Here is a 72,089-nt window from a genome sequence, read left to right as displayed (position 1 = left end):
TGTTTTTGCATATGTACAGCAACGGTAGAGACAAAATGTGAGCCATGAACAACGCCGTACCCTTAACCTGGGTCGCAATTGAAGAATTTTGCTTTATAAATTAAAACAACTTGCAGAATGAAACTGACGTACCAGTTTATGCGCTAAGTAATGTGTGCAGTGTCACCATGTGTTGCACTAACATGTACTGCACTAACATGTGCTGCACTAACATGTTTTGCACTAAAATGCTCTGCACTGACATGCGCTGCACTAACATGTGCTGCACTAACATGTGCTGCTCTAACATGTGCTGCACTAACATGTGCTGCACTAACATGCGCTGCACTAACATGTGCTGCACTAATATGTGCTGCACTAACATGTGCTGCCCTAACATGTGCTGCACTAACATGCGCTGCCCTAACATGTGCTGCACTAATATGTACTACACTAACATGCGCTGCCCTAACATGTGCTGCACTAACCTAACATGTGCTGCACTAACATGCGCTGCCCTAACATGTGCTGCACTAATATGTACTACACTAACATGCGCTGCCCTAACATGTGCTGCACTAACATGTGCTGCACTAACATGTGCTGCACTAACATGCGCTGCCCTAACATGCGCTGCACTAACATGTGCTGCACTAACATGCGCTGCACTAACATGTGCTGCACCAACATGTGCTGCACCAACATGTGCACCACCATCGTATAACTATACTCAAAGAATGTTACATCATCATGTGCAGAATAAGCATTTGGTGCCTTACGAGTGCTGCATTATAATTTGCTGACCCAATCATGTGCACTAAAATTATGTTTTGAATCACCTTGTTAAGCACAATCATGTGCAGCATCACACTAAAGTTTTTATCATTTATAGCCTCATAATAATCATCATAATGAGAAGCAACACCATTTGTAATATTATCATGTGTGGCAGCATCACATGCCGCATCATGGTGTACTCGTGTGAATCGCCATCATGTGCGACACCATCATTCATGTCATCGCCATGCATATGATGCCATGAGGAGCAACGTGGGGCGAGACTAATATGCATCTGCTCTCATTTGGGCAAACTGATGCATGACTCTATTGCTTGCTTCTTGGTGATAAAAATATGACATGCAGAGACAGACTATCGGGGATTGTGCTCAACTCGAGAAAGTAATCACTGTCTCTCGAACGTCTCATACGTGAAATCAATCCTCCTCTCAGCTACATCGGCAAGGCATTTAATCCTCATCACTTTTATACCCCTCCTCCTTGTGGACTCTCCGTAGATAGAGACGGTAGAGACTATCACAATAGTATCACATGTGTAACTTAAAATACGTATAAATTAAAAACATCGATATTCAATGGTTTTTAAAAACTGCTATCGTGACACCAACATTCGAAATGCTTCAGCCGCCGACTGCCCTGGCTGGGCTAATGTTGCTTAATTAACAACACCATTACACACCAACTAAATTCATCTGGCTTGCAATACCTCTTAAGTAGATCAATCATTTGCGTTAAGTTATTTGTATGTACATGTGTCAATTATTTTACACATTTCTAAAATAATTCCGTATTATCTTAATCACTCTATAATTTGTCGGTAATTAATAACGTTTATTCTTTGTTTGCCTCAGAACTCCTTGGCAACATACGAGACATCGTTTAACGTAGGACGAAACCTTTATCCACGCTTTGATGCAGTTTCATTTCTATTTCATTCTTAAGATTATATTTTGCTGAATCAATTTCAATAAATATTTTGAAACTAACTTGGAACCGCCTACTTGTCTTTTAATACTATTATAAATAGTTGGATAAGTTCCCTTCAAGCATTATATGTGATCTATTCGTCGACTACGATGGCTAGTATATGATTAAAATAACATTCTTTTAATTATAATGTGTTCACAAGACAGCATTAAAAATTTTGAAATATTAACGGAGACAAAAAAGCTTTATCTGTGTTGTAATGATTTCATAACCGGCGTATAACATGAGTGTGACATATTAAGCTGCAGTATATATGTGCCTGGTAATTTTAAACGATGCTGAGACCACGTTTGTTGACATATATTTTTCTCCGCTTTGATTTCAGTACAAATTTAATTTGAAATACAGAATAATCAGGATATTACAGTGTCCTGCTCGTAAAGGTATAAATTAAACTTCTTGTGTTTCGTTATAAAAATTCTGAAATCGACACTGAAGTCAAAAAATGCAACTGTGAAATGGAAGGTTGGCTTTTCTGAACTAGTACAACATCAAGTCGGATTCGCTATAATCGTTTCGAAAATATCTCGGGAAATTAAGTGGTCGATTATATGAGCTTTAATCGAGTTGGTATTTGCCCAAAACAATTAAATTTCACTCTGTGTAAGAAATGTTTTTCTCCTTTCGATCGAACAACTTTTGATGAAAATCCTGATACTCAACTTGAGAATCAATGGCTTATGCGCATGAATTTATCCCGACAACCGACTGATTCTACAATTGATATAACTGATGATGAAATCTGTGAAATGGCCCTGTACCGATCGAATACTGATTAGCTTCCACTCGATGATTATAGCTTGGCGAATTCAGAGTTGGATTCATGAAAAAATTTGATCCGATACATTTTTGCTGCAGCGACTTCTGATGGCGAGAACATTTTAAGGCATTATAATGTTATAATAAATTTACTATGAATGTTTTCCTTTCATAAAATTCATTATTTTCAGTAAAGTCTATCTGTTGGCGCATGACACGATTGATTCACTTCTATAATCGTGCAAAGACACGATTGTCTCAGGAACTTGTCAGATGCCAACTGCATGTGGTCCCTGTGGTCAATGTGAAGCAGTTCCCAATACAATTCTTAAACAAGCATTGTTATGAACGCCAAATTGTTTTAATATTTCTAGGTATTCAACGTATTCTGAGTAGGCAGGTTATTTCAGTTTGGAAAACAGCTAGAAAAACGCTGTCAAAATGAAGAAATATGATTATTTTTTTGTATGTGACGTGAACATTTACAATGTTTACGATCAATATGCATGTATATTTGAAAAAATATAACAGTCGCAAGTTTGAAGGCGAAAACTGTGCTATTAGCTTGTGAATTCAGTCGTTGAATTCACATCAGCAAAATAACAATAAGCAGCAAATGTCGAGGCAGAGACTCGTCTGTATATGATGCATGATGCGTAGACTTTATTCCCACCACTATTTGCTATATTGCTCAATAATATTCAAACGGGGAGCGAGCTAATCGAGCTCACCTTATGGACTGCGTTATTGCATGAATAAATAATATAAACTATCGATTCTATTTCACGGCACCGCCAATTACGTCAACGATAATAATATGGCCGTGCTGCTACAGAAGTGCTACTCGATTTTACTTCTATGATTGAGAAGTGCTCTGAACAAGACGTTAATGCATGGAAATGAGACGCGGACGGGAGGAAATCAATAACAGTTAATCCGTGAGCGCTCGTTGGAGGCTCTGGGCTTATTAAGGTAAAAGCTTAATGTCAGACATGTTCTGATACAAGAGGCATTATGAAGAAGTATTAATTAGCATTAATAAAAGGAATAATTATCATGAGGTATTATTATGAGGTCACATCAGGAGGTTTTATTCTTGGTTTGATCATGGGGCATAATCAAGAGGTATACGAAGTGGTGTAATCAAGAAGCATATGATTAGCTTTTGTAATCAAGAAGCGTGGTGTAATCAAGAAGCGTGGTGTAATCAATTTGTGGTGTAATCAAGAAGCATATGCTTCTTCGTCTTTTAGACGAAGAGGCATAACCAATATATAGGTAGAAACACAAGAGGTTATCTAGCTTTATTATCAAGAGGGGCTTTCTGAAATATTATTAAGAGGATAAATAGCGAAATAAAAGACTTATTAGGCCCCTGAAATATTTTTGAGCCGACTGAATTTAACTGCAAATGGTCGCGTGTCTGATGGGGTGGTATTTATAAGCAACGGTACTGATATAAAATGTATGTATATATTGAATCGTTATTGAAAGATTACATTGCCGTCTTGCATATATATCCTTCATAAATTAAGACTTTTCAGAATTTCATGCCATAACAAACGCACTTAGTATTTATCTAAAGTTCTGTTATGGCGAAATTCAGTGCATGCTTGCAAACGATTAATTAATTTACGAATGGGCCTTTACCTTGATTTGTCCTTGAATAACTTTAGGGATACAAAATATAAATACGTGATTATACTGTACAATAGAGCGTTAACTCCGGTGTATAGACATCTACTGTCTTAACATTACGAGATATGAACTGAACTTGTGGGGCTGCATCACCCAACCTATAAGGTATGTTTCGGTCCTCTTATTTGCAAGCTGGGCTAATTTCAGTAACAAATATTTTAGGTCACAACAGTTTTCTTAAGAAAATCTTAAAAACATTCTGGATACGAAACAGCCTACTGACGTATTTAACGAGTTTGCATTATATTGTGGTATTGCTTTTAACGGCTTCCTAATTTAATATTATGCAGGTATAATGCCAGTTATTAATTATTGTTAAAATCAAATGAAGAGAGGCGCTGGGGCTGCCAGAAGACATGCCATGGGAGTCTTGTGCGTGTGAAACGATTATTTGTCAATTCCGATCAATTCATTTATCCATTTATTATTTTAGTATACCACCCTTATATATCCATTCATTTTTTTCATATAGTGCAGGGCTGTAATTAAATATTGCATTCATTGGCGCGTGCAAACTTGTACTCCTACATTGTTTCGTTTCATCAATGAAAATTTAATCAATTCAAAAGAGCACAGGTAAAACTTTAATGTATAGCCGGGTAATGAATATTTAGCCGACAATATCTGGCGATATTGTCGTCGTTTGATTTTGCCTGAGATATTGTTGTCTGATCATAAAATTGAAGTATCAATGGCTATAAATTTCCTTTAACTTAACCTTTTCTCCTCCAAAACATGTTTCGCTGAATTGACTTCAAACTTTAAATGTGACCACCGCCTAGAAGATAATTTGTATAATTAAATTAGCAAATATATGTTACCAAAATATCTAGGCCAAATTTTGTAGTTCAAGTTATCCGTGCATTACTCAATGACCATCAAATTTATAATTTTATTCAATTGTGATACCAGGTTCGACTTTCAGGTTCAGTTCCGAGCCGTGATCACTGAACACTTTTCATTTGTGTCCGATAGTTAGTTCATGATGCAGATCCAGAGGATAGTGAAACAGAATAATTTCTCATCTCAATACGTTTTGAGCACACTTAAGCGAGTATATGTGTTTTTAATCACGTTGATTCCCTCTCGAGTCAGAGTGATTAGGATTTTGTAGCTATACCTTCGAAATTATTGCAGGTGTTTGCAATATCTTCTGTAGCTGGAGGGTTAAAATAATTGGCATTAGGCTTTAAGCACAAATTATTCATGAATAATAAGTGCACTATTAACTTGAAAGATGATTTCGAAAATAAATTTCCTGAGAATGGGGAACGAATTTTGCATGCAAACATAAATGAAGTGGATAGATTGTAAGAACTAGCGGATTTGATTCTGAGATATCGAGATCCATGAGGACTTGTCCCTTCCAAGTGATAAGTCCCACACTAAGGATTCCCACACTTATCCCACACACTAAGGATTCATGATCAACCAGTAGACACGGTGAAGGTTTCCTGGTTGTAGTATAAATGTTACACTAGCCTTAGCTGACGCGAAACCGTACGAAAACCATTGCGCGGTTCGCGATGGTTTCCATTCTGAATAAATCAAACTATACGAACAAAGACCCTCGATTGAATATATGAATGAACAAGCATTAGAGATGACGGCCTAACACAGGACATCACAAGGTTATCAGGCCATACACATCATCTCCTTATGATTACATCAGTGGCGGAAATATTATGTCAGGAAAATTCATTGACTCGTTCCAAAAGTGCCACTCATGAAACATACAGTCGAGTCCTAATCATTTTTTTATTTGAATAATAGGCATATAACCGGAATGGTCGGTCATCAGATTACCATCACGAATAATGGCAACAAGTGTGTGATTATTACTTACAGGTAGACGATCCTAAACCATGCAGATAACTTGCTATACTCACCTTTCCACCACTCTTGCAAGAGAGCCGTCTATATGCAAGCGCAGGAAAACGGGCCTTTTCGAAGACAATAGAAGAAGTTTTCCTGTCCATTGTCCCGTTAATGTCTGAGCATAAACGCTCATGAGCCAAAATAGAATCCTCCGTCTGTGCACAAGTGCTTCTCCTGCCACCGATCCCGTCGCTGTTTGCTGAGCTGTTTGATGTCGCGGGCGAAGAGTTCCATGCATCCTTTCTAGCTCCCTCGTATATCGAGCCGAGTGGATAAAAATTCCCCGATTCTTGTTTTTCCATCCGAGTTTTGTGATTTTTATAAGTGAGCGGTCCAACCACAGTATTTGAGGTACTTGAAGTAAGTGGAACCAATGGGTGGACTTCCATCATAGTAGATGTCCGAGTAAATTTAGAGGAGCCTGAGCGATCTAAAGACTGCGTTAGCCATGGATGTCTACCTGCAGTCAACTGATGTCTAGATAAAGGGTCAAAGATGCCAGGAAGAACTATCTTATTCACGAATTTATGCGCGCGAAAGTAAGGAAAGGCACCCAGTCTTCTATCCAATTTGTCTCCATTATCATCCGTTTCGTTAACCTTCATCGTAAAGAATGAAATTTGCGGTATTCTTCTTCGTGGAAGGTTGCTCAAATGAACAGTACTTCTGTAATTTTCCTTTAATGACTTCAAATTTGAGGGGCGATTCAAATTTCTACACAAATTACTAGAACAATGATAACCAGGTCCCATGGAATGCAATGCAGAAGAGCTGAAAACCTGTAAAATAGGGCAATTGCGGGCACAGACACCGAGATTGGCCTCTCAAAGGCAAGTTCCATTTTTGGCTGGTCATACATATGTTCAATGCTTGTGCTTTCTAATGCCATTTAAAAAAAGAATTGCCAATGCTCTAATTTTTACTATTATGTGCTCGAATAATATGCTCAATTGCAAAATACCTGTTTATGATTTTTTAAACTCCAAATGCGCTGTTACATTTTTTAAGGTGTAATCTGTATTGTGTATTTAACTATATATGCTTCGGGGGAGGGATAAAAATAACGATTTTATCTCTACCAGACACGCTGCATTCGAGGAAATTATTAATGGTCTCGGTTCTGACTTTTCTTGCAGTTTTCGATCGAAAGGCTCACTCACTACAAATGAGACACTGATTGTGAATCACTTCGTTTTGTCTTGAGTTTGAATTGAAAGGTCAGGGGTCCGGCTCAAAATCTCGCTTGTTACAAGTTTGTCACTCGCACGTCTTCCTCACCGAGATGACCGTAGCAGCCTGAAAACTGAACGAAGAGTTGTCCGCAGATCTTCCACGCTCAGTTATACGTCTCCTCATTGGCTACCGTCAACCGGACTCCTTTGCATAATGTAGCGAGCCAAAGGAAAAACCTTAGTAGCTAACTGGTTAAAACAGTGGTATACGTAGCCTATATCTCAAGCACCGTATAAATTAAATTTCAACATAAATATCACATCTACTCATGTGCTTATGACATTTGTTTGGTGAAAAATAAATTTCAATTGAAATACTATTTCTTACAACGTCCCTACCATATTTTGTTTGCATTTAATTGTTTTCTATCTATGATCGACAAAACAGGACCGTTAAAAAAGTCTCTCTATTGCCTCCACTTTCTAACATATCTATTCAATTTATTTCGACAACTTTTCTGAATCTAAATACTGGTAAATGTATAACAGATCAATAACATGGTTTGCTTTGTATTATTGAGAGTAACATTAATGAAATTATTTCATTTATCTCTAACTCCAAACGGCAGACCCTAATGCGACAACTTGGCGGAACTTACACTATTGGTATTTTGTGTATTTTTTTCTAAAGAAAATCTGAGACCAGGATCCAATTACAGATTCATTTAGCTAAGAACAACCTAAACTTAACATGAAAATGTTCTAGAGCAATAAGTTTCGATAAATAACGGTGGTAGGCTGGTAGCTCCTGCGGCCACGAATTAAAATAAAAAGTGTCGGAATAACACATTGCACGCTATTCGGCGATTCTTGACTTAGAATTAAGTGTATTGAACATTGAATTGATATAATTACAAACTTTTTGATATGCTCAATACCTACTTAAAATAAATATGTGTCAAGCCTATCTAGAGCCTACAATTACTACTATTATATAATAGCTGCATGTGCACCATAGCCTTTCACAAATATCACGACAAAAAGATTTGTACAGTCAATTAAAAAAACCTGGAGCAGTATTCGACGTTTTTTTGTTCGATATGAAAATTCTGTCATAACATAACATAACATAACATAACATAACATAACATAACATAACATAACATAACATAACATAACATAACATAACATAACATAACATAACATAACATTTCATGACCAGGTTCGCAGAAGATCTAAAAGCATGTCCTTTGACCGGATCTTTTCAAGACTGACGATAGTGTGAAATAGCTTCTAGGCTTACACCGGGTTTGATATGGCGCTGGACATTTCAAGTCTGAACAGATATTTTTCCATAGCTTTATCTAGTCTGTTCCTGAACACGTTTATCCTCCGAGCGTCAACGATTGAATTCGGGAGGCTGTTCCACATGTAGGTGATTCGAAGCGAGAAGAATTGTTGTCGCGTGGATGAGTTGCAACACTGTTTTTAGCACATTTTCACATTTATGGAAAAAAAGCGCTATTGTGCTCGTCATGTCCGTCCGTCTGTCTGTCCGTCTGTCTGTTCAACCGTCCGTCCGTTACCACGTTTTCGCCGACGAGAAAATGCGTTCTCTGTCACTCAATGAAGTGAGTACTGAGTTATATTTTTTAGTTTATAGTCGTGGTCCCTGGTGGTGGTTCTTGTTTCACATTTCAGTAATCCTTCTGGGACATTGTATAAACCATGAGTTTAGTTAACTGGGCTGATACGTGGCAGCTGCGGTTTAATGCTGACAAGTGTAAAGTACTTCACCACGGGAAGAACAATGAACAGCAAGATTACAGTATGAGAAGACATGGTTTCAACGAAAGAGTAATAATTTAAAAGTCTAGTGTTGAAAAAGATCTCGGAGTTTATGTCGACAAGGAGCTAAAATTTCCTAAGCATGTTTAAACGAAAGCTAACACATCCTATCAAACTTCTTGGTCTAATCAGACGTTCCTACGAGCTCCTAGATGCAGAAGCGATGAAGCAGTTGTTTGTTGCTGTCGTGCGCCCGTGTCTAGAGTTTGGAGACGTTGTGTGGTCACCGAGATTTGAAATGGACAAAATTTTAATAGAAAATGTTAAAGATAATTCCAGGCTTGAAGGGCAAGTCATATGAAGAAAGATTAAGGATTATGAAGCTGCCAAGCCTCAGATATCGATGTATGCGTGGGGACCTCATTAAAGTGTACAAGTATACGCATGGTTTATACAAGGTCCCCGAAGGATTACTAGAATTTGAAACAAGAACCAACACCAGGGGCCACGGCTATAAACTAAACAAATATATCTCAGTACTCTCTGCAGTGAGTGACAGAGAGCGCATTTTCTCGTCGACGAAAACGTGAAGTCACGGACGGACGGACAGACGGATATGGCGAGCACAAAAGTTCCTTTTATTTTAACCAATGAGAAAATGCGCTGCAACTTCTCCACGCGACAACATTTCTTCTCGCTTCGAATCACCGACATGTGGAACAGCCTCCCCGATGACATCGTTGGCGCTCCATCTCCAAGTATGAACGCGTTCAAGAAAAGACTAGATAAAACTGTGGAAAAACAGGCCTACTCTTGAGCGCCGACATCACTATGTTATGTTATGAGTATACTATACATGTATACCTCAATGAGATCCCCACGCAGACTGTTAAATATTGATAAATAAATAATATAAAATGAAATATTGGAAGAATGTTGTTACACATTAAATTTATACTCAAATCAAAGGTTAAATTGATATATAGATAGCAGATAGATACAGGTAAATTCTAATTGATATAATGAGCAGGAATGTTCTACGTCAAATACTGTGCAAGTACAATTGCATGGAAAATGTTTACATTAATATTATCTGAATTATGTTTGTACTCATTAGGCTTTACACATGCAATTTCTTTCTTTGGTACAACTTGACAAACATTTCTGTAAATCTAGCGGGAATCAGTACGACCGCTGAATAACACGGCCTCCAATCTCTTAGTATTGCCTCTACTCTCTAGTCCTCTTCCAGTCTACCCTCATCTGTTTAGCAGGAGCTTTATGAGTTTTTGTCACTCATTTGTCTTCCGTCTGAGAATGAAATGGACGGATGACCGAGGTGGATGCATGTTGCTAGTTGCTACGACTGTTCAAATTCGAAGGAAGAAATTGATTTAACTCTCTCTGCAATCTGCATTGCTGAAAGTTCTATATTTATTTATTTTATTAGAATGATGAATAAAGATGTACCTAAATAATTGTCATAGGTTAAGGACTTAAGTTAAGGTGTGATTGCTTTCTCTGTTCTCATCATTCAATTTCTAATATTTAATTTTATCCAATGATAGGCACTGACATTCTGACTGGGCAGGGCCGCGTGGACGGTGGCCCTTGGCGGCTAGTGCCTCGTGGCTGAACTCGCTTAAAATCGGAAATCAGCCGACAATATTTTATTTTATCCAATGACAGCACTGTCCACTGACAGTCTGACAGTGACAGGGCAGGGCCGCTTGGCTCTTGGCGGCTGGTGCCTTGTGGCTGAACTCTCTTCAAATCGGAAATCAGCCAACTGAGCCGAGTCCTGGTACTTAGCATTTTGCAAGGACCAAACCAAGGAATATATCTAACCTTTGACTTTTAGCTGTGATTAAATTGCCCCCATCATTTTATAAAGCTGCAAAATTCCTGCTAGAATCTAGATGAATTACTAGCCTAGCCTGCCTAGGGGCTAGGTCCTACGGTAGCTATGACTCTTGTCTCTTATTTAATTGTTAATAAAATTGTACAATTGAGCATAGGCCTAAAAGTCTAAATGTTAAATGTATAAAGTACAAACTACCAAAAATTGGACACTTTTCTGCTGTGATAATTTATTTAGGACTATTGAGTGGGACAATTCTAATCTAGCCTGGGAGTCTGCTACTGGCAGTCTGCCACTCTGCATGTCTGGGAGACTTGGACCTGCATGGCAGCTAGGCCTAGCTGCACCTGCTTGATGTGCTCACCAAAACTACTGTAGGCTTGTTAGTTGTTACTTGTAGATTGTAGTGGCCATTTCTGTGGCAAACAAGCAGCTTGTTACAAGCCAAACATGTAATTTTTTAGAACCCAATTCAGTTTTAATTGTATGATCTATTTAAAATTTTATTCAGTACCTATCTATGTGTTTATGTCTTATGATAATCATAGGGTAAACGCGGTATAATCCGACACATTAAGGACGCATCAAGAAATGAAAAACTATAAAAAAAAACGTATGTGTTACTTGAGTTCTGTTGCCTTCACATGACTCTCAAAACACTTCACTACGCATCAGCAACGATGAAACGTCACAAAATGTTGCCATATTTATTAAAAAGCCTTTAGAATGGAAACCTACCAAATCCCTATATTCCGTCACTTTGTGTGGCAATATTCGACACGTGGTGAGTCGTATTGCGTCAGCGCTTTAAATTTAACTGATGCGTATTGCCGACATCCACGTGTTCGAATTCCGTTTGCTGTGTGAGCTGTATTGGGATACAACATTGCTTTGAATTAGAACACTAACGAATATTGAACACTACGTAATTACATTTTAATTAACTGCTATTAGGCTTTTAATTAAGCAAATTTCAATTTTTGTACAAAGCTTTGAACGATCTGTGTGTGTCCAATTCAAGTTGTGTCGGAATTAGTTTTCATGTGTCTAAATCCAACATCTCAACTTATCATCTATTAATTTATTTACGACTTGAAATCAGCAAATACAAATATACTTAAAGGATTCCTTATATATTCACAGACGTATTTAAAAGTCTCAAACCATAATATTCTTCCTATAAAAAGAGTTATTCACTATTTGGTAGAGCCATGTCAACTGTCAAATTTGACACATTTTTCGATGATCTCGCCACGTGGCATGCATTGTCTCTCTTTGGATCTCAATATTTTCCCACTAGATGGCCAAGACCTAGTGTTTTGGCAGTATTTTGACTCGCAAATGCATGACATCACCATTTCAACCATCAACAAATGCATGGAACTAAAACAAAGCTTAATATAATGGAAAAGCTGGAGAGGTGACGGAATTACCTACGATGTCGGAATATACCGCGTTTACCCTAGTAATTAATACTTAGTAGTATCTCTGAGTCTCTGACACTTCACAGCCTCACAGGTATATAACTAACTCAGTAACTGCCTAACACTAACAGTTACATTATAAGCAATTGAGCATTAAGCTATAGCTAACAGTAACAGCTAAGCTAAATCCATACAATGGTTTCTTTGTGCTATATCAGGACATTCATTTCTAATCTTTGATTTAAATATGAATTTCTCCAGAAAAGTAAGCTCTGCTGTAGCCTGTATTAAAGTAAAATTAATGAATAGGATGAAGTTGAAACCCACACCATATTCCAACACCTTAAGGACATAGTGAGAAATAAATGGCTATAAATAGATCACCGTATGCGCAACTTGAGTTCTGATTGGTTTACGTCACTCAAAACACCACACTATGCGGCAGCAATGATGAAACGTCGCAAACTGTTGCCATATTTATTTAAAAGCCTTTATTAGAATTAAAATCTACAAAATCGCTGAATTCCAACACTGTGTGTCGGAATTGCGGCATATTGTGAGACTAGTTCCAACTGCACTTCAAAATCATAATTCGTAATTCCGCCACCCTGTGTGAGCTGTGTCGGAATATGACAGTAAATGACACCCTGTGTGTCGTAATTCTGACACCCTGTGTTAGAATTAGTTTTTATGTGTCTAAAACCATCTCTTAAATCAATCATCTATTAAATTATTTACCACTTAGAATCAGCAAATACAAGTATACTTAAAGGATTCCTAATATATTCACAGACTTATTTAAAAGCCTCAAACCATAATATTCTTTCTACACAAATGGTTTATCACTATTTAGTAAAGCAAGGTCAACTATCAACTTTCATACGTGTTTCGATGTTCTCACTAGTTGACTTGGACTTTTGCTCTGCAGATCTTAACATTTTCCCGCTAGACCTAGTGTTTTGCGGAAATCTGGCACGTAATAGTATGACATCACTATTTCAATCATCTACGCATGCTTGGAACTAAGACCAAGCTTAATATAAAGGAAAAAGTTGGGGGGAGAGAAAGGCAATACCCAAGTTTGAAACTTTGAGATTTTTGGTATAAAGTTAGAATTTTAAAATTTTGCTAGCTGGCCATATTGCAAAATCAGGCAGAGAACATGCAACTGTGACAGAACTGTGCATATCCTAGTCAATTTCATCTTGGTGTGTTGCTCATGCCCAATTTTTTCATTAGAATCAAATAAAATGACACTTTTTTGCATGCCATTTTTAAAACTCCTGCCTGATTTCAGGATTGGCTGAATGGCATGTCTCCTATAGATGCCCAGTTCAAAGACTGGTTATAGATGGGGAGTAAAGACCATGAATTTTTAGTTGAGATTCAGTGAAATTCCTAATTTTAACATCTAGCTATCTTGAATGAAATGCTGCTGCATTGATGGCTTCAAATTATAGAATTTCTAAACATTCCCTCCTAGAGTTGGCTCTTGTCCTGATGTCATTAGACTGATTATTTTAATCAATGTCAAACTGACTACCTACTACTATTTTGGGCTAATTTTACTGAAAACTACTGGTTTAACCCATTAATGACGAGAATTATTTTCTGAATTTTTGTTCAGTTCCTTGTGAGAATATTATCATTTGTGATGGTAATAAGCAAAAAATATGTTCATATATTTATTTTTTGTTGTATGTGAAAAATTATAGCTTGGTTCCATATGGAACCGCTCGGCATTAACATAACGTTTCTTCAAACAACACTTTTTCCAATAGTAAATAAAGCAAGGTTGTTCATAATGGATAATACGTAATATACGTATTCATAATGGACAATACTGAGGATGAACCAATCATGGCAGAATACAATTTAATTTTTAGCATAGAATGCTTCCATTCATTCAAAATGAACAGGAAGGTTGACCATTTTACGTATGTTTGTGGGTGCGTTGTCAACATTGTTTACGAAGCACTGCATTTGCAGTGCTTCTGACGTCTCGTTACTGGCCGATGTTGTTGATTGTTGTATTGCACTTCATCAAGGATCAAAGTAGAAGGGTGCACTATAGACCCTGATTGTTTTATTTAGGGTCTCCTGCATTATTGCGTTTCCCAACCGATATTTTTCAGAATTTATTGCAATAGCCATTCTTTTTTTCAAAAGTTTTTTGAGAAGCTAAATGAAACCAGAATAGATATCACATATAATATGTTGGCTTGGGACCAATTGTATCATGTTTATGGGACCAATCCATGTTCCAGCCCATGAATAAGTTTCTTTTTCTATTACATCTGCCGATTGGCTTCAATATCAGAAAACTATCATCTGATTTATCTGCTGCCCAAAGTTTATAACTAAATCTCACGGGCTAGCCACGTATATGTCGTAGTATAATGTGGCCATGTCGACCACAGATGACTTTCTTCTCTGTCTATAGTCATTGTTTTCACATTTGGCGATTACTGTTGCTGCAATGACTATTCTCGACAGGCGAGCATAATTGCTAGTGGCTGCGTCATCTGAGTTATCTGAATCTCAGTATGTTTCGTTTGTTGCTGCTTCTGTGAAAGGTTCAGTTGCAAATATTTGATCTTCATGTTATTCTTCTCTTGAAATCTCAATTATTTCATGTGATGATCTGCCAAAATACAACTAGAAAAAAGTGACTCGGATGAAAAATCATATAGTGTTCTACGTACCTACTTCCAAATATATCAACTTTTGGGATATATATACTCCTAACAGCTCTAAAGATAATAGTTCCCTAATAAATAACAGAAAAACAGTAGATCTAAGATCTAAATAAATAATTTCTAAATACAAACAAGTTTTTGAAATACAATGCGTAACTATATCACAAAGTAATCTACTGGGAAAATGATATGACTGGAATGCTTACACTACTGCCGAGTGGTTCCATTTGGAACCAGACAAAATATTTCATGATCCAAATGACTTTAGAAATATTATATCACGTAATACCATATACAGAATTAAAAGTACTCTCTTTATCGATAAAATTCTGCATCTAACTTATAAATAATATATTCTTAGAACAAACTACTTGCCTTTCTCTGCAATGATGTCAAGCCCTTCTGTCTGACACCCGGTACTTACAATCTTTAAATGTTAACTGAGCAGGGAGTAGTCGGCGCAGCTGAACCAAACGTTGCCAGAACACGTCCAAGATGTGTATCAAACCTACACATCCACTAGTATATTGATTTGACCATACAATTTTATTATGAATCCATTTTTTCTCTGGTTCCAAATGGAACCGCTCGGCATTAATGGGCTAAACATTCTCATGTGAATTCTTATTTTAAAAATTTCACTTTCAATAAATTTCAAATCCATGTATGATTGATGATATGCTATTTCATTATGTACTAAATAATGTATCCTTCCCTGCAGATGTATAAGTGTTCAGTTAAAGAGTTCCAAAATGTTTACTCTATTTTATGGATTGTACAAGTATTTATTCAAGAAGGATGAGTTCTATGTTCTTATTCTTGGCCTGGATAATGCAGGAAAGACTGTGAGTTTAGGCAATTATTTTGAACTATTTTAAAATGACATGGTAACTCCAGCCTCATGCTGAAGCCTTAGATAAAATCCATTTCGGCCTCAAGCTAAAATCCAATTAACTCAAAGGATTATATTTTCATTATAAAACCAAATTTACAGAAAGTTTGGATATAGGTACATCTTTCTTGTTGATAGAAAAAATAGAAGATATTGTCAATATTTCATCTAGAGGTTCACAGCGGCCATCATTTTTTCATGTATTCTTCCATCAGTTCTTTTCATAAGGGTACATGAGCTAGTTGTGATATTGATTTTGTATTGAGAAATCTGTCAATGTGAAGAAAATTTTTATTATTTGTTGAAATGACTTTATTCTTGAAATTGTAGAAACCATTTTCACCTTTTTGCTCAAAGGTAAATATTTCATTTCAGACATACCTGGAAGCAGCCAAAACTCAGCTAGTGCGTGGTTACAAAGGTCTTCCAGCCAACAAGATAACCAGCACAGTTGGCCAGAATGTTGGAGCCATTACATATGGTGGTGTCAAACTTAATTTCTGGGACTTGGGAGGACAAGAAGAACTACAATCTCTCTGGGAGAAGGTGTGTAATGACGTAGTGCAGTTTTCTTTGAGATCTAAGTCTGAACTAGTGCACGATTTGTGCATATATATTTTCATTTCATTTATATTGATGATTGTCCTACAGAGTACCTACCAGGGTTGGCAATTTTTAAATCAAAATGATTAAATCATGTGATTAAATCACTTGTTTTTTTATAAAAAAATCATGATTTTTTTTATTTCAATTTTTTTTATTTTTTGATTTTTTCATATAGGTATTTCAATATATTGAGTGGCAGTCTTTAATTTATATTGAGGTATTGTTATTTGTGGTTTAGTATAAATGTACTATGAATGACAAATTGGTATATAAACTTGTTGCTTTTAGTGTGTATTAGGTTCCAATAAATTGAATGTTTTTGGTACGGAGGCATCATGTGCAATACATTGTACGTAGCTAGCAGCATAGCTAAATCTTATAAGGCTATAAGTAGTCTTTAACTAGTTGACTATTTGTTATATATTGATTACAATATACAATTTAAATGTGTTACCTAGCTTATACAGGGTGGGGCAGAACTGATTGAACAGTTTTGAGGCGAAATAAAAGAGTAATGCAAGTACATAAAGAAGATAGTTTATTTTCCTCAAGATTAGCATAACATACCATTTAAAATGCTTAGGTATGTTTTGAAAACAATATCAGGAAGATGGTGTTTGTTAGCTGCATCACACTGTTGGAGTCATTCTCGGAAGTTTTTCTACTGCACGTTCACACATATGGCGAGGTATGGCCATAACCTCTGCTGCAATAATCCGTTCCTTAGCTGTGGTAGGGTGTGAGGGCAACTTCTGAACACCCTTTTTTTTAGATGTCCCCAAAGAAAGAAATCGCAAATGCTCAAATCAGGTGACCTTGCAGGCCACTGTAAATCACCCCTCAGAGTCTGGGAACATGCGTTTCAAAACATTGAGTGACATTCGGGCTGTGTGAGCTGTAGCCCCTTCCTGCTGGAACCACACATCTCCCAATGCTTCATTTTCAACAATGTTTCGGTCTTGCCAAGTCATCATGGGCTGCAAAAAATTTTGCAACATTGCAGCATAGCGATCGGAATTCACTGTTACGGTTACTCCCTCATCTGAGAACGACTCCAACAGTGTGTTGCAGCTAACGGCCCCCATCTTCCAGATATTGTTTTCAAAACATAAGTATTCTAAATGGTATCTATGTTATGCTGACCTCTACAAAAATGAAGTTTCTTCTTTATGTACCTCCATTACTCTCTCATTTTACCTCAAAACTGCTCAATTGGTTCTGCCCCACCCTGTATATTGAGAATTTGAGATTGTATTGACCTTTTAGGCAATTAGAAAGATTTTCCACCCTAATATGAGTATTCTAATTGAAATATTTAAATTCAATCTTTAAATATGTGAATTTAAAATTAGAAAAAAAAACAATTATAAGACTATATATAAAATGATTAAATGCAGTGAATGGATATAAAATATTTGAATTGTGCACATGTTTATTTCAAACAGTGTTAGATTTTCTCATAACTTGAGCCTCATTTCAAGACATATGAGGTTTGTTTGGTTATCATTCAGTTTATGTTTAGTACTGGTTTATTATTCTGAATTAAATGGGAACAGTGCCGTCAGTCAATCAGTCACTACTAGTTGGTGTGTATAGAGGGTAGAATCTGGTAGATTTGTAGGACATAAAACTAGTAGACCTATTGATAGTGCTGTGCACTGTGCTATCAGCTACCTATGTGACTCTTCAATGTTTAGAAGATCTGCATTCCTGAAGTGTTTTTGTATATTGAAGCCAGTTAAATGGTCAATATTTAGCCCATTACCTTGCTCCATACAAACTTTACAAAGCTAATGAATAGACTTATCAATAATTGTTTACCCAAAAATCCCTAAGTGGTAAACACCACCTTGGCCTGTTGGCCATTATTGGAGGCAATAAGTGCCCATTTTAGCCATCCATTATGATCCATATACTGTTATTGTTAGTAGGCTAATTGCAACATAAAAAATAACACTTCAGAAAGACAAAAAAACTGAAAAAATCAAAAAAATCGTGAAAAAATAAAAAAAATCGTTGATTTTTTATTTTTTGGATTTTTTTAAAAAAATCAAAAAAATCGCCACCCTGTTAATGAGTTATACATTTTATCTCTCTAGCTCACCAAAATTATTAAATTGTGAAAACTACATAAGTATTTTAAACAACAGCTTATATTGATGACATGAAATGTCCTATATGTATTCTATTGCAAATATGGACATTATTAAAACTTATATCATGTGCAGCACTCAGACAAAAATTATGCTTGCAGTACTATGCTGAGTGCCATGCTGTCATATATGTTGTGGATTCTGCTGATAGAGAAAGAATGGATGAATCCAAGGAAGTTTTTGGTGAGTTTCATACTATTTTCTGGTTTTAATCATGAGTGAGCTTTTTCACGCACCTTTTGACATTTAAACTGGAAAAATGTGTGTGAATATATAAGTATATATAATTGGAACTTGCTCCTTTGAATCCTGTGTCCAGTTGTTATCAGGAACTAAAATGATTTCATTTCGCCAGTGAGGCCAGCTTCTGCAGGTTTTCTTTGATTTTTTTTTCTTAAGATTCTAGAGTTGCAGATCCTCTCGTGACGTGTGATGGCAAGAATTGCATCACATGTCGCTATTTATTTTCACAATTTATTTTCCAAGTGCAGAACTCCTACGGTTATTAGTATTTTTTCTTGCTATAGAGTATTTTTCAGTGGTATTTTTTCCATTTATTATCTAAATATTGTCACAGCAGCAGGGGTATGTGAAATATTTTGAACTTGAGCTGTCAAATACTCTCATTTATTATCTTCAACACTTGTACTACTAATTAAAAATTCATGCTTTCCTTAATTTTAATTAGGATGATGCTATAATGAACTAGTGGTAAAAATTACCTTTTTTTAGATCGTATGATTTGTTCAAGTAACTTGGAAGGCGTGCCGCTGCTGGTGCTAGCAAACAAACAAGACATTCCAGAATGCATGGGCGTCCGTGAGGTGCGTCCTGTCTTCAACCAGTCTGCGGAGCTGATAGGTCGGAGAGACTGCATGGTAATGCCGGTGTCTGCGCTAACTGGGTCAGTGTGTTGATTTTTTCAAACCATAATTTTTATGTATAGCATAAAATGCCGTATGTGTAACATTAACGTGTAAAAGACTGATTTCACTCATCAAAAGGTTGAACATTGTGTTCCAATTGTTGCATTTGTGTAATAAGTTCTGATCCGAGTCCTCGAATCAAACTCTTGGTGTAGAGGCATTTTTTTCATTGTTCCAAGTACATCATAATAGATTCTGCATAGTATTATCTGATGCTCGTTGAAATACATTACATTTTTATTTGCTACTATTAATTGAATAATTCGAAATGTTATCTACAGAGCTGGTGTGGATGAAGGAATATCATGGCTCATTGACAGCATAAAAAGAAATAGTGAAATTCGGCCACCACATGGCACGGACGATACTTAGCTGCTTCAAAGGAATAGAAAATTTTCCTCATACTTTTGGGTCCGGGCACCGCAGCATAGCAGCTAAATCACGTGAAAGCAAAAGGTTTCATCTCTGCTTGTGCATCAAAGTTTATATCTTATGACTCATGAGATAGTTTCGATATGTGAAGTATATTTTATCGAAATAATCATTATTTATACCTCAAGCTAGCTTCCAAATATTCCTGGAAAGAATCTTCTTCGAATTGGAACAGGGAAATAAAATTCCTATTTTAAATTGAATCAAAGGAATCGTTAACTAAAATCCGTTTGTATTTCTTAACATACTCTTTTTAAAAGATGTGAAGAACTTTCCCTCACGATCAAGACGCAAATGCGCTCTTCAGTAGCGATGCACCGGTGATTAATGGCCTGAGCCCCAGATTAATAACGGATGAAAAACTCTTTTGTTGCATATTGAATCTTCGCTCTGTTATTCCTTCCAATCGACGTCGTTAAATTTAATTAGTCCAATATTTCAAATCAATTTTTTTTTGTGATTAGAGGAGCTATTAGCCTGGCTACTAGGCCATGCTCATCTGTAAAACATTTTAACCTTCAGAATTTGCGATCTATGTGATGCCGTTATCATGTATCATTATGATTTGGTAGTCATTTATAGTAAGTCAATCGCGAAGATTGTGTAGTAATTTTGTTATTCTAGGTACTCCAAGTTCTCGAAGTTACATATTAGTTGCTCTTGTTGAAGCCATTTATCTCTGAAAATAATGAAGTACCAGTAATGCTGCTCATGAAATTTATTTATATTGAATAGTTGAAGCTGCTTTGTGTTCAATTGTTGCTTCCTTTCTGTTGTGTGTGTTTTGATAAGTTTTCTATCTGATAGTGAGACAAAGTACAAAGTTTTGTCTGGAATGAAACCCGTGTCAAACATGGAATATTAATGAAATTTTGCGAAAATTTTCCCGCGAATTAAATGTCTTCCTTTTCTTTCGGGTGATAGCAAACTTGTAATCATTTACATTTGCTAGGTTGTTCTCACATTGACGGAGAAATTCATTATTTGCTACATCAAATTTTATATTTTTATGCCTTGTTTATTTTCTGGTGAAATCTGCTCAGCATAGATATTCAAATATTCATTTACACACAGCTAATCACACGAATTGATTACAGCTCCACAGAATTTCCACCAAGAGATCTTGTGAAATTTTTCATAGGTATTGTTTGCCTTTAGCTGTTCGGTTGTGGATTGATACATTCATGTCTGTTGAACGACCAGTAGTATTTTCAGCATTACTTAAGTATTGAACTTGTTATATAGACGTCATTTATCATGTGATCTTGGTGGTTCAACACGAAAAAGTAATTGCATTCAATGTATAATTTATAAAATCTCTATTTTCAACTTTATTTTGATAAATTTGCCATGTTCTACTGTGTATTATAGGTGTTGCATAGTTTTGTACCACAATAAATGTAATTTTATATATGTTCTGTGTAACATTTGTATCCTAATATGCTAGATATGTTGGTCTGGCTCTTGGGTATCTAATTTTTCAGCTCGCTAATCAAATCTAAATCACCTAAGCTCTGAAAGTTTTCCTTGCAGTAGACCTGTTCAAATTTGAATTGAATTCACTTGCACTAGATCTTCATGCTCACGAGAGCATTAAATAAGTTCAAGTAAGAGAAATTCATCAATATTGTTCTAATGATAGCTTATTAGGCCACTTATTCCTTGAGTGCCCCTCCCCCGAATTGCCACGTAACTAATGTTAGTGTCTTGCTCTATTTTTAGATTTTTCAGGGCTAGCTCACCATTATTTAACTGCTACAATTATTGCCCTTGTTACTTAATGTTGTTTCTTGAGCTTCGCAAGAGGTGGGTGACGTGTAAAGCCAAGGAGGGTGGCCAGGAGGGCAGCCTCCTCCATTGGACTGTCCGCCAGTAAAGAGACGCCTAGGATCTTGGGAAAAGAGGGACAGGCAAAAAAAAGCTGGATGCACTGGAGGGGATTTCCGTACAGAAGGATGGTGGCATTAAGTGGCTGGGCCAGGGCCTAGCTTAAAAGGCGTAGGGAAAGATGCCTCTCCAAAAGCGTTCGGGGAAATGAGAGCAGCCATGACCCTATCGATCTTCGCGGTTCAGTAACTTGGGTGGAGATCTTTCTGCAAGGAGTGCTCTTCGCCCACCGCATGAGCCGGCGGACATCGTTCGTTGGTAGGGCTGCAACAAGGTAGTAGGCCTGCAACAACACATCTTGACCTGTAGTTGGCCTTCAAAGGTCTGTCTCCGAGGAACGCTGTGACGAAAGGTAGGATTGGAACGTTGGAGGGCGCCTTGCATAATCGCGCTGCGATTATGAAAGATCTATATGTTCGGACAAGGGAAGGACGCATGTCTCAGTATTGAAGCATCCGGTTGTTGACATCTGGGTCGAGCTCTGAATTATTTATGGGTTTGCAATGACGGAGCGAGGGGCGATGAGGGACAGTCCTGCGTACTTGAAGATTATACGAGTGATAGCCTGTTTCTTTCGATGGTCCTTTCTAGAGAAACCCAGTTGGACCTAGTGTAGTTTAGTGGGTGTTCCGTATAACTTACAAGTTTTTCTCCCTATGGGTATGATAGCGTTAAAGATTAGGGTGGAACAATACATGCGTCATTGATGGGTGTCATGGGTAAAAAGCCAAACACAGGACTTTTCATTTTTTTACTCGCATACTGGTTTGACAGTAAAAGGAGGAGGTTTGGTTCTGCGATTGCTATTCCAGGGAGGACACGAAGACGGTGAGATCATCAGCGTATAAAGCAATGTCGGGTACTGGGACTGGGATGTCGGAGATGAAGTAGTTGAAAAGTGGAGGGGGAAATAACCCATCGCTGGGGAAATTCTGAAAGAGCTTTCAGAATTTTCCTTCGTAGTCCATTAATCTCTCAGTTATCATGTTGCTGGCCAATTAAAATTTTCTTTAAAGCGAAAATACCGAAAATTCACTTGATGACTCCAATTTTGACTTGGTTTTGCTCATTGTCTACTACGCCGGCGAGCTAGGCTTGGATTTGGGGCGTGGTGACTCTGAGAAAAAGAATTTCAGGGTCAGGCCTTTGCAACGGCCATCAGCCACGCATCGCATTTTCATTTGTTAGTAAGAAGAAGAAGAAAGGGCGACCAACCCAGGTGGAAGCAACATTATAATAGCGGTTTCAGCGTTTATTAGGCCGTAGGCCTGTCGCCGATTCTTAACATCGCAGAACATTCACAGCTTTTTGCGGTCTCGAACTCGCAACGCACTGCAACAATTCTGCTGTGCTTAACCGCCCGGCCTCCTCGCCGATTCTGACCAGAAACTGGCGCACAGAGCTGGGATCGAACCCGCGCCTCTCTGCTCCAATCCTGATACTCTGAACTTTAACCACTGGGCCACCCTGCCCATTAAAGAGAAGAGGCTAGAAGAGGTGTGAAAGTTTTTGTTAAGGGTGAGATGTAATCAAGGGGAAGAGAGGTTCAAGGGGAAATTCATTGGTTTATTATTGCTATTGTCAATTATTGCACTGTGTATTTGATAATTATATTAGCTATAGGGCCTCTTAGGCCCTGAGTGACTATTTGCGATATTATTATGGTTTGGTTATTTTAATTTTATTATTATTATTGCTTTTTTCTTACACCCTCCCAGCCTCCACTCTGGCCAACCTCCTCCTCTCCCTCACCCTCCAAGCACTCTCCAAAAATCGCTTTCCACTCTCAATCATAGCAGCAGTTACCCCCGTTGACATTCCCACAATCATTGCAATCCATTCATCTCCTGTTCGCTCATACATCACACCATCACCCTCATTCCTCTCATCCAGTATCACTCTCATCATTTCCAGTCTCTCCCGCTCATATGCATCACACTCCATCATCAGATGTTTCACAGTTTCCCTCTCACCTCTGTCACACATAAAGCAAATATCTTCTCTTCTATCATTCCACCTGTATGTCCGTGCATTCACACTAAACGCATTTGCTCTCACACAGAACATTAAGTCTCCACCTCTACTTCCATCAAATATACCTTGGCATTTCTTTCATCATGTACAATCTCAGGCTGTCCTTTCTTTCCATTCCTTGCTTCCATACTCTTAGACCACACAATTTCACTATCTTTTCTATTACTTTCTTCTATTCTTTGACATCCCATTCAATACCTGTTGCACCATGTACTGTTATTATCCATTCCTCTCTTGGTCTATTATTCCCAGGGCGATGTTCTCTTTTCGATCTATATAAAAGTTCAAAATTAAATTTTCAATTCGGAAATCCGTAGGTTCCACTAAAGAATTTATACATTTACATGTACCATCACGGTCAAACTAAATTAGAAAATTCATTCGTCGTTTGCTTTACCGCAATAATTAGTAGATATGTTTTGAACTGTTTTGAATGAAAACAACAATGGCAACATTTTCTTAGTGCGGAGAGGACGACGTAGGGTTGGTTGTGCCGTGTTTTCTTTGATTTAGGCTCCACACAAAAAGTAAGTTCTTATCAAAACATAATTAGTACCTATTCTCCTAAGCTGTAGTATTGTTTTGTTTATATTTTATGTGTTCTTATCTGTGCACATGTCGTATTGAGGAGTAAGGAGTTGGTGAGCAACTAAGACCAAAATGTCTAAGTCTCACTAAGAATACCTTCGCGTTGGCAGCAAACGCACGAACAGGCCGATAATTTAACGTAGGCTACTACATAATTTCCCTATCACAGAATGTGTTGAATTTTTGTAGAGTATGGTTTATTTTTTTGGGCTTTTCAAAGTCAGGCCGAGTAAAATTAAGGAAACTTAATGAACTGTTACGAGTTACGATCGACTATATTCATATTATTCTATCGTGCATTATACCTATATTTAAAACTCAAATGACAAATGCAGAAATTCAGAGAAGAATTTCTCTTCAAATATTTCTGTGTAAAGATACTACCTAGGACATGATAAATGCCAAAAAGTGGAAATTTACGTGTCCTCCAAATGTAAATGAAAGTTAGCCTAGACATTTTTTATATTGAGCTTGTGAGTTGTGAGGCGTGAGCACTGAACAGTTCAATAGATATTGAAAATATGAATTAGCCTAGGCCTACCTATGCATCTGATCTCTTTAACAACTTAACAAGATAGTAAAATTGTCAGAATTTGGTAAGCTTTCAATAATGTGGAATGTGGAATATACCTACGTACTATCTAGGGTAAATGCGGTGCCTATATTCCGACACATTAAGGATGTAGCAAAAAATGAATGGCTATAAAAAAAATCACCGTATGTGCAACTCAAGTTCTGTTTGCTTTACGTCACTCTCAAAACACTGCACTATGTGCCATCAACAATGAAATGTCACAAACTGTGGCCATATTTATTTAAAAACCTTTTGAATGCAAACTTACCAAATCCATATATTCTGATGCTGTGTGTCACTAAATTAGGCATTTTGTGAGACTAATTCTGGCCGTGCTTTAAACTCTACTAATTCGTAATTCCAACCCTCTTATGTTTGAATTCCAATTGCTGTGTGAGCTGTATTAGAATACGACACAGCTCAGAATTAGAACCAGGATGGAATTCTAATATTGACGGTTCATATATTATTCCCGATACACCTACACCAGTTTTCCGATACAACATTATTTGAGGCAAAAAAATGAACTTCTTATAGGCTTAAAACACGTATGTGTATGCTAAGTTTCTTTAAGGTAATTCACTGGAAATGTTGCGTGCTAGCAAGGCTGCAGGCGCAGCTTTCACTCAACAATTAAAATTATACAAAGTATTAGTTCATTAAAGATTTGTCTCTTAATATGACTGCAAAGAAGTAAACTTAATAAAGTAATTACAGCTACCGTGACTACGCTGTCAAGCAGACTTTTCGATGATGCATACACTAAACACGCAATTCATGGGAGCGAGAGTGCGAGACTACATAGAACAACAAAACAAGGCGCCCAGCATGCAACTGCAAAAACAAATGACGATTGTGGCAGCGGCAGCACGGATCATAACGTTAATATAGTCAATGCAAGAGAATGATTAATTATGATATTTCTGATGGAGATTTGAAATATTTTTGGAAGCCTAAAACTATAACAAATTATTTCATTACTTTGACATGGTTGATTTCAAAATAAATATTTTAATGCGAATTCATGAAAAATGTTTAAAATAAATTGAATAATGTTCATTTATTTCTATAGGTGGGAGTAATTCGAGTAAACAACTATGAATCAATTTATTATCCTTTAAATAAGAATCTTTGCATTGAAACTTCTGGAAGATGTGTCCACCGCAATATTTGTACAGTGGTATCAAGAGTCAAAGCTGTCAACCGATCGTTGGATGGCCGCAAATATGTCGCATCGTTCTACCTATTACAGTCAATAGAACATAAATAAACTCTGTTCATCAAAAGGACAAAAAGCTTATGTATCAAACATACGTGGTAGTACAATAAATTTTGAGATCTCCAGTCGTGAGACTTAAATTCATACTCATAGGTGATCTTGTATTTCTGCACTGTGTTCAATTAAGCAATTTGTAAAATCATAAATTTCGAATAGGTACCAACTTTTTCAATTTAATTCTGAATGAGTCGTGTCTGTTGAATTCTTATAGGGATCATTAATTTTAGCATCGTATTTCTGAAAATCAAGAATTGCATTTCTTTTAAATTAAAAACATTATTTTACATCAAAAACAATTTTTTTCTTACAGCTTCTTCGATAATTGATGATCTCACTCATATAACTTAATATTTTAAATATAATGATTTTGTCATTTTGATGACTAAACTTTCTTTGGTTCATTAAAATAAAATGATTACCTACTGCTTATAAACAACCAACGTTTCCTAAAAGACACAAGACGTTCGAAAACTCGCCATGGGAGACAAAATCATTCAGGATTTGAAGTGAAGTTATAAAAACAAATTTGACATTATAGGGCGAAAACATGAAAAAATTTCGTATTTAGAAGCGTACCAATTGGTGTTTAAATTTTGAAACAATTTTCCATCATTTAAATGTCACTGTGAAATGTGGATCAAATCTATTTATTATGAAATAGAACTTTACAAGACCAAAACAAGGTGTCTGACACCGTCTTGTCTAATGTCAACAGTCAACACAATGTTGCCACACGCTGTGAAAGATTAGCAGTTTATCCCATCATTCCGTGTGGATTCAAGAACTTTGTTGGTATTGCTGAAATCGTGAGAATTTTCTGCGAAAGTTTATGTAATTTTTATTTTCTATTTTGGAACATATTCATTACAAAATTTGTCGATACGGATAAACGACTAGTGATGTATTGGAGAGAAGAGTCGCCGACTTTTTATCGGTTTTCGAACCACACGCAAGCGAGTTAGAGGAAGTGCAGCTGTCCGGATGTCCGCAGTTTCTGACAAGCTCAGTGTAAGAGTATGAGTAATTGAGTATCAATTGTCACTTTGATGGAAGGTGTATGGTGGTAAATTTTTCAATACATTTTCTTTTGTTAACATGATAATATATTACCTATACAGAATTCCATACTGATTAGAACACTATTGAATGTTGAACACTACTTAATTAGGCATTTAATTAAAAGCTATTAAGCTTTTAATTAAGAAAATTTCAATTTTTGCACACAGCTTGGAAGAAGCTGTGTGTGTAATTCCAAGCTGTGTTGGAATTAGTTTTTGTGTCTAAAACCGTCTCTTAACTTGATCATGTATTAATTTATTTAGGTACCACTTGAAATCAGCAAGTACAAGTATATATTCAGACTTATTTAAAAGTCTCAAACCATAATATTCTTTCTACACAAACAGTTTATCACCATTTGGTAGAGCAAGGTCTACTATCAACTTTGACACATTTTTCGATGTTCTCACTGGGTGACATACACTGTCTCTCTTTGGATCTTGACATTTTCCTGCCAGACAGCCCAGACCTAGTGTTTTGGCAATAGTATGACGTCAGTCACGTCATTATTTCAACCATCAACGAATGCGTGGAACTAAGACAAAGTTTAATATAAAGAAAAAGTTGAGAGGTGTCTGAATTACCCATGATGTTGGAATATACCGTGTTTACCCTACCTTTTAAGCCACAACTTAAACTTTTCCACCACTTTTAAAACCATGTTATATTTCTGCTAAATCATAAATAAATGATCTACCTCATGACCATGGTCAGGAACAGGATTGGAATTTTCCTACTTGTTTCTAAAACTGGTGGCTCCAACTGGATAAATTTTCAATACATTTGGAATCACGTGGCAGCATGGCCTGATCTTGCACTTTTGTTAACAATTAAATAGAAGTTAATTCATCTGGTGGAAATTGCACAGTTCTGGAAATGGCAGGAAAGCTCTAGTTGCGGCCCTAATGGCAGAAATTTTCATGCTTGGTCAGGAAGATGTGCCAGGTAGACAGGAATTTATAGTGCAGTTGTATCAATCTGCGCCATGCGCTTTGATATGCCGGATTGCCAGTAAAGAATGCGCCGTGTGCCATGCTCCAAAAGTTGTTTAAAGATGAATGCGCTGCAAGGCCATCACACGCGAAAGAATATCTGCATTGAGTTGACTAGATTTCTAATATGTTAACACAGGTTCTAAGATTTGGCGCGGATATGCAAATTTCTTCATTATTCATAGATCATAATTCAATTAGACATGAATTACAAAACTGAAGCATAGAAGGCAAGATGTGCTATCGGAGTATTGGTGCCTTCTAATGAGACTAGTTGTGGCAAATAGTACAAACCCGTATGTCAATGTAGGGAATACATTACGTTCCCAACTTCCCCCGGGCTGGTGAAATGGATGTATTGTTATTAAGCATTACCTCCTGGTAATACTTAATAACAATACGTGTAAGAGGACTATACAAATTAAGTTAACAGGGCATTATTACAGAGCATAATTAGGCTAGGTGATACGAAATATTCAAGAAAAGATTGATTTCTTAAGGCAAGAGTCCCTTAAGCAGTTTGACAGCATGGTGTAAGCGTGGATTCGATAGTTTTATCAGATATTGTTGGTCCAGGTTGAGAGCCTTTTGCAGTAACTTCTAACTGATACAGTTTGGTAATGGGGCTAATAACTTTTCTGGAGCCTGTAATTGATTCTACAGAATGAACAAGGTTATCGTTGCCAGGAATCAAAGAAATTACTTGTATCTGTGCGGACTCTTGCACAGCAATGGCCGAGAGTTGGGCCAACACCTGCACGAAAGAAAAGAGTTTAATTGTCTTGAGCCAACTGTGCCAACAATGTCTTGAGCACAGTCATTATGTGCGGGGAAAATTCCCCAAAAACATACGTCATTCTGAGTGGGGCCTTATGACTGTAATTTGTAAATAAATGTGCAGGATTGGGCTGAGTTTAAAGTAATGTGAGGCAGGGTGAGAGTTTTCCTATTTATTATAGTAATATTGTTGCTCCTAAGTGACAAATTTTTGGCAAATTTCTGGTCACCTCTTGAAAGGTAGTAGATACGTCTCATACCTGTGGTAAAGTAAGGGCTATAAAAGTGGGTGTTGAAAAAGTCAACTCAACAATTGAGAGCATTTTGGTTTTCTTCATGTGTTTTGCTTGACCAATTTTTTGGAATGGACCTCTTGGCAGATACTAACTTTAGTTTTCCCTTTCATTCCTTTCATTTTACGTCAATCTCAAGCCTTTGACACCTTTGACATGCCCATGGCTGTGTAGCAAAGCACAGTGCTTGGCCATGATGTATACCTTTCGTCACAGCTCATGCCACTGCCCTGGTCAATAGAAAACACAATACTGATCATAAGTAGGATTCATTGAGTGTGATTCCAGACTGTTATGTGGGGCCTTCAAGATTATGATATTGACATATTTTCAAGCTATCTCATGATCTAGATCTTGAATTTCTTTCAATGCTTATTTGCAGGCTAGATTGAAATTTTTTAACTTGTTAACATTAATCTTGTGACTGCAAGGTGACCTATATAAAATTTGTGAATTTTGCAGCCTAATCATGCACTTTCCCTGACACTTTGATACAATATGGAATGAATTATTATATTTTAAATTTAAAATATGTTACCATTTCATAACATGCCTTTTTCCCTTCCTGTTTTATAATATCTTGCTATTCTCTCACTATGAGTAAAATTATAGGTCCAATTTATATCCTTACTATCTACATGATTATACATACATATGATACATAGGTTGATCCTTGTTGTGTAGCCAAACAACCCCTATGTATTTAGGGCACCAGGCAATAAGCACCCACAGAGCAATGCTCTGTTAAGTACATACAATAATTTGTTCTCTTCAATGAAAATTTTGTTTTAAAGGCATAAAATTGATAAATTCAGTGCATGGGAGCTCAAAGAGAAGAACTCTCTAATTGGTGGCTCTTGTTCAACAGCTCTGCAATGGACAAGTCACTTACTACCAAGTCTCCTTTGGGCTCTAAGGAAATAATTAAAAGAAAACTCTTTGCAAGAAAACCTTATCTTGGAGTATCCTTGTCTAATGCACTGCATGCAGTGAAGACAGGAAAACTGAGTATTAGTCAGGCTGCTCATCAATATGGCATTCCCAAGTCTACCCTCAGATCTCGCCTTGCATCTAACACTTCGATGGTTCCATCACATGGTGGAACAGCTCCTGCTCTTTCTGCTGATGTGGAGAAAGATTTAGTAGATTGGCTTCATGCTAGAGACAGAATGGGTGCTCGTGTTGGATGGCATGAGCTTGCTTTGGCTGTGGAAAAACTATTGGAAATTAGTCCTGCCACTTGTACATCTTCTCTTCCTTCCAAGTCTTTGCATTCAAGTCTCCCATCAAGTGGTTGGCTTGTGAGATTCAAGAGAAGGCATCCTAGTGCTCCTATGTTGAAAACAAAAAAGGAGGATTGGTATCCCCCTAACAAGTTTACTGATGAAGTATTTCTGGAATGGATAAGACAACTGCAAAGCCACATTATTTTCAAAGCCGACATATCTGTCTGTGACTTATTTACATTTGAAAAGGCTAATCTCATACCGTAAAATGGGGTAACTTAGACCGGCGGGGTAACTTAGACCACTTTTCATTTTTTTAACAAAAACCCCCACAACTCAAAAACTATTTGACTTTATTTTACCAAAAAATATAATTGATTTTACCACCCGGTCTAAGTTACCCCAAGAGCTGGGGTAACAAAGACCATCACTTTTTTTGAAATTACATAAAGACTATGAGAGGCAGGAGCCAGCAATTTATGGTGAGTGGAGCTAGAGTATAGACCTGTATTTTGCATGTTTCAATTCAGGTGTAATTTAGCTAGTAAAAAAATGGCATCATTTATATAAAAAAAAGTGGTCTAAGTTACCCCATTTTACGGTATACACCATTGGCTTGCTGACATTTTCTCTTGAATCCTCCAGAGTGTCAGTTTCTTGGGAAAACAACAAGAGCGGTTTTGCGCAACTGTTACTATGCTTTGATGCAACTGGTAAAATAATGAAACCAACCCTTTTGATTAATCAAGAACAATTACTGGTATGGCAAGAATTGTCTACACAAGATAAATCTGTTTTTGATGTGCTAGTACATGAGGAGTTTTTCAATTCTGATGTGCTGTGTGTAATGATAGAAAAAATTGTTGCTTTAAAAAGTAATTCTGAGATCTGTCTGCTGCTGTTGGACAAGTCACTGGCAGTTGCTGATCCAACCGCCATGAAATTAGCTCAGAAAAGCAATGTTGTCTTGCACTGTTTTCCCTACCATTCACTGAAGAAACAACCTCGGTATTATGGACCACTTGCTAAAGTTAAGCAGATTGTTGATGGTAAAATAATTGATGGTCTTTCTGCATCAGAGAAATTTTGTCTAATATCAAATTCATGGCAACAACTGAATACAGAAAGCTGTGCATCTGATAGCTTCAACTCTTGTGGCTTGCTGCCTTTGAATGTTGAATATATACAGGCACTGGAAGTTAGTTCGGGAAACTCAAACAAGTCCTTGAATGCAACAGAATTGGAAAGATCTGTCTCATCTGACTTGATCAAAGGCATGGAAATTGCTTTGAATGTGATAGAAACTCGGTGCTTGGAACCACAGTATTTGCCTGTGTATGAAAATTTTTTGATGCAGAATTCATCTCCAAAGAATGATCCAATGTTTAATGTTTGGAAGGAACTGAAGTGTGAAATTTCTTTGTACAAAAACAAAAGCATTAATGAGCAAGCACTTGGTTCATCAACTGCCAAAATCGCCACTGATAAATCAGGAGACTGTTTGATCAATGAGCAAGGACCCATTGATGATGTGCATGCAACTAAGCCTGAACTTGCAGCTCCCAAACATTGTGAGGCTGAGGAACCTGAAAATTTAGAGAGCAATCGTGAACCTTACTCAGCACTATTGCGGGATTCAGTTCCTATAAGTGATCGATATAAACGCGAGTTCAATTTCGATACCATGCCGGGATTGAATCTAGAACAACATGCCCTGGAAATAATGGGGCAATACCAAGCCATGACAGGCTCAGTTGATCTTCAACAACTTGTTATTGATGCAGACACAGATTTTGAAACTGATCTTGCTAATTAATTCTTATCAGCTACTGTAAAGTATGCGGAGAAAAGGCCAAGTTGCTTGTAAGTGTTTATTACATCAAAGATTTGTATATGTTAATTTTTTATTTGATAAGTTAGTTGTGTAATTTGTGCTAATAACAGTTGCTCCCTCAGATTCGAGATGGTGCAGGTTACCCCTGATGTCGCGTGGAGCATCCTGCGCAAGAATCACGCATTTCTCATGAAGCGTGATCACTGCAAGCCTTTCTCTAAGGTGAATATTGGGTTTTTTACATCCTTGACATCCTCGTGTTCATTACATTGTTTAATATTAACAACAGTTTGAAAAGAGGGTATGCAATTGCGATTTACACTATTTTGTCATGTTTCTCGTGAATGATTTATTTTCTTGTACAGGTCCTTATTGAATATTTTTTCTTTCAGGAACGCTACAATCTCAAGAACATCCACAGCAAGAAATACAACGGCTTCATTCCCAAATCTGTAATTGATGTTGCTAGCACCAAGGGCAACCGCGGTATTGTCATCTCACACCGCAAGAAGGGGCATCAGGTACCGTAGCTATTTAAGAACACCTACGACCTATGAAAAAAGTTGCGCATGTATCTTAAACCAAAGTGCCAAATGTGTCTTCAACGAGTTTGACAGTTGTGGATGAAGGTAGTACTTGATTGTGAATGAAATTTAAATATCGTTAATTTAATGTTTATATCAATATTCAATTGAAACAATTTGCGGAGTTGTCAACGTTGAAATTTACCATGAATAAATTTTTCAAGACATGAATGAACCTGGCAAATTTGTAATTTTCAATTTGTTGCGAACACAGCAACTAATTCGTTGCGAATACAATGGCCCATCTGTATACTTAGTAAATGGTGAATAATAACAGCTCTGTGATCAATTCATATTCAGTAACTGGTGCTTTCAGTGTGTATTCTACTGTATAACATTCAAACGTTTCTCTGCATCTACAATCGGCAAATATCTATGAATAGTCGTTTCCCAGTTCCGTCCCGCCCTGAACTACTGCCGCGAGTCAATTCGCACCAGCGACCGCCACATCTTCCGTCACATCAGGATCCTGACCCGCGGCCTTAAATGTCGACAGGATTTGGAAATGGTGGGTTGGAAAATTGTTATTTTGGTCTAGGTTAAAGTTAAATTTTGATGCATGCATAACTCAGCAAGTTTATGGTAGTGGAAAACTTACAAATTGTTCGCCAATAATTTGTCTAATGAGTCGATCATTTTCTGACTATAAAATGAAATGAAACTAGTACGACGATGAGGTATGAAATGAATATAACATGTCTATAATTCATTGAATACCCGATGTCAAGCGCAGAATGGGATTATATTTTAACATCCATATACCTCATCAGACTGCTCTGGCGCGCGCTTCGACGCTCCTGAGGGCCCAGCAAAGAATTGCCAACAGGAAGCCAATGCTGTACAAGCTGAAGGCTAAGAAAGTGAAGAAGGCCAAGAAAGAAAAGAAGGCGTCCAAGAAAGCTGCTGCTGCTGTAGCCGCCGCCACCAAGTAATTCCTCAATAAACCGAGGTTGTCAGTCTATTTGTATTTTTGACATGCTGGGTAAATAACGGTTGATACACAAAAAACAATTTATTCAAATTAGGTTCCAATATACAATATAATCCAGAACTGGACGTGTGAGGCAGAACGGTTACCGCGAATCTCGTAAGAGAACTCGAGAGCGCATAAAAACCATCTATAAATACATGAGCTTTTCAATGAAATAATTCGAAAATATATAGACACATACATTGCACCAGGTTCAAATTGCTTCAACACTGACCACTGTGAACGTCAGTGTTCCAACTTATGGAAACTGCATATAGGCACGATCGAGAAACTGATTTCATTATATCCTCCATTTGCTGCATATGCATCTAAATACGCTTCGTATATGAACTAATTTCATAGTAAATAATGCAAATAACGGTACACTTAAATGTATTCATCATATACTTCGAAATAAAATACCAATATACAGTTAATACAAAAAATATGCGTTGCGATATTAAAGTTTTGTTTGCAGATGTTGCTATTGTTCTTTGACTTTCATGTAAGCAATTAATTTGCTTGTATTCTTCCGAAGATTTACCACAATTCAAAAGAAATATACCGGCATTCTATTCTAAATGAATAACCCGATCAAGCTTTTGCTTGGTACACGTACCAAGTTTATAATTTTTGGCGTCAAATCTATTGAGTACCTTTTGGTAATAATTTGGGCTGCATTATAAAAACAAGAATCAAATTACCAAAAAAAAATTATCCGCTATCTATGTTCGAAATCTTATACAGGAATTGTTGAAAACTAAAAACTAACGAGGCAATTACGTCCCTGTTTGTGTAATTTTTGTGGATTCTACCTTGTGTTTTACACCATTAACATCTTCGTGAAACACTTCGTTGTCAATGCATCCATTTCCTACAACCCCAGCTACATCCTTACGTACGGTATTGCCGATGGTATCAACAGTTTGTTTAGAAAAGGCATTACTTTTATTATTCACCGAAGTGTGCACCGCAGAGAACTCGCGGTCGTTCACGACGCTTGCGCTCGCATTCGAAGCAAGAGATGAGGTCGAGTTGCGGTGCTTGATGCTTGGATGTGTGATGTTGAAGACGATACCAATACGCAGGAAAAAGCGACGGAGCACCGCTCTCAACTCGGGGGTTAAATTGAAGCACATAATTTCACACAAGAACGGGTAGTAGTTCGATGCGTGAGCTTGGAACTGAAGAGAACAAAATATCATGAACACGCGTACACTTGGATAATAAGATAACGAAATTTTTGATATTCCAACGTCATCCTCAATACTGTCTAACATGTAAAATATCTTGAGAAGTGACAAAATTGAGAAACGTGTGAAAATTGCAATCATCCGTTCACCTGTTCATGAGGCATCTTATGGATGTTCGTGAGGAAGAGCAGCAGCAAGCTGGACCAAGCCTCGCGGTGACTTTCGGGCAACGCTAGGAAGTATTCCAAGCCCGATCGACACACGGCGATGAGACGCTCTTGTACCTAATAAAGCCTCCGTTATTAGGCTTTGTGTTCAACATATATACCTTCCTAAGATAGTATTTAGGGCCACCAGAAAGAGAGCAACGCGTAATTTCTAAAATGACACACTACTAATGGAATGGCCTCGTAAAAGACGTCGTTTGCACGGCACGTAGAACGTCGTGGACCTACCCCACCAGAGTTGCGTCAAAGCATGTATATGAGCACCACTAATATTCAGTTGCATTCTGTGACCGGTAGTTCGAGAACTTGTTTTTTTTCTCAAATAAAAAATTATTTCACAAGTTCAAAGTTGACTACCAATTGGAATTCAACTGAAATTGGTTGGAATTCAACTGAAATTGGTTGACTTGCACATTATGTAATGTGGTATATTTGACTAAACACCAAGCCGTTCTTTGATATATACTCAAGTTGAATGATTAATTTTCTAGGATGATTCTATACATTATAGATTGTTAGAACATGACCACTGAAGTGTGCTACGAATTAGGCAACATTGAATTAGAATTTTTGTTCAACTGGGAATAACTGAAGAACTGACCTGCGGCCAATCGGCTTCTCTGGCGGTGTCGCTCAGCATTTTGAAGAGAATTCTAAGAGCGCAGGCCAGCGATTGTGTCTCTTGCTTAAGGAGGTTTGGTTTGACGCTGCCCTTGAAACCTTTCAACAAATAAGTAAGAGGGGTAATGAATCCAATCTACAAAATAACAAGCTTTCTGTACAAAGAAAATTCATGTTGAAGAGCCAAATTTCTTTGAAATGCATAAATGATCAGCGGTAAATGCCGTTAATGAAAAGATGAAAATTTTTTCACGCCTAATAGACAAGAATTAAACGAGTTCTCTAGCGAGAGAAACATCGATAAACCAAGACCTGCTCCAGGTGACATTTTTACCGAGAAATAATATACTGCACTAAATGTAAAGTTATAGATACACCGGAAAAGTTTTGTGTCTGACCAGCCTTCCAGAGCAAGTTGCGCTGTTCGTGGTTACTGTTGAAAGATTTGGCGAAGGAGTGCGATGCCATAAGACAGTCGAGGAGGGTGAAGAGCTGCTGGGAGCTCAGGTAGCGGTACATGCCTCGGTCTTCCTCCCTGGCGCTGTTAGTTAGGCGAACTTCGTCTGGCGGCAGCACCAGCGCGTCGTCACTCGCCTGAAGTTGATTAATAATTGCATTGTAATTGAAATAAACATTGGTTATATCATAAACAAGATAAACATATTAGCAAGAAATCGATATTGTATTTGTTTCGATCAGAGATCTAAACAATTATTTTCGCAATTGATTACTCAATACGAATGATTAGGTATATCCATAGAGATAATAATAAATATAGCGAGTTGATGAATCTTCGCCCAATGTGGGTACAAATTTGAACATCTCAACTATAATCCAGGAATACTAAGTTGTGTAATGTCAAATTTTTTTTGTGTGGGATTAACGCAAATTTGCTCACTATTACATAAAGCAGGAAAAAGCCATTTCTAAGCGGCAGACCTGGGCCAGGGCGAGGTTATGTTGATCTTCCTTCTTGCTGGTCGTGGGGTAGAAGACGATGTTGTCGATGCACTGGATGAGTTCGAGTTGTACCACGCATCGTATGAGCAGGCCTGAGAATTCCCGACTCTCGCGACTCGCTAGACTCGCCTGCGCCAAAACCATTAATTAAAACAGCATGTGGGGGAAACGCCACGGACGTCGAATACGGCGAAGATAGTTTTGGCCCAGAAGTTTTAACAGGATCCGAAATTTTTTTTCTGTTTAGAATTATACGAACTGGTTAGCAAAAAGTGTAATTTTGGTAGGGTTATTAACTTATTATTCAAAGAAATTTTTAAAGATGTAAACTCACGACTGCCTTCAATTTTATATACCCAAGTATCAATCTTAGAAGATCTGACTCGTCACGAGGCAGATTCTCCTAAACAATTAGACTCTGGAAATTACAAATAAGAATAAATTACGCAAATAATGATAGGTGGAAAAAATTGCTCAAAATACAAACAAAAGATCGGATAAAAAAACAATGTGAATGCAACAATCGACATTACGTCAAACTTCTGCGCATAGTGCGCTCGTTTGCAGAATTTTTTTTACAAAATCAGCGAAAGGATTGAGTATACCTGAAAAATACTAGTAATAACTCATCAGGCATACGATTTCGACAAGCAAAATACGAGTATTTAATTTAAAAAGACTCACTTTTAAGGGCAAGCAGGAATTTAGTGATAAGTAATTTCGTCAGTATAGAACGATATCGCACATTTTTACACAAGATTTATTGATTTATTTCCAGAACTTTGAAGTTGTATTGATTTATAACCTCAACTTTCTCTTTGTACTTATGTCAAGTTGAGCATGGATGACTAGACGGAAGGGGTTAAATTAATGACATTCGTTTCAACTATCACAAGTCACCAAGAAATAAAAGATTTATGTGCATACAAGAAGGATCTTAGGACGCTAATTAAAAAACCTTAAACACAGGTACTGATTTGTGACGATTTTAGAAACAAAAAAAATAATTAAAAAAAGTAAAATTAAATGATATTGTTGGTGATATTTATTTATGAAGCAAGTATGCCATGCATCAGTTAGATGGGACAGTCAGGCAGCTCCATAATCTATAATGAAGAAGCTCTGAAGCACATGCGTTCATTTCACCGAAAGTCCGAAACAATTGAGTGTCAAAAAAAAAAAAAAAAAAAACGCTCCTCAATCGGTCTTATAGTCAGATTCTTCTGCCTTTATCACGATATTGCATCGGATCAAACAGATGTATAAAAAGTAACAATATTACGAAGCACGCAAAACATCATTTATCACTCAAAGTTTCCACTTACTAAGATGGATTTGCTAGGAGTGTTAAGCGGAACCATCTTAAATTATAATTATTATCTCTATTAGTAATAGTTGTTTGAACTTCAATGTCGACTCGAAAAAGACATGCTGAACACCACTCATGATCGCCGCACGAGCTGGTTATCTCAGGCTAGCATTGGCACAGCATTTGAAGCTCAACCGTCATGCAAGGAGCTCAAGACTCACAACGAAGCTCCATAGCATAAGCAGTAGCACTGATCAGAATACCTTCATCCTGGCAGCCGTACTGCCGTAATCCGGTTGTGTAAGCATTTCTCGAGTAAGCGGCTAAATGTAAGTGAAGGGTAAACTTAATTCAGCGACCCACACAAATTGTATTCTTACAAGTGATTTTATAAAGTAACAGAGGAAAATTGAGCAAGTATTAGACTAGAGAGTAAATCTACGATAGGATATCTTTAAAGATTCATTCTTATTCCTTAGAAATGTCTGCATTTCAATGCAAAGAATTCAAGAGTTAGTAAAGCGCTTAGTGGTTTCTATAAGACCCACCAAAATCCTCACAAACAAAGTAGTAAGCAGGCATAAATACCACGTAGCCATATAGAGAAACTTAAAATATCCGACCTGCGGGCTGTTGCCAACAACCTGCTCGCCAGGATGCTTGGGTCGCCACGTGAGCAGCGCGTGGGGCAAGGTGCTCCTGAAGATCTGCAGGAGACACTCGCACGTCGAGTTCCACGTGTCTTCGGACAGCGACGCGCCGTTGCTGATCACCAAATTCTCGAGGCAGTTGGTGCCTGACCGCGCCAGCTGTTCGTTGTCTGAATGAATAAATAACCTTCGTAAACATCGGCACAAGCAAAGAAATTAATAACAAAAAACAATACATTTACTAAAACAAACTATAAAGTATATTTTGGTTTCACCTAACAATTTTAAGATTCGATTTAAGAAGCTAAGAAACAATCACAAAGACGGTGGATTTTAATTCTCCAACACAAGGATTCAGTTAGTAGTTCTTAAATACTAAAATTGTATTGAAATTCATAGTTTTAGATGAACGGTAACACTAATTGATAACAACGTGTTATGAATAAATATATCTTGTAAATGATAAATTAGACCGAATTTCAATCCCGATATAATTTTTCAATCATTTTGTATAATTTTGTAATGCTTCTGCAACTGCACAGTTTAAATTTTAATTCAGATGTTAGCAGCAGTAACCATTGCGAAGAATTTGACATTAGTTGGACAAACAATATCGAGGATTTACTGACCTTGTTGAACGCACCACTGCAGCTGCGCGTAGAGCTCTTTGAGCAGAATGGGACTGAGCACGTCGAAGTATTGCGTGAACACGTCCACGATGGCGTACAGAGCGTGGTTGCACGTCGTCGTCATCCATTCCGCCTTCTGAGTTCCGGTGAAAAATCAACAAATTTAATTGGTATGCCACGAAAAATTGTGGATTCAAGGTAAGGTTTTTATAAATACACAATTAAGGATTAGGTTTTAAGGATAAGGTTTCTTTCGCGATAAGGTTTTTATAAATCAGTTTCTTTTTAGGATACTTTAATACTTTTTTTGAAGTACGAGATCCGTTTGAAGTCGGGTAATGAAAAATCGTACAAGAAAGATCGAGCGAGCAGCAAGTAAAACCATAGAAAATGACGTGTACAAAAATTATGTCTCAAAATGAAAAAAATCATAATTTTAAAAGCAAGAACATGAACAATAGAAACAAAATTTCCAAACGCAAGGAGTTTAGAAGTTTAGAACCAAGTGAGAGGCGTCAAAACTAAAAAACTTCTGTGCTTACATGCAACAAGTTTAATATAGAGGTTGAAATGCTTGACAGAATAGAGATAAATTAGATGTTGAGCTTGAAAAAATGAAGAGAATATAAATCAAGTTGATGTAGAGGTTGCCATACTGAGGCGCGCAAAGAAACTGACAAGACGCTTGGTTCAGAACGCTTAGAGGAAACGATGACAAAATTTTAGAGGGTGAAACGCTAGAGTTGAGCACTTTGACGCACGGAAAGCTTCAGAATAGAAACCAAAACCCCATCCCCAAGCAGCATCTTAGAACATGTACTTCAATATTACACTTTGGAATCATGTTACACTCAACCGAATCATGGGATCATATGTATTCCTTCACGAGATCCTAGCGTCATATATTAAACGTCTCACTCTGGTATTACCTATTGCTACATATATACACTCTACTCGCATCATATGCTCCATTACTCCTACACAAATATTATAAAATTTATTTTTATCATAGAAAAGCAGAATAACATTCGTTGCGCTGGATGGATATTTCCTCCAGCTTCAGAATCTCATTAGCAAATCGTCTTCTTCATTATCATAACTACCTTCAAACTAACGTCATGAAAAAAACGAGATGTCAAAACCCATTTAACTACGAATTCTTGTTTCAAAATTAAAAATAAAATTAATTTTTTTAAGCCAGAGTCTTACGATGCCCTCACGATACGCCCCACTGAAAATAAAACAGGAGGCGAACTTGTTATCTCGAACACGATAGGTAATACAGATACGCGCTCAAATAGTCCCAATATATTTACAACGTAACTCTTAACCCTGCAGAGGTCGCGGGCAAAAATTGACCGAACTGGTCACTTTTCCGTTCGGTTTTGTTACGGTCGATTTTCTTAGGCAACCACTGTGGGGTTAAACGAACAAACACATCAAGAAATTTATCCAAATATTCAATATATTATATGGAAGTGACCGGTGATGGTCAGAATACGCCAATGTAGGGTTAAACGAACAAACACATCAGAAAACTTATACAAATATTTAATATATTATATGGAAGCGACCAGTGTTGGTCAGAGTACGCACCTCGAGCTGCATCTCGCTGTAGGCCGCGGCGCTCTGTACGAGAGAGACGAGGAACTTCAAGCACTTCAACACATGCTTGCCAGCTCAACTACACTCTTAGGAAACTTATCTCGTCACGTGCAGTTGTTGTGCTTGTACAAATGCTTGGACAACCATTGTACTCAATCTTAAATTGATCTAAATTGAAACAAGTTGGCTCGAATACAATCCGACCAGCTTGAGTTCAGTCCATCGAACTCCCATGACACAGCTCGAGTTAAAACTATCACTAAGATGTAGAATATATAATTAATTGGTAGCAAATGTCCAAGTTGCAGCATTTTAACGGAAAAATCTTGAAAAATGTTTCCTCAGTGAGTATTTTCAAACCGCATTTTACCCAGAGATAAATGTTCCAGCTCAGGAAGAGAATAGCAAATTGAGACGGACGAGATAAATTTCCTGAAGCGGATACATTTCACATTGAAATAATTTTAGGATCAGGAGGAGCTGCTTGACTGGCCGTGTTCTCATGGTGGATCAACCCGCAAATTTTTTTACAAAATCAATCGCCGATATTTTAGTTTTGATTTACCGAAATAACTTTAATACAGACTTGTAAGTTCAAATTAAGTGTGTAAAAAAGTAATATTATTGAACCAATGGCCCATAGAATGTTAAGAATTTAATAGGGATTACCCAATTGGAACGAAATCTTAATGAAAAACAAGGTTTAGAGATAATATAGGTGATGAGTTCAGTCGAGCATAATCATTGATATAATTAGTGACCACAGTGTGCCTTGCCACCCGAGCACGATTAAATGAACAGGTATTGTCATCAGTCATTACAATCAATGCACGGCACGATGTCGTGGCCACTGAGATCCACTGAATGAAGTGTTTTCACACGGGCAGTCAGGCAGCAGTCTCCTAATAATAACAGATATACAAGGCCTAAGGCACCGCGCTCGCTAACCAATCATGCGCAGATATCACAAATAAATCAATAAATCACTTCGAGAACGTAGAAGCCTCGCCAATAACAAGGAGAAACTTGATTGGGAATGCGAATTGATTTCCCAGTAAAAATTAAATAAACGATCATCAACAGTTCAAGAATAAGATTAAAATAAAATAATCAAAATCAAGACAGAAAATTCTAGCTTCAATTTAAGGCTACAAACAATAACATGAACAGCAAAATCAGTAACTATATGTTTTTCAGGACTTGAGTTCACTCAAGAATTCGACTTGGGGAGTGAAAACAAAATTTCATGCAGACGAGGATGAATTGCAAGGATACACTCACTACTAATTACGAAAATATATCAAAATACGCTTCTTCTGTACTACGATCTGAACTGAATTCAAGAGAAACTAAAGTAGAAACTGAGTGCGTAGAGTAAAGTCGTTGAGTTGAAATGCATGGAACTACTGACAACAAACTATGAACTTACCTGCATGACTCGCTGATAGACGCTTTAGACGTCACTGATACCGAAAATTTAATAGAAATTGCGAGATTTATGAAATCTTCACGTTAAATCTGGGCTTTTGAAAATTAATCGCAAGTAAAGAATTAGATATCAAGCAGGACAGATAGAGATTGGTTTATATACAGCAGTGGAAGCTCTGCCAGCTTATCAACATAAGTCTGTCGACAAACTCGGAGTTTTCGAGACGCTTGAACAAGTGATACAATAGAAAAGTTAGTGTAATCTCACACAGCTCATTGAAGGTGCGTTTGTAAAACATACACGAGTGGATTGGTGTTAGGAGGTAATGAAATTATGCATAGATCGAAAATACTACTGAGATCTGGAAAAGAAGAAGTTGACATGGAAGACATGCGGCCTGATGCTTCTTACCTCGGTCTGTTGTTCTGGTAGTTTCATGTTATCGAAAATGCGGAATATGATTTGGAATAAGTCCTTCCACCAGTGAGGGCTGAAACTCTCGCCGTAATTCTTCACCACCTAAGTGCAGGATAGAACACACATAGTCAATAATTCTTACCGATTTGAATGAATTTAAATCGAAATGTGCCGGACTAATAAGCTAGATTAACACAACCTAGTCGCATCAACCATTGAGTGTGCCAAGTGGGTAAATATCTTGAACGTAAACAATCTTGATCAAGTTTCAATTGAAATAAAGGCTATCAATTAATATAGTAGTTGTATATTTGAAGAGCTGAACTGTCACTGTCACGTGTTATAGATTTATTTTTATTTCAGAAATAGAGTTTGCCAGGAAGAGCATGAATAAATCAGGGTATGTTATTAAGGACAAGATACGTATGGGTCATCCAGCATAGTGCGTTAAACTCTCAATTCATACGATTATAATACAAGTACAAAATAAAATTCCCCAAATATGACAGCGATGTTTTGCACGCTTTACAGCACCGTAAAATGCTTGACTCACGAATGATTGACCACGAAGTTCACACAAAAGAAACTACTTGTTATCAATGGTTCAAAACAACGTACTTTATGGAGATTACTTCTTTAATAAAGAAAACGCGTTCAAATACCGAGAGTTTACCTCGAAGAGCACGGTGAGAGCCCTGGTGCGCACGTCAAGCTTGCAGCGCGTGATGATGCAGCTCAGCTCGAACAAGATAGGGAACCATCCACGCACCCACACGCGGTCATGCTCCGTCACTGACAGGTCCTCCAGGTTGTGCTCCCGGAACATCTGTGTCGTATTAATATTAATTAATTAATTAATTAGACAGGTATTAATGCTCCATTTATTATGACAAACCATCGAGGCACTCATACACGGTCATGCTCCATCACCGACAGGTCTTGCAGGTTGTGCTCCCGGAACTTCTGTGTGGTAACCGCTCAGTACATTAATTTGACATTTTATTATATTATAGAGAATATTATAATGATCTGTATCAGTGTGTCAAAACATTCTTAGTCATCCCGTCTTAAAGTTTCTGCAGATCTACATTGTTCGTAGTGAGCAACGCGATACGGCTAGTTACCAGCATTGTTTGATGCAAGCTCGAATTGACATTAAATGGCACAAATTAAACGTATCCTGACTACTTTGCGATAAATCGTACCTGCGTCACTTCGTGATTTCAACTGCACCAAAATGCATCTTCTTCCGTACCTGTGTGACCTCGCAAGTTAAACTGACTGCAGAGAAGCACCTGCTTCAGGACATGGGTGACCTCTTAACTCCAACTAAATACACATACTGGTCGTAAAAACAAGCACATTATGGTCGTAAAAAACACATAACGGTTGTGAAAAAGCACAATAAGGTTGTAAAAATTAGTACATCATGGTCGTACAGAGAAGCCCATTATGGTCGTACAAACAGGCACATTATGGTCGTACCTGTGGTTTCTCATGAACATATTTGGCACAATCTCTGATGAGCGCGATAGCCTCCATACTGGTGTCGGGGAAGCCAGCATTGCAGGCAAATTCGCTGAGGCACTTCACTGAGTCTTGGAATGAATCGATTACAGTGATGAAATGCTTCTGATAGATTTGACCTGCAACACAAAACGCAAACACTTGTCACAAAAATTACGCCGAAGAATTATACTATTTATGTATAAAATAAAGATCAAGAAGAGAATGAGTACAATACGTACAGTACATGTCGTGGACATGCCTTACTCGTCTTAGAGTAAAGCATGTCAGCTTAGATAATTGATAGTAATCATGACTTGGAAACTTCTTCATTGAAAACCGCATGTATAATGATAGATCGCCATATAATGCAAATAAAAAAAGGGGCTTTATTTGGATTATAGGGTATGAATATTACATGAGAAGTATTAACACTAAAGTAAATAAAAGGAGGATTTAAGGGAATAAATGAAAAAATCGACATGATAATACTTACAAATAATCTCTTTGGTGGTGTCAAAGGCCATCTCGACGATATTTTCGTCATTATCGGACGCGGCGAGATGAAAGACACTAAAGATGTTCTTCCAGCCAGACTTGACGTTGCTGGCTTGCGAGTTGACCATCTGAGTGATGCAGCGCACTACCATGTCTTTGATCATCAGAGACCTGAATAAAGGATCAGTAAGATCATTAAAACGAACTCAAGGATACATAATGAAGAAACCATTAGTCAGTCGCTATCAGATCGCTCGATGATCTCAAAGATTTATCAGCAGAAGATGCGCAATGTAGACATGCGTGAAGCTTTCAATTAAATATTGTTAGTGGTGCTTACGAAATCTTTTTTCTAATAACATTCCCTTCAGTAGCTGAAACATTGCATATTAAACCTCTCCCTCAAACAGTCTCATCGATGAACATTTCAATCACAAAAACATTTCCTGCTATGATGTTGCGTTGTCCTCATAGCAACATCCACACAGGTCGTGTGGTGTAAGCTGGCACGCAGAATTTCTGAGTGACTTAGCAGCCGTGACAACGAAAACAAGCTCTCGTAATGAATGACGCTGAAAAATTTATTACGAGTTGACTTCGTTGAAAACACGTTTAATGAACATTATTTCAATGTAGCGTTCATCATGAAATAAGAGTGTCAGGATCTCACCGGTTTCGTTTCATGATGTGCTCGAAGGGTCTCAAAAACTCTTTCTGGAACCTGAAGTTGGAGAACTCTCCTTTCTCAATGAACTTCATTGCAAGCTGGCGTAAAGAATCCACCGCGAAGACGGCGATGTCTTCGTTAGGATTGCAGCCAACTTTGTTGAAGTGTCCACCCAGAACCTGAGGCAAGACAGAAGATATGTTATTTTTATAGGAGAAAATACATTGCCAAGATGAAAAAATGAAAAATTATTTTTTTTTATCAAATCACAATCATTAATAAAGATGTTTTCATTAAGCTATTGTTAGCAACAAATGAAGACGGGAATAGTACCGTTTAGGTTAAAATCGTTTTCTGACAGCAATCTATAAAATCGTTGACAAATTTACCTGGTTGAGAGTACATTAGAATTGTCCATCACACGATTCATCTATTTAATTAGAGTAAGCTTCAGTTTAACTGCAATTCATTGAAACCTTAAATCTTCAATATGATGAGTTACCGTAGTTCCTCTCTCACTCACCGTATTTTCAATCCATTGTATTTCTTTGTTGATTTAATGAAAAATATTTATATTTTCATTAATTCATTTTCAAAAATATTGATATTTTCATTTTTTTTCATTTTCAAACAATTTGAAAAATGCAAATGAGGACTAAGCACCTCCCATATCCTAGACCACTGCAGCCTGATCCTGCCCATGTTGTAGTAGCTGATCTCGACGATCTTCTGCAGGGAGAACATCCGCGGTGTGGCCGCCGACAACTCGTCCAATGAAACCTGCAATAAAAACATATTAAAAAAAATTAAACAGATTATTTTCTAGTATTTAAACTAATCTTTAAAGAGTACAGAGAATAAGTTTTATAAACAGGAACGAAAGCTATTCTTTAATGCTTTAAATTGGTGTCATATATCGGTATTCCAGAGTAACCCACGAAAATACTCGTTAGCTCATAAAAAAAAACAATAATTGACTACCAACAGAGAACTCAGTCATCAGTGGCAGAGACCTAATAACCTCCAGGACGAGTAAAGCCGACGCTATATTTAATTGAAAAATCCTATATTTGTGCATGGAATATAATTGTGTTGCGATGGTCTTGCTATTGTGCCAGGACCTGACAGAGGGCGGTGACGAAGTGCACGACAGCGTCGCCGTCGAGGCGCGTCGAGCCCGTGAATATTCTGTCGACGGCGACCACGACGCTCTGCGACGACGTCTCGCCCATGCTCTCCTTGATGTGCGCCAACTTCTTTTGTTCCCCGCTAACTGGTAAGTAGAAATTGAAAAATCGGTAAAAAATACTGGAAATTTAATTAAAAACAAAGGTTAGCGAATATTAGTAACAAATTTTGTAAAAAGGGTATCATTCGGTCAAGTACAACATCCATTAAGATAAGAATTGATATGATAAGTTGGTTAAGTTTTAAAGAGGTTATAGTGGTAACCGTGCAACACTTCTTTCCCTATTGAATGCTAGATAAATAATTAGCTAATCAATAAAGATAAAATTACGTGACGGTTGTAGGACATACTGACTGTAAGGACTACAAATCTCAAAACAGATCCGGCATGTCAGCGAGCCAGTGATGGTCGTGGCCTTAGTACCCTAGTCGTCATTACCAGGATGAGTAATTACAGTATCAACACCACCATAAGACTCACTGAATTCAGGAAATGAGTCCAGGAAATTAGAAGAGTCGTTGGTCATCTTGAGGCCGGCGTGTCTGATGTACTGGGGCTTGACGCCGGTGCCGATCAGCTGCGCCAGCTCCAGCTGACTGATGCATTTTAGGATCTCCAGCCACGACTTACCCAGGTAGTTCCCTGCATGAGCATACATTCAAATGAGGAACATGCAAGTGTAGATTGAAATTACATGCAATCGTGTAGTGAAATTAAGGACATGATAGCATGTACTATTAAAATAAGGAACTAAACTGCTGGTCATGTACGTACCTAAGTGTGTGTTTGAAACTGTGAATTTAAATACATGAATTGAGATTAGGACAGTAATGGCCTATATTAAAATTAGGAATCTAAAGAAAGAATGTCCATCATAGCGTGTTTTGAAATACTGAATATAATAGCATGTTTCGGAATCACGTAATAAAGCTCATTGGGACGATTATTGAAATTAGAAACATAACCGAGCATCGAAAACAGGTCCAGCGAATTGAGTCCTCCGAGGAGCAGTTTTTTTTTCAGATATTAGTTGCGGATGCATGAATGATATTCCGACGATTGTCTCTTAAATGAATAATGACACAAAAATCACGAAAATGGTCGTGTAAATTCTAACTTTTTATAATGAATTCAAATTGATCAGACCGCGTGCAAAAGATGGTAGAGAACTGCAAAACAATCTAAATCTGGCGTGCATAATGGAATTAATCTGGAATAAATTGATAAATAAGATTGGAATAAATTAATAAATAAGATTAGAATAAATTTAAATCTTATATAAATTTTTATTAAGTCAATAAATTCATTTCAAATTGATCTTGGATAAATAAATAAATTAGATAAGAAATAATATAAGGTAATTGAATTAATCGCGAATAAGTAAATAAATTAGAATGAATTTTGAATGAATTAACCATCAGTGTGGGCGACGGTGATGAGAGTCTTGATGCAGTCGACGTTTTTGGCCTTCATCTCCGTGAGCGGAGAGTTGGCTGTGAGCAGCGTGAACCTCGCCAGGCACTGCACGAACGCGTCGCGCTCCGTCTGTAACATCATCCATAATTCAATCAATTGATGCATAACGTTTAAAATTAATAGGTCAATCAAAACAAGCGGTTTCGAAAATAGTGACCTAATGAATATAGAAACCCAAAGGCGGTGATAAACCCAGTTATAACAAACTTGTTAGTTTTGCGTCATTTAGACTCTTGTGATGAATCTGGTTGTGATTTTGATATTTCTGCTAGATACAGCCGAGCTCTAATGTACGCACATACTGGGTGATGATACCTCCATTTGGAATACTCTGCTAGATAACGGCGAGCTCTAATGTACGCACTCATTGGGTGATGATACCTCCATATGGAAGACACAGGCAATCCTGATGGCACATCTGAGTCCGTCGAGACACAGCGCTGCCACCTCCGCGTCGTCCCCTTCCTGCAGCCCCACAGAGAACGCCGCAAGAAAGCACGCCCATGACAGCTGCTCAATCACAAGTCCCATGGGTAATCAATCACGAACAATGCAAGCGAGATAAATCTATGCATAAACTGGATCTCATAGGTTTGATTCTAAAACTATGCTAACACTAGTTCAAGTTTCATTCTCCACTGACTATTCCGTGAACACTAGTCCTTGTTTTATGGGTGGAAACCTATAGCTTGCCTCGTGCCACACTACCTTGAACATGGGCCTGACATGCTCGACATGAGTGGCAAGCGTGAAGGGCATATCAACTTGCCACACTACCTTGAACATGGGCCTGACATGCTCGACATGAGTAGCAAGCGTGAAGGGCATGTCAACATGCGATGCGGCCTCCATGAGGGACTTGGCGGTGTGCGAGATGCTCTCCATTTCCAAGTTGAACAAAGACTTGCGCTTCTTCTCGTTGGCCACGGCTGTGAAAACATGGTTAAAACTTGCGTCATTTGCACTAATTAGGTGAATGTCATGCTTGCAATAATGACATTGTGTAAATAAAGATAAATCATTTAAGATTGTTAAACACATAGTGAAATAATATTCATTTTCAAGGACGTTTTTATAGCCGGACTTTAATAAAGTAGCAGTCCCAATTTGAAGCTGCCTATCACCAGTAGCCGATCGAGTGATAAAAATTACTTATCAATTCTATACTTGTTAAGAACTATGAGATTTCAATCATTATTATGTAAATCAAATATTGTGAAAATTTATTGTGAAACAAATCCGTTTTGAATGCATTTTTTTCATCTGTTGTAAATTTGCGATAAAAGCAGAGCGAACAAAACAAATGATGGTCGTCAAAGAATGCTAAGTTACAGAATTACTTCGGAATGAAATGGATAATTCATAAAAATTAACAAAAAAAGAAAACAGGAACAAATTCACTTTTGAGCACAAAGCGATCTTGAATAGACTTTTGGAGCAATTAAGTGCCTAAGTGCCAATAGCGATATTAATCAGAGATATAAAATATTTCCTAGATATTTTCCAGAGAAAATATTATTGCGAGGTAATGTCTCACCCATCTTGCCGAGCTTGGTGGACGTGGTCTTCATTTTGATCTCATTGCCGGCGATCTCGTCATAGATCGCTGAGAGGTACTCAGGTGGCAGGTCTTTGCTGTCGTTGATTCCTCTGTTCATTTTGATGTATTGCTCCTTCGTCATCTTATGCTGCATAACATCAATTAATTATGATAATGCTTCCATGAAACTAATTACTTTCATGACTCTCTAGCAACAAGTTATTCAAACGAAAAAATACTTGGCGAAAAAAGAAATGCCGAAATGTATCAATTAATATATAGGTGTTGATAGGCATCTCAAAGTCCTGTATATACGATGAACAATAAAGTGAAAATGATAATGTGCTTATTAAGGTAGTATGTCTTTTTTCTAAACCTATAATCCTTATACAAAAGTGAAGAATGGGCTATTTGAAAGTACCAGCAAAATAATCCGACAGCAATGCAAAAATTTGATAATGCTGGAATGAGAACCTGACATGGCACTGATAATTTTCTTCACATTCTGTCCACACATTAACTCAAGACTTGCTGCTGAAACTTTGGGATAAGCCAGTCTGTCAATTTTATCCGCATGATGTCTAGTATAGGCGAATAACTTGGAAAGTTTGTTATACTCGAGATTGAGTTTTTAAAAAACGGTGCCTTGTCTCAGTTTGTGATCATTTAGACGTAGATGCGTAGTTTCCTTCTGAAATTACTTCCAGCACACATATTCGTGATTTTCGATATTAATTACATTGGTTTCACATAAGCCTGAAACCAAATTGTACAATGTACGGTCAATGTCACGATAACGAAATTTAAAGTCCAGGCATAACAATCAATGGGAACATGAAATTAGAGTCATGCACCTTGACTTGGTTGCTGTGGAGGTCCGTGGTGAGCATGATGATGGAGTAAGCAAGCACGTATGCAGTGTCGGCACTAGCGAACAGGCCAGGCTGGCTGTAGCACTCGCAGTACCGAGAGGCAAATTTCTCCATGAGTCTGTCAATTTTCTGCGCCTCGCCAGGCAGCCGGAACCCTTCCAGGAATAGCCGTAACGCTGGAACAAACTCCCGGTCGCCGAAGTCTATCAGGTCAACGTATGCGCTCATCACCTGGAGTAGAAATAAACACAATATTAAATATTTAAAAGATTAAATTCCAGAACACTTGCACTAATCGGTTATTAAAAGTAAGGTCTTGAAAAATTTATTTCAACAGCGGTTCTGGTTCCTAAAAATTCACTTAGACATCCATCATTACAAACAATTATTGCAACTTTTGAATTGTATAATCACAATTAATTATTAGATAAGGTAAAATATATTAAAGATTATATGAAAAAAATTCGTTCCTTCACTTATCCTCGTCGCTCATGTAATTAGATTTTTTGACGAACTTCTAACATGGAGGAAGAAAACAACGTTTGAGGAACGAAAACAACGTTTTTCTTTTCTAACAACTTGGACTCGAAGAAATCAATTTCTATGAACTGTACAGCAAATTTTGCTGGCTCAAGTCCGTTCATTAAACAAGCGACATAAATGCAGCGCAATATACACGTAGTTAGAATTCGACTCCTAAGATTAATCGACATAAAAATTATTTATTAGGATTACACGTCTCTGCTGAATGCTTGGGATCTTGTTCATACATTATTGCTTAAATGTACAGTTATACCGTAACTAAGGCACGTTTCTGTTAAATGGATCAGATTAAACCTTGTTTACACATTGTTCGGCGAAACCTAGCAGTACATGTATTTTGATTAACGTACTCCTTCATTGAACGGGTCGGTTAGTACATTAATTACAAATTATTTAGTGAACTGTATCTTTATTTACGTACTTCTCTGTTGAACGGGTTGGGCTTCACCTCGTTTAAACATTGTTTGGTGAACTGTATCTTTATTTACGTACTTCTCTGTTGAACGGGTTGGGTTTCACATCGTTTGAACATTATTGGTGAACTGCATATTTATTTGCGTACTTCTCTGTTGAACGGGTCGGATTTCACATCGTTTAAATATTGCTTGGTGAACTGTATCTTTATTTACATACTTCTCTGTTGAACGGGTTGGGTTTCACATTAATTAGGTATTATTTAGTGAACTGCATCTTTATTTACGTACTTCTCTGTTGAAAGGGTCGGGGTCGCCGAGGTAGTCGCCCACTTGCGTCTTGTCGAGGCGGTCATCCTCATGGAAGAAGCGCGCCACGTCCACGGCCGTCGTGCCCAGCAGTCCGTGGGATTGTAAGAACGACAGCCCGTGAGCCGGCTTGCGCTTGAACCTGACCAACAATTAAGCATTATAAGAACAGTATGCTTTGAACAGTGAACACACTTACTTATAGTGTAGTATATATCGCTTGGATGCACTCATCGAATTCGATACTACAGCGAATCGGGTGCGGGTGCAGCGTTATGAAGTTACTTTTGTTTTTGTATGTTGATTTTCGAACATCATTTATAGAATATGGAAGCAACCTTCCAGTTAATTTGATACTATAACAAACGATCGATGATGAACTAAGATCCCGATTTGACTAAATTAAACGCTTCAACTCGAATTTGTGGATGAAGCACTTTACCAAGACTCTTTAATGAGGTTAACGTTTGACTTTGCATTTGGAAAAATTTCTATAGGTATATAATCAAATAGAAAATAAAATCAACTACTTGTTATAATGTAATTCCTGGTAGTGGTACAGGGTTCAGGGTGGTGAGGCAGAGCATATTTAGATGAATTATAGACCATATTTGCCCCGAGGATGGAGGAAAGAGAACAGCGAGCGTCCCACTGGTGAGTGGGACGTTAAGTTTAATTCTTAAGCTTACAGTGGCCACGTGGATTGCATATGTTATCCATACGGACGAGAATTAACGGCAACGAAAACGCGACCAATTTGGTTGGTTTATAGCACGCGACCACTGCAGAGTCTCGTCAGAAAAAGCGTATGCATTTTCCAACTCGAAAATAGCATTTTATCATATCATTCCCGTTTCCAACGTGTCCCAAATAGTTTATGATATTATTAAAATAGTAACTTAAAACAGTGCATACATCAATATTCCCTGCTCCCAAAGCTCCTTCTTTTGTTTGAGGCTCTGGAACTGCTCTGGGTTGTCCACTCCAATTCCTGACGAAGGCGCCGTAGCAGCAGCAACATCAGTTGCAGGGGCGGCGCCCCCAGTGTTCAAGGAGCCGTGGGAGCCGTGCCGCGCCATGGGCAGTCGAGGGGACGCCCGTCCTCCACTCAGGGCCTCGTCGGCGCCTCCGTCAGAACCGACTTTTTCTTGGCCTGCAAATTAGAAATCAAACCAAAATTTATTCACAAATGACTTTCTGAAATAAATTTGAAATGTATTACTTTAATTTAAATCAGATTGAAAAGTTAGTTGCGAACAAGTTTTGTCAAGATAAAATGTTTTCATGGTTAAAAAAACGATCGCATTGAAAGAAAAAAAAATCGTGCCAATGCGCAACTCCCAGATAATAACAGATCGGCTTGAATATCTCTATTTTATATTAAAGTCAGTGAATTAACTTGATCCCAAAAAGTGGTGAAGGGCTCAAATAATAAACTCGCTTCAGCCGGCAAGTCAGCAGCAGCAATAGCCTCTCTCAGAGACGAATGGCGGTCAAATGAAAGATGGGGAGCAACAGAAATGTTGAAGAATTAGATGACGTATGCCACTTCACTGAGGTTGGAGAGGGTGTTGGGGTTGATGTATGCCACTCACTGAGGTTGGAGAGAGTGTTGGGGTTGATGTATGCCACTCACTGAGGTTGGAGAGGGTGTTGGGGTTGATGTAGAGGTCTTTGGACCACTCGACCATGCACTTGAGCGTTGACACAAGACACTCGAGGCCCTTGAGTCGCATGCTCTGCTCCTGGCCTGCAGCACTCGTGCCGTACTCCCCGGGCTGTCCTCCCTGCGCTATCTTGCTCAGGTCGTTGATCAAACTGTAAATGTGGTAAACTATTAATTCAGTCACTGCCAAAATAATGAATAACTAACCTCAAAAACAATTTTGCTCCTGGATCAGTGCGAAATAAACTTTTGAGTTGAATACAGAAAATTATCTCCGTGAAAAAAAGTAAAATGCAACTACATGAATAAAAATGAATTCCAATTCAAAAATATTTCCTGCTTCACAGAGAAATGAACTTGCTTTTATTTCTCGCAATCAATGACAGGAAGCTGCTTCGATTAACACTTCTTTGGTAATAATACAAGGACCAATTCATGGCGATCAAGGAAGCAATTTTTCAGCAATCTACACAAAAGCAGAGTGCAAAAAAAATTTTCGTCACACTCACGAAAAATTTGGTTCAGCAGTTCTACGTAATGGTATCAGGATACATTTTCACTATAAACTTCTACCGCTACAAAATAACAGTTATCAATTAATATTAAACACTGCTGTTATCAGTGATACTCAGTCAACCTCGGTTAGTCTAAGAACTGCAACATTTTTAAAAATAACAAAGTCTAGAATTACTCAATGGTCTTACTGACGGTAACTCCTGCACTAATCTGAGTGAAGTGCTGGAAGCCTGCTTAATGGCTAGCTAAAATAATTGAATTAAATAACATTAAATTGTCACATTGAGTGATGTGTAAGTCTAGACACCCAATGTGATCCATGTCACTTAATGATAAAGAAAGCAGCTCTTTTACTCTAAGGCTGATATATTTTTGCTAATATTAGGCACTATGCGCACCGCTCAAAGATGTTAGCAGCACTGAGATCGCAGTCGTAATTAACGTAAATGTCGACGACGCTCTGAGCATCTGCACAGATCCTCGTCAGGGCCTGAATCACCATCCACTTGTGCTGGAAGCTCGAGCTGCCCGCCTCCAGGATGTTCAGGAAAATCTCCTTGAAGAACACCTACAAGGAAGAGAGGCACAAAAATTAGGCGCACGAGAAGTCAAGCTGAATTAAATGGGCAAACTCACATGTTATGGAATTAGTTAGCAAATTTGTTGTGATACAAGACATAGTTGGGTAATTCAATTCTCGTGAAGTGGAAACTAGAAAAATGATCACAGCAAATGAGATACTTCCAAATTTCACACGTACAAAGATAAATAGCATTCTGATACTTGATGCACATGGAATAGCAATATAAAATAAAGAATTAAATCCGTGCGACAATTAATTAGACACGCAAGTGCGAAACTTAAGGTAAAATTAAAAAAATACTGGCTTAGCTTCACTAAAGCACGCTGGAGTTTATTTGTCAACTACACTCTTCCATTTTGGATGATAAGCATTCAAATTAGGTAGGTATCAAGAATAAAATGATTACGTTTCAAGTTTAGTTTGAACAAGATTGAGAAAGTACTACAGAAAGGAGAGACTTCGAGAAAAAGCAATGCAACATGCTTCAGGTCGAATAAGAACATCAAAACATGCCCTAATTAGCGATTAATTATAGATGTGCTCTATTAATTCTAGCATCAGTACCTCAATTTGCATCTTGAGGTGCGCCTTGAAGTTGGACAGGAGCGCCACAAAAAGGGCGAGGCTGAGATGGAAGACCTCAGGTATTGGGGACACGCCGTTCTTGCTGAGGGCAACACAGAGGTACTGCTTCACCGCCGTGCTGAAGGTGTCGTGGCTGCGGAACACGGGACCTGCGTTCTGGACGATCGACAGCAGCATCTCCAGCGACAGGATCTTCGAGCGCAGTTCGTGGGATCTGGTTGCGTGAAAATAAATGAGCTTCAAGACCGTATTTCGGGAAATGATCGTTCAACAAGGTTGTTTAAAATACAAGAAAAATTGCGTTTATTTTGTCTACCATGTGTTCATTTTGTCTACCTCAGAGCCTTGCTTCACACAACTCACTTTGGATCAGGAGCTTCAGGTAAAGGTTTCATGGAGAGTTTGCAAAGTGATCTGAAGACCAAGAAAGCATCTTTCTGCAACACATGACTCAGCTTTCCCTCATTTTCGACTGCATTTACAGCTGCTAAACTCTCCTGCAAAAATAAATCTGTTAAAAATGTTTAAAATCCTTTACATAACGGAAAACACGCCAGCTACACGTGACTCCTTTTGACACCGTAATCATCCATTATGGTATTCATTTCGACTCCTGCTGACACTGTAAACATTCATTACGTTGAGTCGTAACATTCACTTGTTATTTCACCTCTAGAGTACCTGAGAGGGTATCCGAGTGACGGTCGCAGAACTAGAAGGCGTCTCGACAGGCTTGGCTTCTCTGTCACCGACGTCAGGGCTTCTGGCAGCAGCGTTCTCAGCAGCTGCAGGTAATGCCCTTACGTCGTTGTCGGCACATGAGCGGGCGTCAGTGGCTGCCAAGAGAGAGCCATGTACATGAAACTAAAATCTCAGGAAAATTCCCCATTAAAATTGCTGAGACAAACAAGCAACTAAAACGAGCTTTTTCTAAAACTGAAGAAAACCGAGTGATTGTTTATGAACAGGTGATTGTTTATACCAAGCTTGGATGATAGATATACATGGAATATATGATTATATATAGTACCAAATATATTTAAACTTGATTTTCGTACAGTACACGTATGTTTTATTCACAGATTATTTCCGTAACTAACCAAAGGTTAGCATATTATTGAAGCCTCAACTTGATCATAAAAGACGGGAGTGGCTCAAATGAAGGAATAAAGATGTGATGTATGCATTGGTATGTCTCAAATAAACGCACATGTAAGTCAGCAGTCATATTACAAGCAATTTGTAGTAAGCCAGATCAATAAGGAATTTATTACCAGCGCAAACGTTCTCGAGAATCTCGCCCATCACCACAGCAGCGACGGCTTCAGGAGATTCGTCAGCGTCTGTGCTGATGTCAGGGCTTTGTGACGAGTCAGTGGGGGCAGCACCAGGAGGAGGTTCACTGCTCTTGAACATTTCTTCAGCCGGCACTGCCTTTACAAAACAGACATAATTTATGTTAGACGAACTTTAAATAGATGCGTGCGAACATGTGTATATATAGAGGGTTATAGTTATAATAACACATACATGGACCTCGTGTGAGATACAATTAAATACTTGATTGGCAGACGACTTTATTTTTATTTAGTTACTTTTTGTGACGAATGCCATAGTACGGTACAACTAAGAGATCAGTGGAGATTCTATAGCATCAGTGTAACAGAGCAATCTTTGGAGTATAGCAAGTAGGAAATATGAGAGCGCAGCACTAGTAGTGTACAGAGCAGCACTAGTACCGTACTGTGCAGCACTAGTACCGTACACAGGGCAGCACTAGTACCGTACTGTGCAGCACTAGTACCGTACACAGGGCAGCTCTAATAGTTACAGATGGCACTAATAGCACACTAACCACCTGATCGGCAGCATCGAGGAGCGCGATGTCGGTGACGCTGGCGCCGTCCCCTTCAGTCCTGGTGTCGGGGCAGCCCTCCCCGCCCTCGCCCTCCTCCCGTGCTGGCAACACGTCTACGCCGCCTTTGTTGTCCTCGTTAACATCAGGGCTGCTCTTCTGTGGCGCAGCCTTCATTTCAAGACACGAAGCTTGCTTTTCAGGACTGCTTTTGATCAAATTATTATCCGGGGATGAGCTTTCTTCTTCAGGTCTACTATTTTCCAGTTTACCTCTACTATTCAACAAGTCTGGAGATGCGCTAATTTCGTCAGGTGTGCTGACCGAGTGTCTTTTGATTTCAGGTTCGTGTTGTTGCTCATTTGCAGCTGACAGTTTGCTTTGCAAAGTGTCCTTAGCGGGGGACACTATTATGCTGCTGTCAACGGGACCTCCAAGTGGTCTTGTATCTGCACAAAGAAGTATGAAAATTTAGCAACTCTTCTTTGGATTTCAAACATTATGAATTCATAACAAGTTCCAGGTAAGGAAAATTCTTGACAACTATAAATTGAACAAGTTGGTAGAACGTAAACATCGAAATAAATTCAAGTGTGCAAGGATAAGTGTGTTACTTATCATCCAGTGTAAAAGCAAACTAAAGAAAACAATTTCATTTGGGGCCATTGAATCAGAATCATAATGAGGAGAATCAAGAAGACAACATGCCTAAATATTGTAGAAGTGGTCACCTTGGGGTAGGTTATTACACATGTCAGCAGTGCTGGGCTGTTCACTGGAGCATGCAGTCTTGGCACAGCAACTGGCATTGCTCTGCGTCTGCTCCCGAAATTCTTCACTTGCTTCTTCAGCCTGAAGAGCGAAGTACGAGTGGTTAATAAAACTTTCATGAACAGAATTTGGCTTCCAACATAAGCATTAGAATAACTTCAATGCTATTTCTTAGAAGAGGACTAATTTTAATATTAGCGATTTACAGTAATAATTTTCAAAAGTACAGTACACAATTTAAAGTTTAATACATTTGAACACCACTTCTATGGTTCCTATTTATAATCCATATCTTTAAACATTTGCCTGTGCAGATAAAACCCATTTGAGAAACAACACAATTGCATTCATGCTGGACATACAGCCTGAGCCTCCATCCTGGCAAAGATAATGTTGATCATCTGCGTGAGGGCGGCCTTGGCAGTGACTTGGTTGGTGAGGTCCCTTGATGCAAGGTGGATGCTGTAGCACGTGCGCACTGCTACCAAGACTGTCCCCGCGTGCACACTTACATACTGCGAGGTCAGCACTGTCAGCACCGCCTGAACAGTTAACACAATATAATGTGGATGAACGAACACACAACTGTCTTTTGCACATTATTTAGAAACTATGAGCATGCATCTGTAAATATACAGCCCGACTATCAATGCAGGACAATACTATACTAAAGGAGACTACATATACAGAATTTAGATACTATAAAAGCACAAAGAAGAAAGACAACAAGATATTTTTTAATGCAAGGATGGGTAAGCAAGTACAGAGTCCGCCATATTTATGGCAACGAATGTTTTTTGCTATTTCTCAATGAAACAAACAGGTGCATTGTTTTTTATTGGATAAGCTAGTAGCCCAGAATTACCTAAACAATTCTCAGGCATATTTATGCAATATGACCATCCTTATTTTTAGTGACGGCCTCCAATCTACGAGGGAAAGCTTCACAGGAGACACCGTGCATTTCTTGAGGGATCAAGTCCCATTCTCGTGTCAATTTAGACTTCAAACTATCCAAAGAATCATGAGGTGTTCTGCAGACCCTACTCTCTAAAATAGCCCACACAGAAAAGTCGAGAGGATTCAAATCAGGGCTTCTTGAGGGCCATTCATTTTTGCTAATGAATGCTGGGATGTGACCCTGAATCTAGTTTTGGGTCATGTTTGAGCCATGTGATGGGGCAGAGTCTTGTTGAAAATCCATGGTGAGCCGCTGAAGTGTTTACGGGCCCCAGGTAACAGCACAGCTTCTAAAATGTATCGCTGACTGTTCAATTTCAATCCTGAGGTGACAAAAACGAGTGGACCTCCCAGTGGCGATTACCGCGGCCCAAACCATCACGGACATGGGATTTTGACGTCGTGTTGCTGTTATGGTTGCCACAGATCCATCCCAACTCCAAACTCTGTCATTTTGACGGTTAACTCTTTGTTCAATGTCAAATTTTTTCTTGTCACTGAACACCAAGTTGGGCAGCATGCCATTCTCAATGAGATCCAGAATGTGCTGGCATCTTTCGAGCCACGACGGTCTGTTAGTTCATGCCTTGTTTGCATCTTTTAATGGGATGTTTTGAGGTCATCTTTGAGGACTCTACGCATTGATGTCTGACTGACTCCTGCTTCTGCAGCCAATTTTGCAGCTGAGTGAGAGTTTTTCCTCATCTTCTACCTCGTGCTTTTGACCAATTGTTTTGTTCAGAAATTTCGTTTCCTTCCTTGACAGGTCAATTGCACGTTTCACCAGTTTTCTTGAATTTTTTTACCACCTTCCACACAGTTTCACGATGAATTTGGAGCTTTTTTGCAATGACTGAATTATTACTCTTGCCTTTTTCATGAAGGGTTACAATTGCATTTCTATCTACTGCCACAAGTAATAGTAAATTTAGACACCTTAGACTTCTGCAATATAAAATAGATGAATTTAAAGATGATATTAAGCTTCATTTTAAAAGAAAAGTCTCCTAGAAACCAATTTATTTTATATAGCAAACATCCATTGTCATAAATATGGTGGACCCTGTATGTCATATATATATACCATAAAAATGTAATAGTAAAGAAACTCACAAGGTACTCGTGTAAAAGGAAAAAAATTTAATTCAGTGTTCAGTTTTCAAAACGTAGGATCTCTATGAAAAATAAAAAAAAAGTAAACATATACCAAAAAATAATATTACCTTGATAATTTGAATTTCTACATCCTTGTCAGTGTTGGGCCCTAGGAAGCAGTTGCATATAGTCTCTACTATGTGGTCAATGAGGCGTTTATTTGGATCGTTTTGGTCAGGACAATTCCCAGTCAAATGGCCGTAGGCTATGAGTTTCTGCAAGACAAAGTCATGAACTACTACAAAATTAATGGAAGAGAACAATATGACATTAACATATAATAAAAAGAAATACATAATTCATGACAATACAGTATTATGAGAAATCAATGTTTGATAGGAGCATTTTAATGTCATCTAGGATAAATCCTGTAAGAAATGACACAAATATGGAGTATAAAATAATTTTACAATTTTCTACACTAACTTATGTAACAATTATTAATCAAAGCCTTATAGTAATTTCATATAAAATAAATATAATGAATCAAGATCAAAGCAAGTCAACCATGTGATGTTGATACATTTTGACTGAAACAAGTTTTGAGTGTTTAATGAAATAGCAACAAAAAGCTAAGATATATGCACCTGGATGCAGTCTAGGGCAGTAACAACCATCCGGGGGCTTTTGGACTGACATGCCAGCTCAAATGGCAAGAAGTATTTCTCAACATCAAACGCAGGAGCATCAGAACGTGGAAGTGGGAGAGCTGAGCTACCAGCTCCTGAAATGGAAACATCACTCCCCAGGGCCTTCTTGACATCCTCTGCATGTTGAGAACATTCAAGTGTTACAGTTGTAGTTAGGAGTCACATATTGACTTGAAAATTATTAACTAAGATGCTATCAATTTTAAATGAACTTTCATCTCATAAATTTATATTCTAAATGAGTGAAAGAAAGTGATTTTTAACCTGGAATTTGTAAAAAGCGTACAATGGCCTGTAACTTACCTAGCTAATGTTCAAAGCCAACAATGGGCATGACTTACATGCATATACATTATGTTCAGAGCTGACAATGTACAGTAACTCACCTAATGTTTGTTCAACAGCTTTCACTAGCTGAGAATGATGGGATTTCCTTATTTCCCTCTCCGACTGTAGCTTCTCCAGAGCACGAACAACAAACATCCTCCCAGATGCAGGCGACCTCATAACATAATGGCAATTCTGTAAATTAATAAATACATATTAATCTAGATGCAATGTGAGAGCAGGTAGCTTTTCAATAATGATTCTTCAACCTGCTCAGAATTTAATCGATTGTTACAGCTGGATTGCTAATATCACATCCTCAATGCAAAATATTGTGGACTGCAGAGATGTGGACTCTCTTCCTCATGATCACATACCTGAATTCAAAGACTACCATCAAACAGGGTAATAAGGGATGCTTTTTCGCTTGTTTTTTGTTGATAACTTCTTACTATGAAACATTTCATAAAGTTTGGGCTCATTTTAAAGGTCTTTGCATGGGCTATTGAATTGACATTCCCCAAAAATTGTGAATACTGGTATTATTCATAAAGTGCCAGAAGCAAAAAAGTGTCCCAAATTACCCCTGGGAAGGGGGTAATATGGGACACTTGAAATAAAACTTAATTTAAAAACGTTTCAAGCATGCAGAGTGTACTCATTCATTATTAACAGTACCTACTCCAAAGTACCTACTAACAGCACCTACATCCATTACTAACAGTAAGGCATGGTGTCAAACCACAGATTTTTTAGAATCAGTTCATTTTTAATCTCCTCATCTACTTACAATTTTAAATCAATATATTAAGTATGAAAATGTTGGTATCCATGATACTTCACTAGTCTTCTCAAAAGATCTTATAGGACTCAAAAATGAACTAGAGAATCAGTCTAAAAAAAGTCTCTGCTTTGACACTATATGAGTCAGTATCTACTCCAAATGAAGAAGAGGACTCTTCATTTGTAGTTTTGTAGATGACGTAGATGTAGAATAAATGATATTTTCTGTGACTTGTACTTGTTTTTCCTTTTATTGATAATATTATCTTATCCATTTTTCATTAACAAAAACTATTTTTTCTATTCTGTACCTAACCTTATAACCCCCCCCCCCCCAATACAAAATAAAAAAAACTTCTGTGCCATTGACAACACTCTTTTTTACTGCAAGCTTCACATCAGCAGCCGTATAGCATTTCCTCCATTAGCTTACAGGACTGGGACTGTGCCGACTCTTCAAACTTGGGTTAATGCATTACTTAGAAATCTAGTCAACTACAACTGCAATACAACACAGATATACATTTCTGTGGGAAGCACATTCATGTTCAAACTATTCTAGGAGCTTGGTGCGTGGCACATTTTTTTACTAGCGCAGTGGTATTACCTACTTTAGATTAAGTGCATCCAATAAAAAGGGTGTTTTCCTTTTAATTATATATTTTTTGGGGTATAGATTATCTGAAATCTGTTTTGGGCAGTACCGATTTTTTATATACTTTCTATAGAAAACAATGGGGGACCCATGGGGAACCAGGGGTTTTGAGGGAGGGGGACACGCCCAAGGCTCTAATTTGTCAAAAAAAAAAAAAAAAAAAATTGGCAAACTTGGCGAAAAGTTGGAAAAAAATCGGAAAATATTTTTTGACTGGAAATGATCTATATTGATCTGGGAATGACTGTAAACCTATGTAAAACCCAAAAATCGCGCTAGGTTAGGTTAGGTTAGGTAATATATAAAAAATTGGATCACCTAATCTAAAGTAATACCAGCACAGTATTATAATGCATTTATTTACTGGCATAGTAATTTTCACTGTTCCCTTTACCACGTTTTACTGATCTCCCACAGAGTCCTCCACATTCTAGAAGTGGGCTACGGCCCTAAGATATGAGACAAGTGTTCAATCAGTGTTCTGTTAGAGTGACAGTGGTTTCCTAACGTTATAGTATTCGTTTTGCCTAGCTAGTGTTTGGGAGCGTGGCGAGTGTTATAGGCCCGCTGATAATAGCTGGCAAGGGTGGAAAGACCTGGCCCGTGTTAGCTGAAGCTGCCACACTCGTCGACGTCATTCTTACGTCACTGCTGCGCTGACTGACCAGTACTCCACTGTTTCCTTCTGATTGGCTAAACTCTTCCTACCATAAACTTGAGGTTTCATAGAAGGGGAAAACCTAGCTATTACGTGAAGGAAGTGGTTGACCTTATCGCCTCAGGGCTGCTACATTGCCTCAATTTCCTCAAGCCTGTCATCTGAATAAGACTCCTGCTGCCCAAGCGTGTTAAGTGCCTGTTTCTTTTTCGGACCTAACCTGGAATACAACGGGAGACGCTGTCACGACATCGCATGTGCCCCGATTTTTTCTTCTTTTGGGCGCAAACGACAACTTTGTAACCTGCCATTGTTATACCCAAGCTCGGCGCTTAGTTCTTCTCATATTTGTATAGATACGTGCAATTTATTCAACGTGTACCTGCTATTTTAATCTGATTGTGTAATGTGTAAATCTAGGTTTAGGCGAGGCTGTGATTAGAATTATACTTTGTTTTTTACATGTTTATGTATCTTTTTAGGCTTCTTATGGCTCTGTAAACAATAGGTTTCTATATAAACGTCTTCTTATTTCTATAGAAACGTCTTTATATTTTAGGAGTGGCAGATGATGTGTTTCTAGATTTTCTGATGATAGGATTATATACAATCGTCTTATTTTTATTGAAGCGTCTGTATATTTTAAATGTGACATACTAATAATTGCAGCTCAGATGAGCGCAATCACCCATTGCACTTAGTCTTACTACCTCTTTTCTAAGTGTCTCGTGTATGTTTAGCTAGGACGTGTACTGTTGTCTGTATTGCTGCTGTATTGGGAACTTGGGAAGTACTGAATCTTGTGTGAATTGAAGTGTGAATCAGAATATACTTGACTGGACTGTTGGAAGGATGGGAAAACAGACCAGGCAAACTAGCGCAAGAAAGCGGGATGGAGGTGGAGATGAGGTGCCAGTGGACCAGGTGGAGTGTTGTCGCTGCAAGAGTTGGTTTTCCAAGCAGCAACTTGGGATTGAAAGCTGGTCAAATGAAGATATTAGGATATCATACGTTATCTGTAGAGAGTGTATTGTAGCCTTAAGGGACGAAAATGGTCGACTGAAGAAAAGGAACGAAGAACTAGAAGAGATTGTTGCACGAGCTAGCAGGGCGAGGGCTGGAAATCTCTCCTGCCATGCTTGTAGAGCCAGTGGAAATACTGATGAGGGAGGGGTGGGAAAGGGCGAGGATAAAGCTGTAGAGACTGAAGTGAGTGTGTCCGAGTCGGTGCACGGCAGGACAAGCTCGCATGTTCATGGTGGGGATGGTGTGGATGAAAGAAGTGGGAGGATGAAATGTGACAGAACTAAGGTATGTCAGAAAAAGATAGTTAAACACCCAATTGTTATGGTGGGGGACAGTGGAATGTCGGCACTTGCGGGACAAATTAGCGTGAATGAAATAGGCAGTGAAATTGTATCCTTAGGAAGAGCAAACGTTTTCGACATACGGAAGCACTCAAAACTCAAAATTGAAAATTATAGTCGCGGGCTCTTTGTCTTACATGGTGGGGGAAATGGGCTTAAAGAATAGGTGTGGAAAAAACCGTCCAGGAAATTACTAGTTGCGTGAGGGAGGTGCATGAAAAAAATATGTCTGTGGCAGTAATCGGTATTTTGAGACGACCTAGAGAGGATAATACTTACGAGAGAATGAGAAGAGATGTAAATATGAAAGTGTTTAAGAATCTGATGGAATTCAAAATCGAATGCTTGAAAATGGGTGAAAGAAATGTCAGCTTTCTTGATCCTGACTGTATTACAGAGAACATGTTTGGAATGGACGGAATGCACCTCAATCCTGAGGGGACGGAGGTGCTTGGGCGAAAAGTGAAACGGTGGGTGCAAGAAAATTGTGTGGAAGTGGTACATACGGAATGACAGAAAAAGAGTGTGAATGTGACTAGACCAAACAATACGAAAATGGTGCAAGTGGGACTGATAAATATCAGAGGCTTGGGTCTTGGAAAATATGAAGATCTGTGTAAAGAGTTGGAAGCACATCAGATGGATATAGTAGGTGTAACTGAAACTCAAATGAGAGAGAATGGATGTCTGAGAAGCGGGAAGTATGAGATGTTCTATAAGGGAAGGAAAAAGCAACAAACAAAGGGTGGGGGAGTTGGAGTTATTGTACGTATGGAGGCCGGGTATGACGTGGAGGAAATAAGTGTTGGTGAAAGCGAGATGAGCGAGGATATACTTGCTGTAAAGGTCGAGTATGCAACAACTAAGAATGAAAGAATGCAAATGGTGATGATCGTATGTTATATGACTGTGGAGGGAGTAAGGTCTGAGCGTGAGAACAGGGAAAAGTATGCCTGTATAAAGAAAGTGCTTGATGAATACAGCCATGAGATGATAGTAGTTATGGGGGACATGAATGGACATGTTGGTGTACTAGGAGAGCCTGTGAACAAAAATGGGGAGCTTCTGAATGAGTTTGTGTTTGAANACGGACTGGGTGAGGAGCAGGAGAGGCGTACGACAAGGCTGTATCCTGTCTCCGCTTCTCTTCAACCTCTACACAGAAGAGATGGCCACGAGGGTGAGGAGAATGGATGTTGGTGTGCGTGTAGGCGGCGAAAGGTTAAGAATGCTTCTGTATGCTGATGACGCTGTGATTATGAGTGAAAATAGCGAGGAACTGCAAAGTATGCTGGACTGTGTGACTGAGTATGGGAGGGACTTTAATGTGCGATTCAGTGCGGAGAAGAGCCAAGTACTTGTTGTGAATGGATCGATTGAGGATATGAGCAGAGTGTGGATGTTGGGAGGGAATGAAATTGTTAGGACAAATGAGTATAAGTACTTAGGGATGTGTGTGGACCATGAAGGATGTCAGAGAACAATGGCTGTGAATTTAAGTAAGGCGAACCAATGGCTGGGTATACTTGGAAGTGCAGCAAGAGTGAGAGCGAGTAAGTATGAAGTATTGAGAGAAGTGTGGAAGAGTGTAGCAGTGCCTAGCATTATGTATGGACTGGATGTGATAGCATATAGTGATGGCGAGCTAGATAAATTGGAATTGGTACAAAATAGAGTGGCAAGATTGGCACTAGGAGCCCCCAGGTGGACTGCAGTAGAGGCCCTGAGAGGAGACATGGGTTGGAGTACCTTCAAGGAAAGAAGAATGAGAGCAGTTTTGAGGTATAAAGTGAGACTGGAGCGAATGGATGATGAACGTTGGGCTCGAAAGATGTATATGTGGAACATGAAGGTGAGCAAATAGGCACGCAGATGTCGGGCAGTGGTGCGTAAGTGTGGCATGCATGAAGCATGGGTGCGCCAAAGGCCCGCTGGGCCAAAGGACGAATGGGTGGTGACAGTACAGGGTGCGATTGGGATAGAGTGGGATGAAAAAGAGTCGAAAAGAGAAATAAATGAGCGAGTGAAAGACTATGGGCTGAAGGTATGGAAGCAAGGAATGGAGGGAAAGGACTCTCTAAGACTGTATCAGATGAAAGCGATGCCAAAATATGAATGTATGTATGATGGTAGTAGAGGTGGGGACCTTCTGTTTTGTGTTAGGGCAGGCGCGCTAGGTGTGAAAGGACGTACATACAGGTGGAATGAAAGGAGAGAAGATAAATGTTTTATGTGTGATGGGGATGAGAAGGAAACTGTAAAGCACTTGTTGATGGAATGTGGGGCGTATGAGAGAGAGCGTCAGTCTATGATTTAAGTGATTCTGAATGAGAGAGGTGAGACTAATGAGGTGGGGCATGAGAGAACAAGCGAAGAGTGGATGGCGATAATTACGGGTCTGTCTGAGGGAGCAACTGCAGTCTGCAGCTATGTTTGAGAGTGTGAAGAGATATTTGGAAAACGTGTGGAGGATGAGGGAGAGGAGGAGGATGATAAGAGTGGAGTCTTGAGGAATGGAGGGTTGAGAGAGGGGAGGGTGGGAAGACGAGTGAACGTGCCGAATTGTTTCAGTACGTGGTTTTAATTTTTTGCGATTGTCAAATTTTTATATTTTTTCTTAGGACAGCTGTGAATATGGTATATTTTTTCTTAGGACAGCTGTGAATATGGTATATTTGAACTTTTTTGTTAACATAAGAGTGTGAACTTTTAATTTTTTTTTATGCTAGTAAAAGTTTTTTAGGCAGCGTGTATGACCGATTTAAAGGTCATGACCGTAGGTCACCACGCACCCCAATTCCAATTCCAATGATAATACTGATGTGCAGGATTGTAAGTTTCCTACTTGCTACTTGTTTCTGAAATCTTGTGGCTCCGCTCAATCAACAATCATGACAAATTTTTAATACCTACATTTGGAATCTTGTGGCCTGATCATGCACTTTTGTTAACATTCTTAACAATTAAATAGAAGGTGATTCATCTGGGTGTCATCTCGCAGTTCCGGAAATTATGGGAAAGCTTTAGTCACGGCCCTAAATAAATAGATGTTTTCCACTCTTGCTGGCGTAGTTTGACAATGATGGCATGATTGGCAATGGCATCCATGATACTTCAATGGTCTACTTTTAGGACTCAAAATGAACTTGAGAAAGAGCCTAAAAAGTCTCTGCTCTGACACTATGAGTCTATGATTAGTAGAGTAGATAGAATTTTTAATTTTACACACAGACATACCTAACACAAACAGGCTAATACTAACTGAAACACTTGATTTAGACTTTAGTTAGTTAACACGGTAATCTATTTACTTACAGGTTACAGCAGTACAAATAAGCTTTGTGAACTTTGCCATCACAGTCGTTTCATCATGTTCCGTAATAGCGTTCGCGTCAACTACCAACTAACTTTCATCTTAGCGTTAAATTTATTAATTTATACTGTTTACAAATTCAGTTGACAAGACTATGACGTCAAGTGTCAACACTACATTGACAAGAGTTTACTCCAAGATACGCAGAATTTCTGGTAATACTCTTTCAATATTAGATTGAAACAGAGGTAAACGATTTGTATGAGGAGTTTACATTAGTTTTGGGGAACTTACTTGTAATTAAAAAAGTAAAGATAAAATTGTTGATGACGTGTTCGGCTAAAACAGCTGATCTCTATTGTTGTATACTCAGCGACATCTTGCGCCCAATACTATCACTAAGTATATGCAGGATTCTGTTGTAACTTTTGGACGAAGCCAGAAAGTATGTTTCTAAATTCAAGTTGCACGATTTAGTTTTCACCTAAAAATTGCTCTGACAAAAAATACGAAGGCAAATTTCACCAGCAATCGTAGAATGATACGAGTCATTTTTCCTTAAAGATCAATGTGATTTTAATTTGGGAATGTCGTCATCGTGATAGTGAAAAAGTCGCATTATAGTTACTTCGTTTTACAATAGGCAATGAAAAAATCGCACGGACACACTCTCCCTGCTCACTCTATTAGAGTATACAGAAAACACTTGCACTCATACATTACTTGATATTTGCAAGGTATCAGAAAATTTGGACTTTAGTGAAAAAAACTAGTAAAGTTGTGGAATTACAAAAGAAGCGATATGCCAATATATAATATATTTCCAAGTATTTCTTACCGTGCGAAACTTAAGGGTAGTTTGCAAGATTTTTTTGCCCTGTTATTAATTGCATGGCACTAATTTTTGTGTTGCAACGAAGATCCGCGAAAAAATTTTCTGCTGTGAAATTTATTGTAAACTTGTACGTGGTAGAAGTGTTTGTCGTTGTTAAAGTATATGAAAAACCCTCACTTGACTAGTAACAACCTCAGTTTGTAACAAACTTCCAAGCAATCATCACCATAACTATTGCTAAAGGTCCTAATCTCTTACATATTTTGGTGTAGGAGTTTTTGAGTTGGCTTCTTTAGAGCTTGGCACTGAAAATATATACATTAAATTTAATGTATTTCGTGAATAAATACAATATATAACCATTATTCACAATACCCATCGTGTCGGGGTATTACCTGGAGGTTAAAATTTATAAATTAATTATTAAATCATGTGGTTATACACATGTGGGAACGAATATTTTTACTTAAAAATGATTTCTTCATTTGTATACATCTGATTCATTTTAAAAACTGAACAATCTAATTTTCCTCCAGTTTTCACTAAAGGATTTAGAGAAGTTCTGTGTTTTCTGCATGTGAGGAAAGGCATAATGGAATTGAACTACGTACATTATTTAAAATTATCAACGCAATTTGGGTTGGCAGATCTGAAATGCCAGGATAGAAGCCAACGCGTTTCGGTATGAGGGAAATCCTAAATAAGTGCATTCTATAGAGGTAAAATCCCAGCTATTTTGCTAGCCTTGTCATTATGAAAGTTTGAGATTTTTTTCCTTTGCTTTTCAGAAGCTGGATATATAAATATATGGAGATATTTGTGAGCGCGCCCATAATACCTATTATGCGCATTGTTTTCCAAGTCGGAAATCCAACTTTTAGTGATGGTGGCGCCATCGCAAATAGTCAGTAGACTTTAAAAGTTTATGCTTAATTCAATTATAAAATTACTAAAGTTAGTATTGAAGAAAGAGTGATAGAAAATAAATTTTAATAGAAATAGTATTATGCAACAATAAACTGATGTTCTTTGTTAAATGACGTACATGATAATCGTATTTAGGTCCTTAGAATGCTTGTAAATCGGATCCCATTTCAGTACTATCAGTTTCGGTGCAGAAAGGCACGACATGTGAGCATCTTATGTAAGATGCATCAGTCCTGAAACTGAGTTTATTTCCCCGTGTTCTTATGGTGATTTGTTGTGATTTTTGCTGGCAGAGGAGTCTCCATCGCCTGGGCAACAGCTGGGACACGCTGGGGCAGGCTGGGATGGCGTGTCATCTCGACACATTTGCTGCAAACGAGCGAAAGATGAGGCTTGCGCCTGGGACTGGAGACCGCCGCACAAGGGGGGCTGTTGGAGCTTAGCTTACTTCAAACGCGCATTCGTTTCTACAGCGCACCGGTATATGATTTATATTCATCATTTACGAAGCACACGGTAGGTGGTATCGGCCATACACTAAAGCTGTTGTATTCAAACAGAAAGGCTGCGTCTAACGGTATTTTTACAGCAATTTACGACCTTTTTGTGGAACTTCCATATCCAATTTACCTTATGCACGACAGTAATATTTTTACTGTCATTTCACGGAGGTTGACAAATTGACGCTCCAGAAGGAACGTCCACCAAAACAATCGACTACCACAACAAACTGCATTTAAGCGGACAAAATTACTCAAAATTCGCAAATTTTCATTGAAGCTACGACAAAATTGAAGAAAAACTAGTCTGCTGGAGATGAGAACAACTCGAAACATACATCACATAATAGGGTTAGAATTACATACAATTCATCCGCAGCAGACACTTACTTGTCGTCATCAGAGGCACGTAGCCTTGCAGGGACGAAATAATTGCATCAGCAACAAGGCGAAGGAATTTCGCTTTAAAAAATAAGTAAAATTTATTCATTATGTCAGAGACTCCATAATAGAGCAAGCAATAATATTTTGACTTAACACTTGCAGGGAAATGGTCTGATGTAACGCAAAGACACAAGTGGGGTAATGGTTTCCCGGAAGAATGCCATTCATCAGTTGACTCGATGTGTTGAAGCTCATAGTCTCATTACATCATCATAACATCATTCATTCCCAGTGCAGACATTACCAGTCAACACCGTGATTCCACAGATACCATGAAGAATGCCTGAGCACGTACTATGCGTGCACGCATCATTCCCAAAGGCACGTAACGCTCCTTGATCGCCTTTGATGCTTCCAACGAACAAACTCATTGCAATTACTGACGCAACAAAGATGTTGCTTTTTACATGCCCTTATCTTGGTATCTTGCGTTGCGTTGCACGTAAATCTCAATGAAGCTCATGGAGCTGTCCAGAGCGTCAGTTAAAGGTTCATTACTGTCACCAGGGCTCCAGTATATTAGAGACTCTTCCTATATTCATTTGAACTCAGAGGCGCGGGCGAGCTCTTTGTTGCGAGAGTGATGGCTATGTGGACGTGTTTTTGAGCTTATAGTGCCTGTGTACGCCTTAAAATATTCACCTCGAATATTGAACTTGGCCAGGTCCATGGTTAGTCGAGTTTTGACGCGACGGTAAACTACTTTCATTCAAATTTGGAGGGAAATATATTTAAAAAGAAAATTTGAACATACTGTTCCGAATTATTTGAATTTAGTTGAGAAGTGTTAGCAAATATTGAACAGCGGCATATGCCATTGGAATGGGAGCTAGTCAAATGTTGGTTTTAAAAACCGTATACTTTTTACTCAGCAGGCTGCTAATTTTAAGTCATAACCAGACTGTGGACTTGACATACGTACATGTATGAATAAAAGTTCATTAATGGGTAATAATTTGAGAATTTTTTATCTCTATTATTTACGTAATTTTAATCACACATTTTAAAATTCAAATACTGTATTCAATCTTGTGGACTTATTGATTTTCATCTCAGTCAATCGGGATTTAAGTAACATTGCGTTACCGAGTAAGAACTTTGAGTAACTTTCAAATAGTCGCCATTTAAATTTCCGAGTAGTTTCCCCAGTTTTTTTACTAGTCACAAATGAAATTTACCTGAGAGTAACGTCTGGTAGTCATCCCGGATACCTTCACGGGAGTCACTGGAGTAACCTTTGAGTCGGAACGACCAGTCACTGCAGATTAATTGCCTTGCAAATATATGTGAGTAATAACCGGCCGGTCTACATCGAGCTGTTCCGAGAGATTATATGA

At 38.1% G+C, this 72,089-nt stretch overlaps 4 protein-coding genes across 9 annotated transcripts; 3 read left to right on the top strand and 1 right to left on the bottom strand.

Annotated features, from left to right (window-relative positions):
• The first annotated feature begins 15,728 nt into the window (after window positions 1-15,728).
• On the top strand, window positions 15,729-21,466 carry LOC108680656 (ADP-ribosylation factor-related protein 1-like). Its single transcript, XM_018169536.2, has 5 exons — window positions 15,729-15,888; window positions 16,311-16,481; window positions 18,796-18,877; window positions 19,427-19,598; window positions 19,902-21,466. Exons 1-5 carry the CDS (start codon window positions 15,796-15,798, stop codon window positions 19,990-19,992), a joined length of 609 nt encoding a protein of 202 aa, XP_018025025.1. The 5' UTR covers window positions 15,729-15,795; the 3' UTR covers window positions 19,993-21,466.
• Window positions 21,467-24,414: 2,948 nt separating this feature from the next.
• Window positions 24,415-34,138, top strand: LOC108680655 (60S ribosomal protein L28). The gene is made up of 5 exons (XM_018169535.2): window positions 24,415-24,500; window positions 32,718-32,817; window positions 32,988-33,116; window positions 33,574-33,687; window positions 33,950-34,138. Exons 2-5 carry the CDS (start codon window positions 32,725-32,727, stop codon window positions 34,109-34,111), a joined length of 498 nt encoding a protein of 165 aa, XP_018025024.1. The 5' UTR covers window positions 24,415-24,500; window positions 32,718-32,724; the 3' UTR covers window positions 34,112-34,138.
• On the top strand, window positions 29,675-32,706 carry LOC108680654. The gene is made up of 2 exons (XM_018169534.2): window positions 29,675-31,020; window positions 31,364-32,706. The coding sequence occupies exons 1-2, from the start codon at window positions 30,354-30,356 to the stop codon at window positions 32,575-32,577; spliced, it is 1,881 nt and encodes a 626-aa protein (XP_018025023.1). The 5' UTR covers window positions 29,675-30,353; the 3' UTR covers window positions 32,578-32,706.
• Window positions 34,139-34,178: 40 nt separating the features above from the next.
• LOC108680653 (brefeldin A-inhibited guanine nucleotide-exchange protein 1) lies at window positions 34,179-68,430 on the bottom strand. Of its 6 annotated transcripts, XM_047881948.1 has the most exons (38): window positions 68,341-68,430; window positions 61,330-61,465; window positions 60,881-61,059; window positions 60,362-60,508; window positions 58,541-58,720; window positions 58,139-58,259; window positions 57,408-57,856; window positions 56,827-56,986; window positions 56,234-56,388; window positions 55,916-56,049; window positions 55,532-55,766; window positions 54,783-54,952; window positions 53,839-54,020; window positions 53,118-53,355; window positions 52,185-52,344; window positions 50,920-51,168; window positions 50,063-50,213; window positions 49,354-49,454; window positions 49,234-49,284; window positions 48,907-49,035; window positions 48,465-48,594; window positions 47,530-47,691; window positions 46,982-47,133; window positions 46,524-46,640; window positions 45,864-46,039; window positions 45,192-45,364; window positions 44,675-44,835; window positions 43,863-44,015; window positions 43,184-43,291; window positions 41,335-41,367; window positions 39,739-39,874; window positions 39,083-39,279; window positions 38,723-38,782; window positions 37,130-37,279; window positions 36,589-36,784; window positions 36,171-36,289; window positions 35,492-35,626; window positions 34,179-35,333 (listed from the first exon to the last, which is right to left on the bottom strand). In XM_047881948.1, the coding sequence occupies exons 2-38, from the start codon at window positions 61,448-61,450 to the stop codon at window positions 34,929-34,931; spliced, it is 6,075 nt and encodes a 2,024-aa protein (XP_047737904.1). In that variant the 5' UTR covers window positions 61,451-61,465; window positions 68,341-68,430; the 3' UTR covers window positions 34,179-34,928. The 6 variants fall into 6 exon arrangements, with proteins under 6 accessions (XP_047737904.1, XP_047737903.1, XP_047737905.1 ...); XM_047881947.1 differs by lacking the exon at window positions 49,234-49,284 and having other exon boundaries at window positions 49,303-49,454; XM_047881949.1 differs by lacking the exon at window positions 49,234-49,284 and having other exon boundaries at window positions 49,303-49,454; window positions 57,411-57,856.
• Between the last annotated feature and the right edge of the window lie 3,659 nt (window positions 68,431-72,089).

Source organism: Hyalella azteca, unplaced genomic scaffold (assembly GCF_000764305.2).
Source record: "Hyalella azteca isolate HAZT.00-mixed unplaced genomic scaffold, Hazt_2.0.2 contig9209, whole genome shotgun sequence".
Taxonomy (NCBI): Eukaryota; Metazoa; Arthropoda; class Malacostraca; order Amphipoda; family Hyalellidae; genus Hyalella; species Hyalella azteca.
The sequence above is the reverse complement of the archived record's forward strand: the minus strand, read 5'-3'. Positions and strand labels throughout refer to the sequence as shown.

Bases quoted from the DNA above. Each gene is read 5' to 3' on its own strand.
- LOC108680656 (XM_018169536.2), top strand. From the start codon at position 15,796: ATGTTTACTCTATTTTATGGATTGTACAAGTATTTATTCAAGAAGGAT. The intron at 18,878-19,426 runs GTGAGTTTCATA...ACCTTTTTTTAG, and splicing joins TGAATCCAAGGAAGTTTTTG to ATCGTATGATTTGTTCAAGT. The intron at 19,599-19,901 runs GTCAGTGTGTTG...TGTTATCTACAG, and splicing joins CCGGTGTCTGCGCTAACTGG to AGCTGGTGTGGATGAAGGAA.
- LOC108680654 (XM_018169534.2), top strand. From the start codon at position 30,354: ATGGGAGCTCAAAGAGAAGAACTCTCTAATTGGTGGCTCTTGTTCAAC. The intron at 31,021-31,363 runs TACCGTAAAATG...CCCATTTTACGG, and splicing joins ATTTGAAAAGGCTAATCTCA to TATACACCATTGGCTTGCTG.
- LOC108680655 (XM_018169535.2), top strand. From the start codon at position 32,725: ATGGTGCAGGTTACCCCTGATGTCGCGTGGAGCATCCTGCGCAAGAAT. The intron at 33,117-33,573 runs GTACCGTAGCTA...GTCGTTTCCCAG, and splicing joins ACCGCAAGAAGGGGCATCAG to TTCCGTCCCGCCCTGAACTA. The intron at 33,688-33,949 runs GTGGGTTGGAAA...ATACCTCATCAG, and splicing joins GTCGACAGGATTTGGAAATG to ACTGCTCTGGCGCGCGCTTC.
- LOC108680653 (XM_047881947.1), bottom strand. From the start codon at position 61,450: ATGAGGTCGCCTGCATCTGGGAGGATGTTTGTTGTTCGTGCTCTGGAG. The intron at 52,345-53,117 runs GTATGCACTGTT...ATTGTTGGTCAG, and splicing joins TGGGAGCAGGGAATATTGAT to GTTCAAGCGCAAGCCGGCTC. The intron at 39,875-41,334 runs GTGCGTACTCTG...ACCGGAACTCAG, and splicing joins ACAGCGAGATGCAGCTCGAG to AAGGCGGAATGGATGACGAC.